The sequence below is a fragment of the Ostrea edulis genome, chromosome 7 (genome assembly GCF_947568905.1).
Source record: "Ostrea edulis chromosome 7, xbOstEdul1.1, whole genome shotgun sequence".
NCBI classification, from domain to species: Eukaryota; Metazoa; Mollusca; class Bivalvia; order Ostreida; family Ostreidae; genus Ostrea; species Ostrea edulis.
This window is the reverse complement of record NC_079170.1, coordinates 27,122,166-27,194,254: the sequence shown is the minus strand read 5'-3', so window position 1 is coordinate 27,194,254 and position 72,089 is coordinate 27,122,166. Positions and strand designations below refer to the sequence as shown.

At 33.6% G+C, this 72,089-nt stretch overlaps 2 protein-coding genes, 1 long non-coding RNA gene and 1 pseudogene across 8 annotated transcripts in view; 3 read left to right on the top strand and 1 right to left on the bottom strand.

The window, feature by feature from the left end:
* LOC130047978 (uncharacterized) overlaps positions 1-4,162 on the bottom strand; it is an 8,157-nt gene extending 3,995 nt beyond the window's left edge. The window contains exon 1 of the long non-coding RNA XR_008796803.1: positions 4,035-4,162. This is a non-coding gene — a long non-coding RNA (uncharacterized LOC130047978). The remainder of the gene's footprint in view (positions 1-4,034) is intronic.
* A 561-nt stretch (positions 4,163-4,723) lies between these two features.
* LOC130047977 (complement C1q-like protein 2) lies at positions 4,724-10,396 on the top strand (annotated as a pseudogene).
* A 7,182-nt stretch (positions 10,397-17,578) lies between these two features.
* Positions 17,579-51,195, top strand: LOC125653441 (complement C1q-like protein 3). Of its 6 annotated transcripts, none has more exons than XM_056143811.1 (3): positions 17,579-17,639; positions 25,303-25,361; positions 27,563-28,009. In XM_056143811.1, exons 2-3 carry the CDS (start codon positions 25,310-25,312, stop codon positions 27,967-27,969), a joined length of 459 nt encoding a protein of 152 aa, XP_055999786.1. In that variant the 5' UTR covers positions 17,579-17,639; positions 25,303-25,309; the 3' UTR covers positions 27,970-28,009. The 6 variants fall into 6 exon arrangements, with proteins under 6 accessions (XP_055999786.1, XP_055999784.1, XP_055999785.1 ...); XM_056143809.1 differs by having other exon boundaries at positions 27,560-28,009; XM_056143810.1 differs by lacking the exon at positions 17,579-17,639 and adding an exon at positions 23,420-23,445.
* A 17,259-nt stretch (positions 51,196-68,454) lies between these two features.
* The window catches only part of LOC125653442 (complement C1q-like protein 2), an 8,624-nt gene continuing 4,989 nt past the window's right edge, over positions 68,455-72,089 (top strand). Inside the window, exon 1 of the mRNA XM_048882893.2 lies at positions 68,455-68,497. The gene's annotated coding sequence lies outside the window, so the exon portion shown is untranslated. The remainder of the gene's footprint in view (positions 68,498-72,089) is intronic.

Sequence of the window (72,089 nt, the reverse complement as noted above, 5' to 3'; positions counted from 1 at the left end):
AACGCGATGATTTAAGCTTCTCCATCGTCAACTTCCCATATATATGTAGCAGTATTCAACTATCACCTGTATATGGTGTTTATAACTCTCTATTGATTCGATACGCAAGAGCTTCTTTAGCGTATAGTCAGTTTTTAAATCGAGGCAAGCTACTGACAAACCAAGTTGATGGTACATGGGGCTTCCACAGTCTCGATTGAAGTCCACATTTCGCAAATTCTATGGTCGTTATAGCGATCTAGTTCGTCAATACAACCTATCATTGGGTCAAATGCTGTCTGACGTGTTTTATACCGATTGTTAGGCCGTTCTTAGCACACTGATTTTGACTATGGATAACTCTGTTTACCTGATCAGGATAAGGGCTCACGGTGGGTGTTACCGGTTGACAGGGGATGTTTACTCCTCTTAGGCACCTGATCCCACCCCTGGTGTGTCCAGGGGTCAATGTTTGCCACGCTCTCTATTTTGTATTGCTTATAGGGGCTATGAGATTGATCACTGTTCGTTATCTTCGCCTTTCATGTATTCTATATCTGCGGCGAATGTTAAATGTACGAAAGAATTAAACTCATTGTGCTTGATTATAAGCCATTTAGCATTATATTTAACTCGTTTTGAATTAAAATACATCATTTAGCTTTTTCAGATTTACCATTCTTAAAATTAGCAGAAATGAATCGCAATAATAAGTGCACCCCATGAAGCTAAATCATTGAATAGAAAAACATCATATATCTCTCTTTTTATCCAGAAAAAAATATAAATTTCATACAGGTGAAAGATATAATATTTGCGAAGTGTGAAAGTTTTTCTAGAAAAAATCACAATCACATTGATATATCATAAATGAATTGAAATAGAATATAGGGGTTGGGAATGAAATTCTAGAGGATGCTTACTCCTCCTATGCACCTGATCCCACCTCTGTTATGTACAGGGGTCCGTGTTTGCCGAACTATCTACTTTGTATTGCTTATAGGAGTAATGAGATTGATCACGGTTCGTTATTCTCTTCCTTTTCATTGGATAAATGCTACACATTCAATATCTTATTCTATTTACGTATGAATAGAATACTACAGGCAGTGATGGGAAGCATTAAAAAGTACTGCCCCCTCAAAAACCATTTCCTGTATGGTTGAGAAGATAAACATTAAAACTAATATACTAAAATGGACTTTGTACATTGATTTTGTTTTACCACTGATAGGAGGGAAGGTTGCCTTTACAGCCCTTGTATGTGAAGACAGAACAGTGAGCGCTCATGTAAAGTATAATCGACTGTTGACGAATTGGGGGAGGAGCCTATTAACAGACAACTGGTGTTTTACCGACTCCTATTACGGTCTCTACACCATACCATGTACCTTCATGAGTAATTATGTCCACTAAGAATGGTAGAAAGATGTCCGTTGTATTTTCTCATGCTAAAACCTATCCATATGCTATCCAGAATCTACAACTGCTGTAAAACAAGGGGGATAAAATATGGATGTAGAACAAGAACGGAAATAAAAGCTAAATTTCATGACCTACAATGTGTTCTGGGTTTCTAATTAGCGAACTATAAATCTATTTGTGTAGTGTGAATCTGTATTAAACACAAACTGCATCCATTCATGTGATGATTCATTGTATCCTTTCATTAAAAACCAGAGGTCCATGAACCTACAAACGCTCTCCTGATAACTGAGACGATGCACAATGGCACGATATACATATTCCGAGAAACTGGTTTTCCTATAGGTTTCATAAAAAGATGACAACAGTGCATTACAAATATCAAAAATATTCCTGAACTTCCTCTAGAACGTGCGGTCATTGCCTCAATACATGGGTCACATGGGGGAAGAACAAGTTTTTCACTCTAGTTCAATATGGAATTTATGGGGCAAGCGTTAATGAACCGAAATATCTAGAACGAGCACGGACAATCCATACATGATATATGTTGTGGTTCTTTAGAGTATTTCGATAAATTGTTTTCGGGATATACTACCCCTCTAGACCACCCGAAATGAGAAACAAAATACAGATAGATCGAAAAGGAAGTAAAATTGTTATAATGCAGTTTTATAACATCGAATGTTTACATTTTCGATTTTTTCTCTCGCCGTTATTTGGATGTTTTCATAAGATATATGGATAACAGATATAGTATGACATAGCATTAATCAGATCATGTATAAGGAATTTTTCTAAACTTTATTTTACCTTATGGTTCTCAATTCACAAATATAGATAATGAAACAATATCTCATTGAAAAATCCATCTTTTGGACGTTAGACAGAGAAAATAAATAATGAAATAAAATCTATAACCAGCATATGAAATAAAAGTAATTGTAAGAAGCATAAAATGTAATTTTACATCATTAAGGATATTGTAATGTGGTAGTGTTAGATGCTCTTTAACTCGATCTGTCGTGTCAGAGATTTTGGGTTCAGTTTTCAATTGAGGTACATACATGGCAGTTACATTTGGTTCCTAACATGTGGCCCGGGTAATATCTGGCCGGTGAGAGTGAATGTCCCACGAACTTCACCCCACAGGCACGTCCAGGAGCGTTGGGACGCCTCTCCCACTGAGGGGCGACAATTTAGTTGCATAAAATGCATAACCTTCTGGTCAGCTCTAGCGAGTGGGTTAACCATTGAGCTTGATCGGTCGAGCACTGTAATGTCGTGCCAGAGGTCTCGGTTCGATTCTCAGCAGAGACAAAACAGTATTGACAAAGAAAATAAGGGTACATGGGTTTCAACAGTCTCGTTTAAAGTCAACATTTCGTAATTTCTAGGTCGTTATAACGACCTAGTTTGCCAATACAACCTATCATGGGGTCAAATGTGTCTGACGTGTTTCACATCGATTGTTAGGCCATTCTTGAAACCCTGATTTTGACTACGGATAACTCCGTTTATATGATCAAGATATAGAGCTCACGGCGGTTGTGACCGGTCGACAGGGGATGCTTACTCCTCCTAGACACCTCTGGTGTGTCCAGGGGTCCGTGTTTGCCCAACTATCTATTTTGTGTTGCTTATAGGAGTTATTAAATTGATCTGTGTTCGTTATCTTCACCTTTCTTTAAGTGAATATTGTACACAATACATCTTATACTTGCGCATCTGGTGCATCAAAATTGGTACCGTATAAGTTTTACATTATGACCCCTGGGTCGAGGCCTCTGTTGGTGGACTGTTAGTCCCCGAGGGTCTCTACAGCCCAGTAGCTAAGTACTTCGTTACTAGCTTGAAAATACGGATGTATATTTAATTGCTGTTATAAAATTTAGAAATTCATTTCAAAATTAAGGATTATCTCCCTCATGCATAGCTCTTATCCTTGGACGAATTTGGCTCCACTTGTTTGGCACGCTGTTTTTGGCTATATTTAGCTCTAAAACTTCATAGTTATTTCGGATTTCAAAGATTTCGGTTGAGCATCACTGAAGAGACATTATTTGTCGAAATGCGCATCTGGTGCATCAAAATTGGTACCGTATAAGTTTTACATTACATAACCTGTTTGCTACATGTGTATATGAGAAAATTTGATTGGGTGAATTCATAATGTACCTTTCTATTATGTCAATCGTGATATGTTTCCATTTTCACACTGTATCTATATATATAAGCACTTAATACATTCCATATCATTAAAAACAGTAGAAAAAATTCTTTCATAACGAGTTTGTCATATTTGGTCAAATTGAAAGGAATTTGAAACTGCTTTCCTCGTCAATTTTTTTTTTCACACACAAACCTTTTACAGGGTATCCATTAAAAGACAACGTATCTAACTTATAAATGAAAGGAGTACCAATTCATTTCTCATATGGCTCTCTCATTTATTCACTGTGTTGATTTGAGATTGAAAATCCACCAGCATTTGAAAGTTCATTCGAAGTGCTCATAATAAGTACAAAAGTATATACAAGTAGTCTCATTGCTTTAATAGGTTATATTAGTACCTTGTTTTACAACATACAGTGATCTACAGTAAATTACCCCCTTCTTTTCAAGCATACCCCTACCACGGTAATTTCGTCAGTCCTTTCTCTATTTCTTGCGATGATTTTCATTCTGTCAATTGATACAGACTCTTATATAATTTCTGTCCATTCCAAACAATATCATTCTTGATTGTAGACTTAAAAGATACCCCACATTATTTACTTGGTCATTACACCCATATAGAAACGCAGTACCTAACGTTCTAATCCAGTGATCATCACCTGACTCAGCACGGGAATCGATAATGTTTCTGTAATATTGCATCAGATGTGGATATGGGATGGTATACAATATACAGGTATTCTAATCTATAACAAGAAACAATGCTTCTACAATGTAGTTTATAAACTTCAATATCTTATTTTGTTACTATTATTCTTTACTTATGTAACTCATGCTGATGACGCATAGATCAATTCAAATATCGATAACATTAAAAGGAGATTGGAACCAGATGGAAATACAGAATGGTTTATAATGTGTGGGTAGTCTGGTCTATAACGGGGTGTATTATATTCAAAATGAAATTTTATGAGTTTCAACGTCTGCGTTTTTAATGTTAACAATTGTTCTTTACAATTGTAAATGATACTGAAGTCCCATAAACAAAATTAAGTATCGATATCATGCATGTAATTCCCCACCAAATGTGGGTACGGGATGGTATATATGTAGGTATTTTGATCTATTCTGAACCTTACTTGATAGTACTGTGAAACTGTGGTGGTAAGTACTGCTGTAAATGAACTCTAGGATTCGTAAAAACAATATATTTAATAGATTGTACAATATCTTATTTAAAACTATCTTCAAAAGGTTTTAATAATGTTGGCTTCGGAGTATGAAAATAATAATTTTGTCCTCTAGCGAATATCAAATTCTAAAAGAAATATAAGAGGCATCATGCTTATTCATGAGCCAGCACTATTCGACGAAAAACGTACTGATTGACATTGTTTCCTGATAGATGCTAATAATTACTGCTATTGTGACGTCGGTATTGAGAAGTTCTGATAATTACTGATATTTTGACTGTTGTACTGATAAGTTCTATGAAGTACTGAGAAATTGTGAGGAGGAGTAACCATTCCCTATATCTTGATTAGGTGGACGGAGGAATGCGTTGTCAAAATCAGTATGTAAAGAACGGCATAAAATAGGCATGAAACACGTCAGACAGTATTTGACCCAAACACAGGTTGTATTGGCAAATTACATCGTTATAACGACAATAGAATTTGAATTCCTTTTCTTATTTGGATATTCAGCAAATTAAAAGCACATTTCTAAATATTGTATTCAATACAACCAATGATTCTGAAAGTGATTTTTTCTTTCTCTCCGGCAATTCTTTACAAATATAGCTAGTCATTTCTTAGAATCATCTGTATTTTCCTCAACAAAGGAAATATCAGAAGTCACGGAACAAATGACAGAAAATTCCCCAGTACCAACAGACATTACAAGTACTAACAGTGAAAATGTGAATAGTTATCAGAACTCATTAGTACCTACAGCACAAAAACAGTAATTATCAGAACGCATTAGTACCTACAGCACAATAGCAGAAATTATAACCATTTATCAGCAAAATGACACATCCATTACTTTTCCTGACCAGTAGTGGATGTTTTTCAAATTTGATCGCTCGTCACTTAAAGGTCCTCATCTACATGTAGGTTTTTCAGATTAACCATTCGTACAATACAACAATTAAATCATATTTAAAAAAGGTACTTGATACTAGAGAAAACATACTAACTTAGGTAATAGAAATATTTACGTTGCATTATTTTAATATGAATTTTATATTTGATTGCTTGATATTGACAACGTGTTGAACCCTCTCTGAAACAAAATTCTCAATTATATTATTAAATCGTGAAATGGACTAAAATAAAGGGGTTCATAGTGAAATTATAATGCTTAAGAATTTCAAAGATTTCATTTTGAATTTTTTAAAATCGTGAATAAACCCTATTAATTCTGCGTACCTGATAACGATGCAAAAGTTGATAAATGCAATGATTACATTTTGTATTAGTACATTTTGCGTCGAGTCCAACGCAGAATGTAATGAAGCAAAATGTCGTGATCAACGCAAAATGTAGTAAGCATGAAATTTATGGTTGTGAAATTTGCATAGGTATATATCTTAATATGTTTTGGAGATTTTTATTGTATACACAGTATTTACTATCTAAAAAGCAATCGATCAAAATAAATTGCCTTTATTACATTTTGCGTCATTAATGTTTGTGTCAAAATGAACGGAAAATTTGATAACGCAAAATATAATTAAGTTTATTTCATTTTGCGTTGATAATACATTTTGCACTGCTACACGACCTTCTTATGAAATTACATAACGATAGTGGATTTTACATCTACTTTATCGAACAAAAATTCGTTTGATATAAAGTGGTACACCTAGAATATCGTTTGAGAAATTCATACACACTGAATATGAAAATTCCGTGGATCATATTTTTGTAATCGCAGTGCCAACCTGTGAAAATGTGCAGTCAATACTCTACGCGTGATGTATTTTTGGATATAATCTTATATGCGAAAGAAAGATGAAGTAATTTATTCATTCTGGAAGACAATTATTTTGAATTCCATACCATATTTTATGTACATGTACATTTATACTAGTAGCAATGTTTCAGAGGGTACCTATCATCCTTGAATATAAGACAAAACAAAAAGTTTCTATTGAATAGTAACTAAGAAATAAATAACATACGAGAAACTAACAGTAAATAAAATCATAAGATTAACGTTTGAATCTCTCTCTCTCTCTCTCTCTCTCTCTCTCTCTCTCTCTCCAACCATCAATCCCACAATTGTGTATACAAATTATACATGCATATGCAGTTTAAATACCTAAATGATTTCCTTATATTACAAATCTGCAAAACTCTGACCAGTAAATCACAGAACAAGGATCATGCGCAATACAGCATTCTGGTAAAGGTACTTGACTGAAGACAGTTGATCGGCACGGGCCACAATGTAAATGTGTCACAGTCTGTAAAACATAGTGAAGATATGTTACTGTAGGAATACAAACGGAGTTTATCGTTACGTTTCATGGATTATTATAATAAAGGGAATTTTACTACTACTTAAGGTATTTTTAACAAATGTACACGTGTAAATCCACGGTACTTCACAGATATTACGAGTAGACACAGGCAAGTAGTCGCTCACATTCGATGCGTTTTCATGCCGAGCATGCATGTCGTGTGCATAATTTACACTACTGTATTCCCAGTTTGCGTGAAGTGAATGTGGATAAGGAATGGTATAAATTTTATGTCCGTTGCTTATTCCATTCCATCAAAAGATAATTGATGAAATATTTCTCCAAGTTTATTATATAATTTTGACATGTTTACTGCAACTGTACGTACATGCATGTAAAGAAAAGTTTATTATTCTAAAGTTATTTATCCAAAACGTGTAGAATGCTTTACTGATGTATGATATATTGTAATTTTGAGCAGTGCTTGGTGTTGTAAAACGTGATTTCATTTGTTGTTGATGCATGTCCCTATAAATTAGTATCGGAGATGTATATGTACGTGTTACCTGTCGAGACTCTCAGCGCAGATAAATCGGAAACATCGATGCGAACCCTGATTGATACAGCAATGGAATATTCATCTAATATTGCGGAAAAGCAGAAAAAAAATTACGGACACCGAAAATTCTACTATATTTAAGACTTCATATCAGTTTTAACTCTTCTTTCCTAAAAGATACCCTCCATTGTATACTATATAACCCGTTCCAAATAACGTACACAATTCATTGATGATTTTAAAATGAAATTCTGATAAACGCAGTAAAATAAATAATATATGTATCAGTCAGTAATTTTGTGTATTTCTGTGTGAAATTGGTAGACACTGAAGACATTGTGCAAAGCATTTGGGAAATATTTGTAACAACATGATACGTCAACTGGGTATAGTTTACAATATGATATATTGTGTACAATATGATATATTGTGTACAATATGATATATTGTGTACAACATGATATATTATGTACTATATGGTATATTGTGTACAATATGATACATTGTGTCTGTTGGAGATTAGTAATATGTGATTCATAATGACAGTTGATTTGAAAATAAGCATGATGAATACGAACGAGAAAAAAGAAACGACGAGAGCTAGTTTAACATTTTCAACATGTTGACTGGATTAATGGAAATATAAACTGATATGAAGATATTGCAAATTTTGGCGATAATATCAGCGAAATGTCGAATTTCTATGATATATGTTTTTCAGAAGAAACATGATGAAGTGTGTTGTTTTTCTTGCTGTAATGGGACTCGTTTCTGGTTATCGTAAGTATAATTACAATCTTCATATTTTTGTAAATGAATGGGAAAAACTAAAACGAAGAGAAAATACACATTGAATTTGTAGTGGATGGTTAATGAAAAGAACAATGAATTTGATCACTGTTTGTCATATTTGCCACACACACACACACACACACACACACACACACACACACACACACATGAAATCAACATATGAATAAAAATCAACATTGTTAATAGATAAAACGCTGATATGTCTAAATGTTAGGCCTCAACAAGATACGTTTTTTCTTATGTAGACGCTTATAAAGTCTGCCCCATATGAATCTAAAAACAAGCCGGTTAATAGATGAGCACAATTCGTGCCAATGGGAATTCCACCGGATTGTTTGAAGACTTGATCTCCAAAGACGACGTAGATATTGTCAATGAGAACCCCTGGATCTTTTTTATATCAACTTCAGAGTATTTACATGTATAATGAAAATAATGTGTAAGAAAGTAATTTTTTATTGAATCATCACAAAATATGAATATTTATATGTTCCAGTTTTATCAAAAAAGCAACTATTTATGATGTAAAAAATCCTAGTCAGTAATTTATCGTGAGGAATAGTAATGCAAGTGTTGTAAATTCTTACGTTTTGATGCTCTTCATGTTTGAAGTTTTATGACTTAAAACTTTTGTTAAAGTTCTTTGGAATTTTGAAGAATCCGGATTTGATTCACACTTTGTGAAGTTTTGGATCAAATGCAGATTTCAAATGATAAAGAAATTGATCATGATCTCATGTAAATTACTGGAATATTGTATTTCAATCAATGTATTTCAGAATTACCCTTTTGTGAGTAAATATAATCAAAAGTTATATTACTAATATCTGCTAACGGTACTTGACATCGGGTAAAATGTACATGGTCACATTTGTCTTGTTATGCTAGAATGATTTGTCGTTTTGAGTATTTTGTCACACACTAATTTGAAATGAAGAGAGAAAGCAGAAAGTCTTCAATTAATTAATAAGTGACTAGCATAAGATATAAATTTGAACAAAAAGAGCATACTATTTGAATAACGACATAAATATAACTTTGGTACACGGAAGGTAACTAATATGACTAATAATTGAAATACTTGTACTAGACATTAGATGAAAAGTGAAGATTACGAACAATGGTAAATCTCATTACTCCTATAAGCAATACAAAATAGAGTTGGTAAACACTGTCCCCTGGACACATGTAGGAGTAAGCATCCCCTGTCGACCGGCCACACCCGCCATGAACCCTAGATCTTGATCAGGTAAACGGAGTTATCTGTCGGTAAAATCAGTGTGCCAAGAACGATCTAACAATCGGTGTGAAACACGTCAGACAGAATTTGACATAATAATAGGTTGTATTGGCAAACTAAATTGTTATAACATTAGATCTATTTTCTTAGGTATGATGATATGCATTGGTGTGAAATAAAAACTGCATATTAGAAATTTTTACCCTTCGGAAAATTTAGAACATGAACATTTAAAAAAGATAATAACAAAATGCACGAAGTACTTAGATATAATTCATGTTTAGCAGAGAGAGGAGCGAGTGTTGCCTTCACAGCCCTACTGTCCAAAGACACAGCAGTGGGCGCTCACGCTGTGGTAAAGTATGATCGAGTTTTGACAAATTTGGGAGAAGCCTATCATCCAACAACTGGTATTTTTACCGCCCCTGTAACGGTCTCTACAGCATCTCCTGTAGCTTGATGAGTCATCCAAGTAATTATTTCCACGGCAAGATTACTAAGAATGGCGAAAAGATGTCCCTTGTGTTTTCTAACACTAAAACTTTTCCACATGCTAGCCAGACTCTACAGCTGTTGTTAAACGAGGGGGATAAAATCTGGATCCAAAACTGGAACACCTGGACATCAACATTGCATGACCACGGCTCTTACAACGTCTTTTCTGGTTTTCTAATTAACGAACTATAAATGTATTTGTGCAGTACTGATATTTATTAAACACAAACTGCATCCATTTATTTGTTGATTCATTGTATGCTTTGATTGAAAAAGACCAACAAGAGGTCCATCAGTCTAGAAACGCTTGCCTGATGATTAAGACTATACACATGGGCACAATGTTTTAATAGTCTAATGTGCAGAGAAAGCAATGCATCAGTGATTATTACAATACGTGAACGTCATGGATTGGTGTTTTAAAGTTTTTGCTAAACAATTGGTCACCATTGATTGCACGCAGTTTCAAAGCAAACATTCACAGCGTGTCATTTCGAACAAGTGTACACACAAAAAAAGCCGCTGAAAGTTTGGAGAAACTTGAAATGGAAAAAACGTACACGAATCTCTGGAAATCAACATAACAGAGCTATCGGGACACTTATTGTGGGATGTCGTCAACAGGATGTAGCGTGACAATTTGATGTCCATCCCTCGACTATCAGTCAACTTTTTAGTCGTTTTCGAGTAACAGGACAAGTCAGCGACCATCAACGTCATGGACGTCCACGGAAAATAACGACAAAATTGAGAGTAGGGCAAACAAGGACTCCTGAATATGCAGGAAGTAGGATAAGGTGTTAAGGAGTAAGTTTCTCCTGTTTACTAGGCGCATTCACCGTGAGCCCTGCATATTGATCAGGTAAACGGAGTAATGCGTAATGAAAATCAATTTGTGCAAAACCAATTAGTATGAAACACACGAGGCAACCTTGATCCTAATGAGAGATAGTATGTGCAAATTAAATCATTGTAAGGACATTAGATTTGAAAGCAAAATTACTTTAAATGAAACTGCTAAAACCCCTGTAACATCGACTTATTTGTCAGTATCCTCCCCCAATAAAAATATTTATCATACGCAGAACATGCTCTAGGTTATTGATAAAGTTGACAGATATAAATACTATACACAGATGATAAGGGAATATTACTACAGAGATATGGGAAGTTGACGATGGAAAAACTGAAGTCATACCGTTTGTCTTAAAATCTACTTGCTAGTTTACCGTTGACAGGTATGTTCCATGAAATATCCAAAAATGAAGCAGGTATGGAAAAGGATTTGGTGTCTTTTGCTTCGAGTTCTCTGGGATATATGGAATGAACATATGGATGGAAATGAGCATTGTAATAAATACAACGTCATCAATACACATTTATTATTTTATTAAACAATATATTTTTCGATTCTGAATGGAATTAGGCAGCAAGGTAAACATATGTTAGCCTTCTCCTAAATATCAATGCTGAGTTAAAGTCCTCAGCAAGATATTTGCTCTCATGTAGAAGCTTCTGAATGAATTCTGACACTTAAAAAAAGAATAGAAAACAAGGAGCCTAATGCGTTTCTATGGCAATTCCAAGAGACTGTTGGAAGATCCGATTTACGTAGATGTTGTCAATGAAAATATCCAGCATCTTTGTAATACTTGAGCGTATGGCCAGATTGGTATTTAGTAAAGTAATATATTTGTTAACTAATCACAAGACATGAATGTTATCGTATTTTTATTGAAGAAGCATATGTCTATAATGCCAAAAAGAAAAGTCTTTAATTCATCGAGAGAATGGTAAGGTAAAATAAGGTACGTGTAAGTAATCGACACAAAAATATATCTCTATCATGCGGATCATGTACGGTAAATGACGACACAAAACATCTTCTGTATGATTGTAATAGTGTATCTGGGAGAAAAAATCTTATTCCATGAAATTTGATATTACATGAAAAACTATTGTACTGGTTTTTATAGCGAAATTTGTGAAAGCAACATCTTTCAAGGTTTTCATTCTTTACATTGTTTTCTCTGAACAAATGAAGATAACGAACAATGATGAATCTAAAATTCTATAAAGAATAGAAAATTAAGAAAAGTGCAAACGAGTACTCCTCGACACACCAGAGGTAGGGTCAGGAACCTACAGTTCAGCCAACGCGGATCCCTTATTTACTGCGTCCCAGCGACGGAATGTTTATCCTTTCCGCATTACACCGTCGCAGTTTTTCATAGTAGACTTCGTTTTACTGCTGCGGATCAACTACATGCACTTGTCTTTAAAGAGTTGATAGCAGATCTTGCCTCTAATGACAGTTACTTCCATAGAAAAGTACGAGTAGAAGTTAAATCTTTAATGTTTTTAAATTAAACTTTTAGCAGTGTTTCAGAACAAATTATATCCGTATAATAAAAAATGATTTGCTTCAAAGATCGGGGCAGTGTGATATAGGTTTCCTATTGTAAGTGACTTTTTTGAGTTGCATGTGCTGGAATTGAGTGATCGGCAATCAGAAGTTTAAGAAGTCAATTAGTATAAACATCTTTTTATTAGAAATTAATTTGAAAGTAGTGTTAACAAAATATTAGATGGCATGTCGACGATATCTAGACCGTGAGGGTTCTGGCTTTCTTGATTATGGTTTAGGGTAGTTTTCTAGTCAGGGATCAAACATGCCAAATGTATGTCTTTCTTTTACGTAGCTTTCATTGGATTTCGAAATTAATTAAAATGAATAATTGCATCGATTTTAAGATAAAACCCGTCTCTTATAATACAGTTTCTGATGAATGCATCAATGATTAAAATAAATCTAAAACTAATTCTGAAACCTAACTATCCTATATCATTATCTTATTGCTCTTCAGTGTGCGTCAAGTCATGATAAGATAAAATAATGCAACTGCAATTTGTAAAATGGTATTAGGCGTTGAAATGCATGTATGATAACATCCTTTTATCCGATGAAAAGCGAATTTTCCATGGCAAATACATATACACTGAATTAGTTTTATAGATATATTTCGTTTGATTGAATCCTATTTTGTTGCTTGAAATAATATAATTGAACATAATGACAATTTGTCTTCAATGAATTTTGATGAATTAAGGATGTCGTTTCAAAAAAAAAAAATATCTCGTTGAATCTTTTCGTGTTTGTTTTAACACATTCATGTTGTGTATCGTTTTATTCGTTGAAAGATGTATGTTTCAGTAGTAAATGTATTCTTCGATATTTTGTAGGCCTTTTTTGTTGTTATATATAGTGTGGATCCATGGTTGCGTAATTGTGTATCTAACCGTGGGTATGAGTGTTGAAACACTCGGTTTACGAGGAATTTGAAGCGATGTGGCTTCTTTGCAAACATTACCCGAAATGTAGTGAAATTAAGATTTTATACCCTTCCCCATTTCTTTCATTCTCATTTTATTGATTGATTGTTTTGATGTTTTTCGCCACACTCAACAATTTTTTAGTTATCGGGTGGCGCCCTGTTTTTGTTGATGGAAGAAAAAACCCAGATACAAATGTATCTGGGAAGAGACCACCGACCTTCCGAAAGTAAACTGGGAAACTTTCACACTTACCGACGCGAGCAGGATTCGAACCCGCGCCGACCAGAGGTGAAAGGCCGTGTGATTTTGAAAGTAAAACCTGAAAAACGGTATCATATCGATATGATTGATTCTTCTTGTACAGAATTGCGAGAATATTTCTACGCATTTTTTATTGCAGCAAATATTATTACACAAAAAGTTATCATGACGTGATTAAAGTCAATAAAGCTGGAAGAGGGCGGTAAAATCATCCAAAGTATATCGATTTTTTCTGATCTCCTTGTACAATTCGACATAATTATGACGTTATAAACATTTCATTGGAAAATGACACTAATTTAATTTGCCATTTTGAGGTATAACACAACAACACGAGGAAGTTATGCGTTTCCGTAGATAACGTATGAGATAATAAGTTGTTATTACGAGATAAAATGTCGTTCGTACGAGATAGTAAATCATACGAACGACATAATAAGTCGTTATTACGAGATAATAAGTTGTATTAAAGAGGTATGTCGTAATAACAAGATACTAAGTCGTAATAACGAGATACTAAATCATACGAACGAGATAATAAGTCGCACGGACGATATAATAAGTCGTACGAACGATATCATAAGTCGTATTAACGAGATAATAAGTCGTACGGACGAGATAATAAGTTGTACGAACGATATCGTAAGTCGTATAAACGAGATAATAAGTCGTACGAAAGACATCATAAGTCGTAATAATGTCATACTAAGTTGTACATACAATATAATAAGTCGTGATAGTGAGATAATAAGTCGTATGAATGACATACTAAGTCGTTATAACAAGATACTAAGTACGATATGATAAGCCGTAATAACGAGGTATTAAGTCGTAATAACGAGATACTAAATCATACGAACGAGATAATAAGTCGTTCGGATGACATAATAAGTCACATGAACTTCATCGTAAAGGTGGCAGGGGACAGTTTCGTTGGTTCTGAAACATGTGGATAGGGGTATACATCAAAGTCAGATTATGACAGACTAATGAAAAATCATTTCCCTTTTATGTCAATACTTGTATTTCATATTAGTGTAGTTAATAAATTATGACCCTGAATTACATGTAATCTATAAATACTGGTGCACAAAACATGCTCTGAGCAGCTCCCCTCTTTTTGCTTTGATTTTCTCTCATTTGGGCTAATTCGCACCACCCAAACACCATCACAGTACCAAACCTGGGGATTTAGACACTGTGCACAATCAATAACCCTATCTGCCCTTCTCAAAAATCTACCTTTCATATGGGACCACCCACCTTCCCTCACAGCTACACATGTTTTGCGGGACCCTGCATGTTTTCACCGGAATTTCTTCAACAACTGACCACGTGTCTTAGTTTCGTAATTGCACCCATCTATATGCTAGGAATCATGGTGACACCTACATGTTGTATATCAACAATTTTATTAAGCACTCAGCTACATTTGACATGCATCCTAAATTGATTGTATACATTTTTACACATGTAATATCACTTCAAATATGGGGTATTTTCATTTTTTGAAAAGTTGACCGGGCCTATAGTGCGAAACTGTCCCCTCTACCTTTAAGTCATAACAATGAGATAATAAGTCGTACGAACGTAATAATGTTATACTAAGTTGTACTTACAATATAATAAGTCGTGATAACAAGATAGTAAGTTGTATTTACCAGATAATAAGTCGGACAAAAGACATAACGAGTAGTAGTAACGATATATTAAGTCATAATAACGACATAATAAGTTGTACGAATGAGATAAGTCGTTATCATGAGATAATATGTCGTACGTACGAGATACTAAGTCGTAATAACGAGATATTAAATCATACGAAAGACATAATAAGTCGTAGGGACTAGATAATTAGTCGTACGAATGGCATAATAAGTCGTAATAACGAGATACTAAGTTGTAGGTACGATATAATAAGTCGAAATAGCTAGACAATAAGTCGAACAAACGAGATACAAAGCCGTAATAACGAGATCATAATTCGTTATTACGACATATAATTAAACCGCATGGATTACATAATTTCACCAAACAAGTATGGACAGCGTATAAACAGCTGACGTGCTTGTAAAGTTTTATTTCAAGTTAGTATTTAAACACAAAGAAATTTAGCAGTCGCTTGTTTTTTTTTTTTTTATAATGGGATTGTTATTAGTATTAGAAGCTTGAGACGTCTTTTGGCAAAAAATGGATACAAACTTTTACATCTGTTGTGTATCAAGAAAGGTTTTGTTGTTAATCAGGAGAGTGTTCGTTTGTTGCTTCAAGTGATTGCTCCCGGGGACGTTAAAACAAGACAGCGAAACAGACTGCATAGGCGAAAATACTTATGCAGTGGACCAGATTTTGTATGACACGTAAACTCTTATGATAGATTGAAGCCATATGTATTTTGCCTTTAAACGGTTGTATAGATGGGTTCTCAAGAACATTCATATGGTTGGAAGTTTATACTTCTAACAGTGGATCTAACAACCATAATTAGAGGAATGAATCATGGTGGGAATTTTTCCGAAAGCATTGTAGCCAATATTGGATGAATACCTTTCAAACACTTCGGGATGAAGGCAGTTTTACCTGTGAATTTGTAGACAAAAACATTCTTCAATTTCGCTTTATGCAAAGGATACGAGTATGCAAGGTGAAGATAACGAATAGTGATCAATCTCATAACTCCTACAAGCAATACAAAATAGATAGTTGGGCAAACACGGACCCCTGGACACACCAGATGTGGGATCAGGTGCCTAAGAGGAGTAAGCATCCCCTGTTGACCGGTCACACCCGCCGTGAGCCCCATATCCTGATCAGGTAAACGGAGTTATCCGTAGTCAAAATCGGTATGCCAAGAACGGCTTAACAATCGGTATGAAACACGTCAGACAGCATTTGACCGAATGTAAAGGTTGTATGGACGAACTAGATCGTTATAACGACCATAGAATTTGCGAAATGCTGACTTCAATCGAGACTGTTGAAATCCCTGTACCATCAACTTGTTTGTCAGTAGATTGCCTCAATTTAAAAACTGACTATACCCAGAACCAGCTCTTGCATATCGAATCAGTTGAGATATATAAACACCATATGCAGGTGATAATGGAATATTGCTACATAAATGTGGGAAGTTGACGATGGAGAAGCTGAAATCATCCCATTTGTCATACAGTTGAGTTGTTAGTTTGCCGTTAATGTCTACTTTCAATAAAATATCTAAGTATGAAGCAGAAGTGGACGACTCTGTGGTGTCCTTTATTTCGAGCTCACAGGGATATATCAAATCGACATATGAATGAAAGCTATCATTGTTAATAGACAAAACGTCATCGATATATCTATAAGTCGAATTGAAGGTCACAGCGAGAGTATGTATAAACTGGTGAATATAGGTTGGTATCATACAGACTATAAATAGACACTATATTTATGTTCTCCTTCGTTACACTCATCCGAACATAAAATATTTCTATTCTAAGCATCTTAAAGAATAAACAACAGAACAGAGGTATAGAATGTGTTGAGCGCCTATCAACCGGTCCATGTGTAGAGCACCTACATGTATCAACCATTTTATTTTGCTATATGTACAATTAATACGCGATTTTATTATCGATGTACTGAAAATAGACCCCAAGAAGTATTTACAAACATAAGCTACAAAATACAATGTGAAATATTGAGTATAAATGTAATATATCGCATTTTATTCATAAATTAAAATAAGTGTTATCTTGCATGAAGTTTGTTCAAAGCCTATGTTTTCAATTTGATAAATCGTAACACATTTAGCGTCATAATGTTTAATTACAGGCAAATGAAAATGACACCCAGCCATACAGAAACAGTAGTTAAATATGAGCACGGACGGCCTTAAATAGCAAGTAATTATGAAAAAGAATGAAATATGTCAATACCTTATCTTCGCATGATTTGTTTAATTGGCTTTTATGTACACTGCGTTTGCTCAGCAACTCAACAAGAAGATCCATCGAATCTACAATGTTTCAATTTGTACATCAGTGTAACCGAGGAGGAAGGCAGATGTTGGTTTCATTAATTTATTCAGTAGAAAATAAAGGCATTGACCTACAATAACGGATAAATAATATTACAAATCAAGAAAGAAAAACATAAGTTGTTATAAAATTTAAAAATTCATTTCAAAATTAAGGATTTTCTCCCTCATGCATAGCTCTTATCCTTAGACAAATTTGACTCCACATTTTGGGCCGCTGTTTTTCGCTATAATTAGCTCTAAAACTTCATTGTTATTTCGGATTTCAAACATTTCGGTTGAGCATCACTGAAGAGACATTATTTGTCGAAATGCGCATCTGGTGCATCAAAATTGGTACCGTAGGAGTTTTACATAAGTGAAATATGACAATTGTAAATTTTACCCAAAGTAAACATTTTAGAAGCATGCTATACTTTATACAAATATGTACATATGTTTTGTAAACAATTTAGATTAAGATCTTACAGACTCATATAATCATTACGACTTTGAAAGCAAAATCACAATAAAGTAAATAACTTGCAATCAAAATAATTACGTATATCAGCTTTTTATATGGAAATGAAACATATACTTAAATATAGAAATAACATACCATAAGATGCGGAAGATATCAGCTGGTTGTAACTCTTCAAAACGTATTACTGCTCTAACTACATAGGTAAGCGCGGTAGATTTATACATGTACTAAAATACTATTATTGGTTAAAGAAATATGAAATGACCAATGAAATCAAAGAACCAATGAAATAACAGAATAAAACTTTACTCAGACAACTCATTCCACATGCGCAATTGAACTTACGGTAAATTGAATTTTATGATTGTATTTAGCAAAACGATAAATGAAAAATATCAAAACGAATAAATACATATAGAAATTCATATTAATACTATCACATTCTCCCCATGAAAATTGTTAATCTGTCCTCAGATTACAGAAACATCACATCTAAAAACAATAAATACATATAGAAATTCATACTATCACATCAATAACGGCTAAGTACCACAAGAATGAAATGTTTAAGTGGAACAAATAAATTAATAACATATATGCATTCTTTTTGCGTATTGTGTATAACGCTATAAACACTCCTAATTTTGTGCAGAATAGATATAGTGATAATCCTTATAAAATTAATTAATAACTTATAACATAGAACTAATCAACAATATACAATTATCAAAATTAATCCCATACATTACATGAGAGAGAGAGAGAGAGAGAGAGAGAGAGAGAGAGAGAGAGAGAGAGAGAGAGAGAGCTATGTTTACTAGTAGGTCAATTTGCCTCGGACTACATTTACAAAATAGATTTGATCGACTTTGTTGTTGCTGGTCAGTTTTCAAGTGTTGACCACGTGATATAAATTGTAACACGGAACTATCTTAAAAAAAAAACCCCACAACATAATCGGCTGAGGAAACATAATATTCTTGCAACTAAAGGGAACTATTGAGTACTTGTAAGGACACAAACTCGGCTCTAATACTAGAAGCACATACCTTTACGAGATCTATAACTTAAAGGTCATCTTCGTGGCTAGAAATCTATTGTACGTCCTACATATTATTATATCGTTCAAACCACTTATTATCTCGTACGTACGACTTAGTGTATGTCGTTTGTATGACTTATTATCTCGTTATAATGATTTATCATATCGTTACTACGACTTATTATGTCGTACGTACGACTTATTATCTCGTCCATACGACTTATTATCTCGTTTGTATGATTAAGTATCTCGTTATTACGAGATGTTATAGTGTTATTACAACTTAGTATCTTGTTATAACGACTTATTATGTCGTTCGTAGAACTAAGTGTTTCTCCTCCGTACGAGTTAGTATGTCATTATTATGACTTGTTATTTTGTTCGTACGACTTATTATCTCGAAATTACAACTTATTATCTCGTTAAAACGACTTATTATCTCGTACGTACGAAATGTTATCTCGTGATAACGACTTATTATCTCGTGCGTACGACATATTATCTCGTACGTATGACTTAGTATCTCGTACGTAAGACATAGCAAAAAACTATATCAATTGGCAGTAATACGCTTCCGTAACTTTTACCTCTTAAATGTATATTATTGTTTTCTCATTTCTAAAATGCTGATTAAAAATTCCCCAAGCTTGGTTAAAAACATGTTATCGTCGTTTGACATCAGCCACAGAAATTTTTCTTTACTTAAGAAATCTAAAAAGTTTGTATTACATTTGAAAATATGAAAAAGGTCTGACTTTCATTTGTATATAAAGGACAACCAATAAGTGATTGTATCTCATCTCCCACACAATTCGTGTCATGCATATTGCAAATCATATTGTTTCGCTCAAGTATAGCTTTTTTCCACTTTCAGTGTTAGTTATTTTTTCATACCTCCCACTCTCAAATCTGAGATTGTGAGCACTTATTCTAAATTTGCATATTATCTTTTGTTGTTCATAATTTTTCAAAAATAAATACTTTTCAGTATTGAAGTTTTGTTTGAGATCGAAATAAGTGGTCAATTTGCCAGTGATGCAGCTTTTTAGCATATATGCTTATTTTATATCATCATGTCTTTTATAATTAAATCAATTCGTACAGATTTGAGAAACTATTTCTGGGTGTAGTGGGTCACCTTAAAAGCGAGTATTGCGTTATTTTCGGATATTACCTTAAAACGGAGGTCCCCTGTCGTGGCAGGCGTTGGCATATTAAAGAATCCACCCTGGTACGGCCCTGAGCGCTTATAAAGCATAGTTACAAACCTACAGTTGGTGACGTCTCATTGAGTGAAAAGTTCTCGAAGGGACTTCAAACAAACATATGAACAAGGTCAAACATCATAATAATAAATAAACGGCTTTACCATATAGAATTTATATATACATAGTGTGTTATTAAGGTTCATGACATATTTGACAGGTTAGGTTTTCTTAAGAGTGGTTCAAACTCCAAGGTTAGGGTCACAAGGTTAGAAACTTTAAAAATCATACTCCAAGGTCATACTCCAAGGTCAAGTTCACAAGGTTAAATATCGTGCATGAAATTTAAAGCTCTACTAAAGGTAATTTATATACAAATTGTGAAAGCACTACCTTATATAGTTCATGAGGTAAGATAGGTTACGTTTTCTTAAAAGTAAGTTAAACTCCTGAACTATTTAAGGCCAAGATCAAAAGGTTAAACGCTTTGGCGCAAAAATAAGGTCTTGTCACAAGCTTTAAGGAATGTGGATATGAATTATGACAGCTCTATCAATCACTATTCAAAAGTTATGAGCAATATCACAGTTAAATGTTGAGACATACTTACAGGCAGGACAATATCATATGCTCTGACCATTGTCGCGGGAGCTTAATTTTCTTTTATCCACACAACATGGGAACATTTGCATTGGGATTTCTTTTAGTGTGGCCCTGTTACTCTAGAGAAGAATTTCATTTCATGTATATTCCCATATAAAACTCTGTAATTAAAAGATTTATATAGCGCCCTATCAGCATTAGTTCTCTAAAGCGCTTTACAAATGTGAAAGAAGAGATAATATGAAATCGATGTGTACATACATGTGAATAAAATATTCATAGTATTACAATTAAAATGCATAATTATTATTATTAATATATAACGCCCAATGTAATGATATGATTACCCAAATAACATATAAAAGAATTTAAAACAACCTTTATGAATAATTAAATACGTAGAAAGGACATCGGTATAATAGCAAACTACAGGTTTCTTTTAATACAGCACTGTAAGAGCTGTATGTGCATTGTAATTGTGGCCCCACCCTACCTCATGGGTAGCGGAATTGAACAAACATAAATGTCCTTTGCTCAATGATGATTTGTGAAAAAAAAATTGATTGCAATTGGTCCAGTGTTTCTTCGAAGATAGTTAAGCATGAGACTGGGAGTGTTAGATTGGAGGAGGAGTGGTAGCTTTCCACTTTCACGCCATGGTTTCAATCCACCAGTTCAAGCTTACATTCTTACTATTCATTACTTTTATAAAAAAAAAGTGGAGGGTGTAAATTTACCCATATAACTAATGTTGCATTTGAAAATAACTAATAGTAACATTGCATGTATTTGAATAACGGAAAGCGAATAAAAAATGAACACTCAACTGACAACTGAAAAATGTAAGAATAAAATTATGAATATTGACTCAATGTATTTTTGATGGATGAACGAGCTCCCTAAATTTAGGAAGGGAAATCGAAGCCTAGGCAAAAATATGTTTTAAGGTAAATATAGATGGCTATATCCCATCACCGAAATATTTAATATTTTGAAAGTTTTGTGAACACAACGTGGTATTTTTTATTAGTGTCTATTTAACATTTATTTATTTTTGCTTTTCAAGAATTTTACACAATTTGGTAAAGCTATCCTTACTAGACTTTAAAAATGATGCCCTCTTTAATCATAGATTTATTGTAAATTTTAGCAAATTTTGACCATCAGGTTACAATCCTCATAATGGTCTATTCATGGTTTCAGATGTTCTATAATACCTTTCGAGTTAATCACATTAGAATTCAAAATCATGGGGGTATTGCAAGACGTATCACAAAAAGCTCATAGAAAGAAAGTGAGGACCTCTTAAGTTGTCTGAACTTGTACTCAAACCTATTGTATATTATATATGCAATGAAATCAAATCCAGGAAATTGACCATCAGATATATAAGATAAGACTGTCTCCCTCCAAAAAAAAAAGATAGAGAAAAACCAGCAACAATTGATATAAGTATATATATACAAGTAGTTTTAGTTTTACATCTAGTTAAAGAAATCAAACATGATTTGATCTTTTGGTATAATTGTGATTTTAGATTGTGTAAAGTGACAATATCTACTTTTTGAAAAAAAAGGTACAGATGTGCGTGTGCAAGATTTACTCTCATAAGATTTCACATAAAATATGCAGGGATATTTCATAGACATAATAATTATCATGAATATATACTTGTATATTTCACTGACTTTCTGTGTATTTCTGCGTATTTTTCTATTTAATTATTTATTCGCATTTATTATTTATTCGTTTAAATATTTATTTTAAATAAATTTATTGATAAACATATGCATTTTTACTCCTTATTATTCATTTCTGCATTGACAAAAATGCATGTATTTATTATTTTTATTTTATTCATTTTTCCTGATAACACTATTCCCTACTATAAACTTGATAATGAAAAACAAAACTTAGATGTTTACAATGGTGACAGTATCAGAATGATGTTTTTCAGAGAAATATATAAATATATATATTTTTTATTTTGCTGTTGAATATTAGAATTTACCTTAGATATGCAGAACAGGAAAATCATCATAGAGTTCACAGCTATTTGGTCTAGTGATACTTTTAATCAATACTCAGGTGACCGATGAGGCCTGAGAGCCTCTTGTTTTTAATATGTGTTCCATATCCTTGGTAGGTTGAAGTTAATGCTACAAAAATATTTTATTACTCTGAAATCTGCCTGGATAGGAAGGAAAAAGTCTTCCATGTAACTGGCGTCAATTATATAGGAATTTAGGCAATTAAAATGAAAACAATACACACGACAACACAAAACTGTCTGTATATAAACAAAACATACGCACCCACGACAAATCGATCTTTCATTCACAGGCTTAATACACAGTAGGTAAGTTCAATGTTTTTCTATCATTTTCTGTTAGTTTATTTAAACTCACGAAAAGACAAGTGCAAAATTGAGTTTCATAAAAGTTTGTTTGAACAACTAATATGATGAATACTATGAACAATGTTGTTACGTTTGATATGAAGGATTATATGATAAAATACACGTGCTAGGCACTGTATACTTTCTTTTGGAAGGAATGTGTTTTTGTACTATGAATAGAATAACACGAGAGTTAGTGAGTTAGCGAATCCGCCATGTTTCCATTGTTGTTATCTCCCTGTAACACAAACAACCTAGAAATAGAAAAATGCTTCTCATCTTCATAAAATGTATAATAATGCAGATTTAAATCAAATTGATGACTCAGTTTTTATCAATAATGTTTGTAATTCCAAACGACAAACAGCAAAATTTCATAATACCAGACAAAAATATTTAAGGAAGGCCACAAAATTCAGTTATGCATAATCATGCACATTAACATGATTGTACATATCTAATAAATGGTTGGTGGGATTCTTAATTATAGTATAACTATCTACAGCCCAGTAGCTAAGTACTTCGTTACTAGCTTGAAAATACGGATGTATATTTAATTAATGTTATAATATTTAGAAATTCATTTCAAAATTAAGGATTATCTCCCTCATGCATAGCTCTTATCCTTAGACGAATTTGATTCCACTTTTTTTGGCACGCTGTTTTTGGCTATAATAGCTATAAAACTTCATTGTTATTTCGGATTTCAAACATTTCGGATGAGGATCACTGAAGAGACATTATTTGTCGATATGCGCATCTGGTGCATCAAAATTGGTACCGTATAAGTTTTACATTATGACCCCTGGGTCGAGGCCTCTGCTGGTGGACTGTTAGTCCCCGAGGGTCTCTACAGCCCAGTAGCTAAGTACTTTGTTACTAGCTTGAAAATACAGATGTATATATAATTGTTCTTATAAAATTTAGAAATTCATTTTTCAAAATTAAGGATTATCTCCCTCATGCATAGCTCTTATCCTTAGACGAATTTGACGCCACTTTTTTTTGGTACGCTGTCTTTGGCTATAATAGCTCTAAAACTTCATTATTATTTCGGATTTCAAACATTTCGGATGAGCATCACTGAAGAGACATTATTTTATCGAAATGCGCATCTGGTGCATCAAAATTGGTACCGTATAAGTTTTACATAATATTGTTATGGTCAGGGGTTGTTTCCATGGAAACGTAGTTATTAACATTTATAAAAGATGTCATTTTTTCGACAGGAGAGACCTCCTTTCTGTGATAAAATGATTTTCAGAAGAATTTAATTACTTTCATCTTAGCATCATATTCCCTTAACCCCCTTTCTCCCCTACAAGATACCCTTCATTGTATACTATATAACATGTTGCAAACAGCGTACACAATTCATTGATGATTTTAAAATGAAATTCTGATAAACGCAGTTAAATAGATAATATATGCATAAGTTAGTAATTTTGTGTATTTTTGTGTGTAATTGGTATACAATGAAGAAAGCATTTGAGAACTATTTGTGAAAAATATGATAAATAAGAGTACGTCAACTGGGTATGGTTTACAATATTATGATTTTGTGTACAATATGATATATTTTGTAAGATATGATATATTGGTTATTTTTGGAGATTAGTAATATGTGATTCATAATGATGATTGATTCGAAAATAAGTTTGACGAATGCAAACGAGACAATAGAGACCCTAACATCTAATTTAACACTTTCAACATTTTGACTACATTAATAAAAATTGTGAACTGATCTGAAGATATTGCAAATTTTTGTCGCTCATATCAGAGAAATATGTAAAGTATTTAATATATGTTTTTCAGAAGAAACATGATGAAGTGTGTTCTTTTTCTTGCTGTACTGGGATTCGTTTCTGGTTGTCGTAAGTATGATTACAATCTTGTTACTTTTGTAATTGAAGGAATAAAAAAATAAAATGAAGATAAAATAGCCACTGAATATATAGCGCATGAGTAATGAAGAGCGGAGATTATAAATAAAGGATATTATTATTATTATTAAGATTATGAACAGTGATCAATCTCAAATATCCCATGAAGAGTACAAAATGAAGAATAGGGAAAATACAAAAAATAGGGGAAATACGAATCCCTGTACACTCCAGAAATGAGATAAGGTGACTACGCGGAGTAATCATCCTCTTTTCCGGTCACATTCGCCGTGATTCCTACATCTTAATCATGTAAACAGAGTAATCCGCAGTCAAAATGAGTATACTAAAAGCAGTCAAACAATTGGTATGGAATACGTCAGCCAGCATTCGACCTAATGACAGGTTGTATTTGCAAATTAGAGTATTAATTTGCAAAATTCTGACAACACCCGAGACTTTTGAAACCCCTCTAACTTTAGCTTATTTAGCTTGCCTTGATTAAACATTCATTATATACAGAACATGTTCTCGCGTATTAAATCAGTTGAGAGACATAAACACCATATGCAGGTGATAATGGAGTATTGTTACATAAATATTCAAAGTTGGTGATGGGAAAGCTGAATTCAACATAAAGTTGAGTTGTCAGTTGTCGTGAACATCTGTGCTCAATGAGATATCAAAATATGAATTGGGTATGGAAAATACTCTTTGGTGTCTTTTATTTCGAGTCCATATGGATATATGAAATCAACATATTAATAAAAATAGACATTGATAAAAAATAAAACGTCGATATATCTAAACACACCAGACCACAACCAGATATTTTTTCTTCTCGTGTAAAAGATTTTGAATGAATTCTGTCTCATAGGAATGTTAAAACAATTCGGCTAATAAATGAGCACAATTCGTGCCATTGGGAATTTCAAAGGACTGTTTAAAGACTTGATCTCCAAAGAATTTGTTGATATTGTCAATGAAGAACTCCTGCCTCATTTTTATATCAACTTGAGAGCACTGACATGTAGAATGAAAATTATGTCAAAGAAAGAAATTTGTTAATGAATCTCACAACATATTAACATTTAGGTGTTTCACTTTTATCGAAAGAGCAGCTATTTAAGATGTTAAAAAGCTAGTCTTTAATTCCTTGTGAGGAATGATCGTGTAAAGTGTTGAACATCATCCGTTTTGATGCTCTTCTTTAGGGAAAAGTTTGTGATTTAAAAGTTTTGAAAGGTTATTTGGAATGTTAGAGAATCCACATTGGATTCACATCACTTCTCGCATATGTTGTGATAGAATACGTTTGAAGTATCTCAATGAAAGCAGTTGATATATCTCCAAGGAACAAAAATAGGGGTTAAGTAAATCATTTACTGGGTATACCTCTTTAAAGGTTTTTGTGAAGTTTTGGATCAAATGCAGATTTCAAAGGATAAAGATTGATTGACTATTATTTCTTGTAAAATACTAGAGTATTGTTTCCCTTCTATGAGCAAATATATTGACTTAAAACTATATTACTAGTATCTGCTGACGGTAGTTGGCATAGGATATTAAGTACATGGTCACATTTGCCAAATTATGTTACAATTCATTGTCGTTTTGAGTATTTTGTCACATAATGATTTGAAATGAAAAGACGTTAGATTTACGTATTTTGAAAAAGAGAAAGCAGAAAGTCTTTATGATATTAGAATAACGTTATCAATATATTTCTGTACACAAGATACTGATATGAATAATGATTAGAATACTTGTACTAGACATTAGAAGAGAGGTGAAGATAAAGAACAGTGATCAATCTGATAACACCAATAAGCAATTCAAAATAAAGTTGGTAAAAACTGTCCCCTTGATACATCTAGGAGGAGTAGGGATCTTGATCAGGTAAACGGAGTTATCTGTAGTCACAATTAGTGTCCCAAACGGACTAACAATCGGTCTGAAACACTTTAGATACCATTTGACCCAACGATAGGTTGTATTGGCAACCTAAATCGTTATAACACTAGATATATTTCGCTTAGGTATGATGATATACAATGCCATGAAATAAACCCTGCATATTGTTTGTGGCAACATTGGGAATTTCTACGCTTTGGAAATTTTAGAAAATTAAAATTTTTAAAAGGATATTAACAAAATGCACAAAGTTCTAAGATGTAATTCATGTTTAGCAGAGAGAGGAGCGAGTGTTGCTTTCACAGCCCTTCTGTCCAAAGCCACAACAGTGACCGCTCACGCTGTGGTGAAGTATCATCACGTGTTGACAAATTGGGGCGGAGCCTATCAACCAACAACTGGTGTTTTTACTGCCCCCTATAACGGTCTCTACAGCTTCTCCTGTAGCTTGATGAGTCACCCAGAGAATCATGTTCATCTAGGAATAATGAAGAGTGATATCGGATTGTCCGTGGTGTTTTCTAATGCAAAAACCTATCCACAATCCAGTCAGACCTTACAGTTATTACTAAACAAAGGCGACAAAATATGGATTCGGAACAATAATGGCCGTGCATCAAGTATCCATGACCGTAGTGTGTCTAATTATAATGTGTTTTCTGGTTTTCTAATAGATCAACTGTAAACTTTTGTTGAAAAGAAATAAAAGATATTGGAAAGGAAGACCTATTGTATTTGACATAGTTATAGAAAATTCAAATGTTCATGAATTACTTTGATTCGTGTTTTGTAACAGCCATGAGATAATGTCACAATTTGAACTTACAGTCAAACTGATTTACAGTCAAATAACTATCGGTAAATCAGAAAAAGTTTTTAATTTTAGATCACCTGACTCATACACCTTTTTTATTTCACATTCTTCCATTGGAAATGTTATTTTGAAAAGCAGCAGTTCCGAGTTTCTACGTGAAATGGACACTCTTAAAGATAATTTATTTCTGGCATGCTTTCCAAACACCTCGTCAGAAAAAAAATAGTTGATTTCCAAGAAACGTAAAATACCCAGCTTCTGGACGATACGACAGATTCAACTAGGAAAACACATTATGAATTTATGAAGTATTCACCCGAGATAAAAATTACTATTAAATTTGCTTTTTATTGCTAGAAGGTTTCATTGTGCAACGACATCAAATCGATCGAATGACCGATATATTGGGAAAGTAAAACATTGGATTAAGAACATTTTGCGACTTTCATTGCATAATGCAATATGCATCAACAATGTTCAGGAAATAAGAAAAACTCAGTACTACTATATCTATAATATCCTGCATATATGTCATATTGGATTCCTTGTTTGTTTTCCTAATATTGAATAAAAAGGCGAAGATAAGAGTGATAACTCTCACAAATTCTATAACAAATACGAAATTGAGAGCAGGGCAAACACGGACTCCTGAATATGCAGGAGGTGGGATAATGTGTTTAGGAGTAACTGTCTCCTGTTTACTAGGCACATTCACTGTGCGCCCTGCATATTGATCAGGTAAACGGAGTAATGCGTAATGAAAATCAATTTGTGCAAAACCAACGGCTTAACAATTAGTATGAAACACACGAGGCAGCCTTGAACCTAACGAGAAATAGTATGTGCAAATTAAATCATTGTAAGGACATCGAATTTGGAAAAAACTTACTTTAAATGAGACTGTTAAAACCACTGTAACACCGACTTGTTTGTCAGTATCCTGCCCCAATTACAATATTTATCATATGCAGAACATGCTCTATGTTATTGATAAAGTTGAGAGACATAAATACTATACACATATGATAATGGAATATTTCTACAGAGATATGGGAAGTTGACGATGGAAAAACTGAAGTCATACCGTTTGTCTCAAAATCTTCTTGCTAGTTTACCGTTGACAGGTATGTTCCATGAAATATCCAAAAATGAAGCAGGTATGGAAAAAGGATTTGGTGTCTTTTGCTTCGAGTTCTCTGGGATATATGGAATGAACATATGGATGGAAATGAACATTGTAATAAATATAACGTCATCAATACACATTTATTATTTTTTAAACAATATATTTTTCGATTCTGAATGGAATTAGGCAGCAAAGTAAACATATGTTAGCCTTTTCCTAAATATAAATGCTGATTTAAAGTCCTCAGCAAGATATTTGCTCTCATGTAGAAGCGTCGGAATGAATTCTGACACTTAAAAATAGAAAACAAGGAACCTAATTCATTTCTATAGCAATTCCAAGAGACTGTTGGAAGATCCGATCTACGTAGATGTTGGCAATGAAAATCTCCAGCATCTTTGTAATACTTGAGCGTATGGCCAGATTGGTATTTAGTAAAGTAATATTTTTGTTTAATCTCCTATTTTTATTGAAGAAGCAGATTTCTGTTATACGAAAAAGAAAAATATTTCATTCATCGGGAGAATGGTAAGGTAAAATAAGGTACGTGTAAGTAATCGACATAAAAATATATCTCTATCATGCGGATCATGTACGGTAGATGACGACACAAGACATCTTCTGTATGATTGCAATAGTGTATCTGGGAAAAGAAATCTTCTTCCATGAAATTTGATATTACATGAAAAACTATTGTACTGGTTTTTATAGCGAAATTTGTGAAAGCAACATCTTTCAAGGTTTTCATTCTTTACATTGTTTTCTATGAACAAATGAAGAAAACGAACAATGATGAATCTAAAATTCTATAAAGAATAGAAAATTAAGAAAAGTGCAAACGAGTACTCCTCGACACATCAGCGGTAGGGTTAGGAACCTACAGTTCAGCCAACGCGGATCCCTTATTTACTGCGTCCCCGCGACGGAATGTTTATCCTTTCTGCATTACACTGTCGCAGTTTTTCATAGTAGGCTTCGCTTTTACTGCTGCGGATCAACTACATGCGCTAGTGTTTAAAGAGTTGGTAGCAGATCTTGCCTCTAATGACAGTTACTTCCATAGAAAAGTACGAGTAGAAGTTAAATCTTTAATGTTTTTAAATTAAACTTTTAGCAGTGTTTCAGAACAAATTATATCCGTATAATCAAAAATGATTTGCTTCAAAGATCGGGGCAGTGTGATATAGGTTTCCTATTGTAAGTGATTTTTTTTTAAAGTTTCATCTGCTGGAATTGAGTGATCGGCAATCAGAAGTTTAAGAAGTCAATTAGTATAAATATCTTCTTATTAGAAATTAATTTGAAAGTAGAGTTAAGAAAATATCAGATGACATGTCGACGAGATCTAGACCGTGAGGGTTCTGGCTTTCTCGATCATGGTTTAGGGTAGTTTTCTAGTCAGGGATCAAACATGCCAACTGTATGCCTTTCTTCTACATAGCTTTCATTGGATTTCAAAATTAATCAAAATGAATAATTGCATCGATTTTAAGATAAAACCCGTCTTTTATAATACACTTTCTGATGAATGCATCAATGATTGAAATAAATCTAAAACTAATTCTGAAACCTAACTATCCTATATCATTATCTTATTGCTCTTCAGTGTGCGTCAAGTCATGATAAGATAAAATAATGCAACTGCAATTTGTAAATTGGTATTAGGCGTTGAAATGCATGTATGATAACATCCTTTTATCCGATGAAAAGCCAATTTTCCATGTCAAATACATATACACTGAATTTGTTTTTTTTAGATATATTTCGTTTGATTGAATCCCATTTTTTTGTTTGAAATAATATAATTGAACTTAATGAAAATTTGTCTTCAATGAATTTTGATGAATTAAGGATGTCGTTTCCAAAAAAAAATAAATATCTCGTTGAATCTTTTCGTGTTTGTTTTAACACATTCATGTTGTATATCGTTTTATTTGTTGAAAGATGTATGTTTCATTAGAAAATGTATTGGTCGATATTTTGTAGGCCTTGTTTTGTTGTTGTATATAGTGTGGATCCATGGTTGGGTAATTTTGTGTCTAACCGTGGGTGTAAGTGTTGAAACACTCGGTTTACGAGGAATTTGAAGCGATATGACTTCTTTGCAAACATTACCCGAAATGTAGTCAAATTAAGATTGGATACCCTTCCCCATTTCTCTCATTCTCATTTTATTGATTGATTGTTTGATGTTTTCCGCCACACACAACAAGTTTTTAGTTATCTGGTGGCGCCCAGTTTTTGTTGGTGGAAGAAAAAACCCAGATACAAATGTACCTGGGAAGAGACCACCGACCTTCGGAAAGTAAACTGGGAAACTTTCACACTTACCGACACGAGCGGGATTCGAACCCGCGCCGACCAGAGGTGAGAGGCCGTGTGATTTTGAAAGTAAAACCTGAAAAACGGTATCATATCGACATGATTGATTCTCTTTGTATAGAATTGCGAGAATATTTCTACGCATTTTTTATTGCAGCAAATATTATTACGCAAAAAGTTATCATGACGTGAATAAAGTCAATAAAGCTGGAAGAAGGCGGTAAAATCATTCAAAGTATATTGATTTTTTCTGATCTCCTTGTACAAGTCGACATAATTTTGACGTTATAAACATTTCATTGGAAAATGACACTAATTTAATTTGCCATTTTGAGGTATAACACAACAACAAGAGGCAGTTATACGTTTCCGTAGATACTAAGTCATACGTATGAGATAATAATCGTAATTACGAGATAATAAGTCGTATAAACGACACATACTAAGTCGTACGTACGACATGATAAGTCGTTATAACGAGATACTAAATTGTATTAAAAGATGTATGTCGTAATAACGAGATACTAAGTCGTAATAACGAGATACTAAATCATACGAACGAGATAATAAGTCGCACGGACGATATAATAAGTCGTACAAACGATATCGTAAGTCGTATTAATGAGATAATAAGTCGTACGGACGAGATAATAAGTTGTACGAACGATATCGTAAGTCGTATAAACGAGATGATAAGTCGTACGAACGACATTATAAGTCGTAATAATGTTATACTAAGTTGTACATACAATATAATAAGTCGTGATAGTGAGATAATAAGTCGTACGAATGACATACTAAGTCGTTATAACAAGATACTAAGTACGATATGATAAGTCGTAATAACGAGGTATTAAGTCGTAATAACGAGATACTAAATCATACGAACGAGATAATAAATCGTTCGGATGACATAATATGTCACACGAACTTCATCGTAAAGGTGGCAGGGGACAGTTTCGTTGGTTCTGAAACATGTGGATAGGGGTATACATCAAAGTCAGATTATGACAGACTTATGAAAAATCATCTCCCTTTTATGTCAATACTTGTATTTCATATTAGTGTAGTTAATAAATTATGACACTGAATTACATGTAATCTATAAATACTGGTGCACAAAGCATACTCTGAGCAGCTCCCCTCTTTTTGCTTTGATTTTCTCTCATTTGGGCTAATTCGCACCACCCAAACACCATCACAGTACCAAACCTGGGGATTTAGACACTGTGCACAATCAAAAGCCCTATCTACCCTTCTCAAAAATTTACCTTTCATATGTGGCCATCCACCTTTCCTCACAGCTACAGATCTTTTGCTGGACCCTGCATGTTTTCACCGGAATTTCTTCAACAACTGACCACGTGTCTTAGTTTCGTAATTGCACCCATCTATATGCTAGAAATCATGGTGACACCTACATGTTGTATATCAACATTTTTATTAAGCACTCAGCTACATTTGACATGCATTCTAAATTGATTGTATACATTTTTACACATGAAATATCACTTCAAATATAGGGTATTTTCATTTTTTGAAACGTTGACCGGGCCTATAGTGCGAAACTGTCCCCACTACCTTTAAGTCATAACAATGAGATAATAAGTCGTACGAACGTAATAATGTTATACTAACTTGTACTTACAATATAATAAGTCGTGATAACAAGATAATAAGTTGTATTTACCAGATAACAAGTCGGACAAAAGACATAACGAGTAGTAGAAACGAGATATTAAGTCATAATAACGACATAATAAGTTGTACGAATGAGATAATAATGCGTTATCATGAGATAATATGTCGTACGAATGAGATACTAAGTCGTAATAACGAGATATTAAATCATACGAACGAGATAATTAGTCGTACGAATAGCATAGTAAGTCGTAATAACGAGATACTAAGTTGTAGGTACGATATAATAAGTCGAAATAGCGAGACAATAAGTCGTAATTACGAGATGATAAGTCGTACAAACGAGATACAAAGTCGTAATAACGAGATCATAATTCGTTATTACGACATATAATTAAACCGCATGGATTACATAATTTCACCAAACAAGTATGGACAGCGTATAAACAGCTGACGTGCTTGTAAAGTTTTATTTCAAGTTAGTATTTAAACACAAAGAAATTTAGCAGTCGCTTGTTTTTTTTATAATGGGATTGTTATTAGTATTAGAAGCTTGAGACGTCTTTTGGCAAAAAATGGATACAAACTTTTACATCTGTTGTGTATCAAGACAGGTTTTGTTGTTAATCGGGAGAGTGTTCGATTGTTGCTTCAAGTGATTGATCCCGGGGGCGTTAAACCAAGACAGCGAAACAGACTGCAGAGGCGAAAATACTTATGCAGTAGACCAGATTTTGTATGACACGTAAACTCTTATGATAGATTGAAGCCATATGGATTTTGCATTTAAACGGTTGTATAGATGGGTTCTCAAGAACATTCATATGGTTGGAAGTTTATACTTTTAACAGTGGATCTAACAACCATAATCAGAGGATCGAATCATGGTGGGAATTTTTCCGAAAGCATTGTAGCCAATATTGGATGAATACCTTTCAAACACTACGAGATGAAGGCAGTTTTACCTGTGGATTTGTAGACAAAAACAATCTTCAATTTTGCTTTATGCAAAGGATACAAGTATGTATAAACTGGTGAATATAAGTTTTTATTATATATACTATAAATAGATCACTATATTTATGTTCTCCTTCGTTACACTCATCCGAACATAAAATATTTCTATTCTAAGCATCTTAAAGAATAAACAACAGAACAGAGATCTAGAGCGCCTATCAACCGGTCCATGTGTAGAGCACCTATCAACCGGTCCATGTGTAGAGCACCTATCAACCGGTCCATGTGTAGAGCACCTATCAACCGGTCCATGTGTAGAGCACCTACATGTATCAACCATTTTATTTGCTATATGTACAATTAATACGCGACTTTATTATCGATGTACTGAAAATAGACCCCAAGAAGTATTTACAAACATAAGCTACAAAATACAATGTAAAATATTGAGTATAAATGTAATATATTACATTTTATTCATAAATTAAAATAAGTGTTATCTTGCATGAAGTTTGTTCAAAGCCTATGTTTTCAATTTGATAAATCTTTACACATTTAGCGTCATACCCTGGGATATCATAAACATATAAACAACAATGTTTAATTACAGGCAAATGAAAATGACCCCCAGCCAAACAGAAACAGTATTTAAGTATGAGCACGGACGGCCTTAAATAGCAAGTAATTATGAAAAAGAATGAAATATGTCAATACCTTATCTTCGCATAATTTGTCTAATTGGTTTTTATGTACACTGCGTTTGCTCAGCAACTCAACAAGAAGATCCATTGAATCTACAATGTTTCAATGTGTACATCAGTGTAACCGAGGAGGAAGGCAGATGTTGGTTTTATTAATCTATTCAGTAAAAAATAAGGCATTGACCTACAATAACGGATAAATAATATTACAAATCAAGAAAGAAAAACATAAGTAAAATATGACAATTGTAAATTTTACACACAGTAAACCTTTTAGAAGCATACTATACTTTATAAAAATATGTACATGTGTTCTGTAAATAATTTAGATTAAGATCTTACAGACACATATAATCATTACGACTTTGAAAGCAAAATTACAATAAAGTAAATAACTTGCAATCAAAATAATTACGTATATCAGCTTTTTATATGGAAATGAAACATATACTTAAATATAGAAATAACATACCATAAGATGCGGAAGATACCAGCTGGTTGTAACTCTTCAAAACGTATTACTGCTCTAACTACATAGGTGAGCGCGGTAGATTTATACATATACTAAAATACTATTATTGGATAAAGAAATATGAAATGACCAATGAAATCAAAGAACCAATGAAATAACAAAATAAAAATTTACTCAGCCAACTCATTCCAGATGCGCAATTGAACTTACGGTAAATTGAATTTCATGATTGTATTTAGCAAAACGATAAATGAAAAATATCAAAAAGAATAAATACATATAGAAATTCATATTTACACTATCACATACTCCCCTGGGAAATTGTTAATCTGTCCTCAGATTACAGAAACATCACATCTAAAAACAATAAATACATATAGAAATTCATACTATCACATCAGTAACGGCTAAGCACCACAAGAATGAGATGTTTAAGTGGAACAAATAAATTAATAACATATATGCATTCTTTTTGCGTATTGTGTATAACGCTATAAACACTCCTAATTTTGTGCAGAATAGATATCATTGTGATAATACTTATAACATAGAACTAATCAACAATATACAATTATCAAAATTAATCCCATATATTACATGAGAGAGAGAGAGAGAGAGAGAGAGAGAGAGAGAGAGAGAGAGAGAGAGAGAGCTATGTTTACTAGTAGGTTAATTTGCCTCGGACTACATTTACAAAATACATTTGATCGACTTTGTTGTTGCTGGTCAGTTTTCAAGTGCTGGCCACGTTATAGAAATTGTAACACGGAAATATCTTGGAAAAAAAACCCCACAACATAATCGCCTGAGGAAACATAATATTCTTGCAACTAAAGGGAACTATTGAGTACTTGTAAGGACGCAAACTCGTGTCAGGAAATTAAAATAGTTCCTGTCTGTACACTAGTTAACAACGGGCTCTAATACAAGAAGTGCATACCTTTACGAGGTCTATAAGTTAAAGGGCATCTGCGTGGCTAAAAATCTATTGCACATCCTACAGATTATTATATCGTTCAAACCACTTATTATCTCGTACGTACGACTTAGTGTATGTCGTTTGTATGACTTGTTATCTCGTTATAACGATTTATCATATCGTTACTACGACTTATTATGTCGTACATACGACTTATTATCTCGTCCTTACGATTTATTATCTCGTTTGTATGATTAAGTATCTCGTTATTACGAGATGTTATAGTGTTATTAGAACTTAGTATCTTGCTATAACGACTTATTATGTCGTTCGTACAACTAAGTGTTTCTCCTCCGTACGAGTTAGTATGTCGTTATTATGACTTGTTATTTTGTTCGTACGACTTATTATCTCGAAATTACAACTTCTTATCTCGTTATAACGACTTATTATCTCGTACGTTCGACATATTACCTCGTAAGTATGCCTTAGTATCTCGTACGTAAGACATAGCAAAAAACTATATCAATTGGCAGCAATACGCTTCCGTAAGTTTTACCTCTTACATGTATATTATTGTTTCTCATTTCAAAATGCTGATTAAAAATTCCCCAGCTTGGTTAACATGTTATCGTCATTTGACATAAACCACAGAAATTTTTCTTTACTTAAGAAATCTAAAAAGTTTGTATTACATTTAGAAATATGAAAAAGGTCTGCCTTTCATTTGTATATAAAGGACAACCAATAAGTGATTGTATCTCATCTCCCACACAATTCGTGTCATGCGTATTGCAAATTACTTTGTTTCGCTCAAGTATAACTTTTTTTCACTTTCAGTGTTAGTTATTTTTTCAGACCTCCCACTCTCAAATCTGAGATTGTGAGCACTTATTCTAAAGAACATGACCCACGAACCATGAAAAATGGCCTAGCCTGGGATATTGATAATTTCCGAAGATAATAATCTTCGGGATATAGGCTTTCTAGAAATGTTTTTCTTTTTTCCATATATTCTATACTTTTTTGTTAATATGACGTTGAATATTGTGGTATTTAATGTTTAAAAATTTACATTTCGGGATACACGTCACAACAATAAACCTCCAATGACCATGTACAATGTACATGAACCTATAAATCTCTGAATATATCAAGCTATATGCACTCAAATAGCTAGAATGGCTTATTCAATGATCATAACAAGCATTTTTGACCAAATTTGGGAAATAGAAATAAGAAATATTTGGGAAATGATGTTCAAAGCCGTGATTGTTCAACTTTACTTTTAAATTAGTTTTACTTGAATTTTAAAATACTGAAATAAGAAGAATAAATATAGTATGTAGTCTATTTACATGGTGAAAGAAGTGAATCATTGGAACAATTCTGTTTCATATCATATTCCAATTTTTTTTTTATTATTATTAAAACGACCGAGTATCGATATCAATGGTAACGAAATAAGTTGACACCGCGTCTCGTCAAAACATGTTCAATTCGAATTTACTCGGAATTACACGTTCAACGAGCATTTGCTGTGAAACCTGATTAAAGGAAACTTACTGTAGACACCTAATAGTAAGTATCAAATGATCTTTTTTGTTACATGTACATGTAGATTTCATGGCGTGAATAATAACAACACAACACCGATATAGGGGATCAGAGTCAGTATATTAATGACTCTGAAAATACGATTTGAGAAATGATACTGTATAAATTTTACTGTATTTATCTTGATCAATAATTGTATATTCCTATACGTATTAATCATGTAAAGATACTGAGGTCTTTTAACCAACAATTTTAAATGTTTGTGCTATACATTATTGACTGACAGAACGTAATTCATGAGCTGTGATCTAAAAATCTTTCAGGCATTAATATAGATTTTAATAGAATTACATCTAGATACAGATTTGAAATAGAATATATCCTAAGGCACTGCAGTTTTAAACTGTTTGGATTATATTGCATTTACATGTAATGTATACATGCTTGTAAATGCCACAGAATGAGAAATAATCTAAATTGGCCTATTTTCATAATGTTCCCAAAATAGAAGTATCATGTAAATCTATACAGGAAATAACATTTACAAATCATGTTTGTTGTTTGTTATTTGCCAGTTAAGTATCATAATGATAATACTAGTAGTTTATAATAAGTAAGTATTCTGCTAAAATCAAATACCCTTTTTATTGTCAACAAATACATCACTGGTAGAAAGGTTATAAAGCTTTTATCTAGCACAAATTTCCATATTCTACAGGTTTACATATGTCAGCAAGTCCTCAAAAGCAGCTTTAGGGGTTCCCAGGAGATGCTGATGCTCACTGTTAGACTTTCACTGTTGTCAAAATCCAACCTTATTTTCTCTTTTCTCAAAACTTCAGCTCTCAAAAACTTGATTGATTAATTATGTCACTCCTGTTTTGTTGAACATGGTGTTGTCAGCAATAGGTTGAAGTTCTTCTATGTCTTGTTGTAGGTGATTTGTACAGAAGCGAGCCCCGGCAGGAATGATGGCCTCTTTTGAAATGAAGATTTCATGCCTTACTCCTACTGGGACTACAACTAACTTCGGACCTGGTCACTCGCAGATACAGCATGAAGTGTGTCCTCTTGATGTACATGGGAATGGGAGTAATACAGAAGGGGGACTAATTGGAAGAACTGCTGCTGCTGGTGGTGGTGGTGCTGGACTGTCTTGAATATGTGGCCTAACCGACTTGATATTCTTCTGTTTAATATGGGAGCAACACACACACTCTGGCATCTATTGCACAGAAAATCATGATTAGATGTCGATGGTGCCCTCCCTATCAGAGTGGTGATCACTGTCCTATATTTCTTTGAAATCCTGGATCTGTGTTTTGGTTTTACTCTCCATGAACAGTTGAAACAGAGAAAGAATTTGGGACCACTCCTTGGCATATCTGAAATATTTATGTCATATACATGTAATTGAAATTATAAAATTTGGGTTGGATGAAAATCTTATCTTCATGTTAAAACCCATTAGCCTAGGTTATTTTTCCTAAAATCTAATTATAAATCAATTAACTTGTTAATTAATGCTTGGTGAATCAATTAATAAATTGTATTCAAAAATTTGGAATTATTTTTTTCCCCACTAATAAACTGAAAATGTGTATCTTCAAATGTTTTGTTGATTAATGTCAGTGTGAAATATAGAGGGGGTATGGGGTTTACAACAATGTATATTACATGGTTAATTTTTTTCTATTATGTAGTCCATGTACATTTCTGTGGAAACGAGGAAGTTATTTATATTCGGTCTTTCCTATCCCGGGGTAGGAAAGACCGAATATAAATAACCCCCTCGTTTCCACGGAAATTAAGTCCATGAGAGCCTGAAATCTCCCAACCTGGGTCTGTTTAATGGACCCTTCCAAAGTCCTTTTTTAAGGAAAAAATAAACCATTTTCCTAATCCAAAAAGAAAACTGGTGCAAAAACCATGCACATCTCCATACATGAAATAATATAAATAATAGAAAAATTATCAGTAGTATTGTAATACATTTTCGGGGGGTGGGGGGTTTGCTGTTTCACCTTTATAGATTGGGTTTTTTCCTAACATTTAAAACATATCTTTTCAATATCAATTTTGTCTATAGCACAAAATAAAAATTCTAAAATCAATTAAAGCGTTTGATATACGTGTGTATATATAAAACAAAACGAAAGAGAAAAAAAAAACTAGGATCCACCACTAGTAAACTATGTTTTCCATTTAGAGTTATTGCCCTTCAATCGAAAAAAAAGTAAATATAATTAAGTGAATACTCTACATTTCAACACAAGTTATGTCAAATATTATTTAACAAGATATACTTTGATATGTATTTAAATTGACCTACTTCATTAAAAACAAACTTTCTGTGTGTTTTTGTAGGTTTCTTTCCACGTATATACAAGGGACTTATGAATTTACGAACTTAAATAGTTGAAATTGAAAACAAACCAATAATTGTTTATGCTCCGTTCGATGTATGAATATTGTGCGTTCAAATTCTCAAGTAAAAATGTAAAATAGATAAAGCTAACATCTGTGTTTGACATTGCCATAATATGCGACATTTGTTAGTGTAACAAGTTGCTACAACTTTACAGAACTTACGATTGACAGACTTCATATTTTATAAGAAACTTTGAACTGTAGCCTATAATAATTAAACGTACAAAATTTATAAAAATTGTGAGAACCAATGGACAAATTCATACAATAGAACATACTGTCTGAATATATATCGCACACCTCCATGCGTAATTCATGTGTACATGCTGGGCCCCTGTATTTGAAATGTTTACTGGGGTATTCCTAGATAGAATGTTCTATCGTTAAAATGATAATGTCCTACGGACCGATTGTGGTGAGGGCCTGTCCCGAGACACAGTTAGATTATTCTAACTAGGGTATTCCGTATGGCCGTATAAGTTTGTACTGTACGTTTGATTCGAACATTCATTCTGTTTCGAACAATATCATTTCTAAAGTAACAAAAGGTAGGGAAATTGGTACTTTTAAAGCCATCGGAACGGACTTCGGAATCAAACATACACGATAGGTGTAACCCCCCCCCTCCCCTCCCCTGTACATTTTTACCATAGGCCATGACTCTCATATTTACTCGTTTAGATATTAATTTCTTATTTCAAAAAAATATATAACAACTTAAAAACTCACCTCTTTGCTGTTTCTTTTTGAGTCGTATCAACTGCGTTAGATGTATGTATTGACTTCCTTGGAATCTGACGTTTCCAGACGACACTCTTGTTATTATTTTTTTTTTCGACATGGCCGCATTGATTACGAGTTAATTTTTTAAATAGAAAATGTTAATCTAACTTTGCATTTTAATTATAGTTTACAAAATTGAGTCGTGAGTAATGCGACCCATGTGAATTTATAGACTGAAGTTGGCAAATTTATGTGATTTTCCCGGAAAACGTGAAACTGCGGTAGGTTTGGGCATTTACGTGAGTGCTTTAAACATCCGGTGTGAGGAAACGATTGCGCAATACAACTTGGCTCATGTTAAGGATAAAAAATATAATCTTAGATTTATTCTAAAGTGTTCTTTAATTTTTCCAAATTTGGTAGGCCAAAAATGGCATATTGTGGGTCATGTTCTTTGCATATTATCTTTCGTTGTTCATAATTTTTCAAAAATAAATACTTTTCAGTATTGAGGTTTTGTTTGAGATCGAAATAAGTGGCCAATTTGCCAGTGATGCAGCTTTTAGCATATATACTTATTTTATATCATCATATCTTTTATAATTAAATCAATTCGTACTGATTTGAGAAACTATTTCTGGGTGTAGTGAGTCACCTTAAAAGCGAGTATTGCGTTTTTCCGGATATGACCTTAAAAATGGAGGTCCCGTGTCGTGGCAGGCGTTGGCACATTAAAGAACCCACACTGGTACGGCCCTGAGCGCTTATAAAGCATAGTTACAAACCTACAGTTGGTGACGTCTCATTGAGTGAAAAATTCTCGAAGGGACTTCAAACAAATATATGAACAAGGTCAAACATCATAATAATAAATAAACGGCTTTACCATATAGAATTTATATATACATAGTGTGTTATTAAGGTTCATGACATATTTGACAGGTTAGGTTTTCTTAAGAGTGGTTCAAACTCCAAGGTTAGGGTCACAAGGTTAGAAACTTTAAAAATCATACTCCAAGGTCATACCCCAAGGTCAAGTTCACAAGGTTAAATATCATGCATAAAATGTAAAGCTCTACTAAAGGTAATTTATATACAAATTGTGAAAGCACTATCTTATATAGTTCATGAGGTAAGATAGGTTACGTTTTCTTAAAAGTAAGTTAAACTCCTCAACAATTCAAGGCCAAGATCAAAAGGTTAAACGCTTTGGCGCAAAAATAATTAAGGAATATGGATATGAAATATGAAAGCTCTATCAAACACTATTCAAAAGTTATGAGCAATATCACGGTTAAAGGTTGAGACATACTTACAGACAGGACAAAATAATATGCTCTGACCATTGTCGCGGGAGCTTAATTTTCTTTTATCCACACAACATGGGAATATTTGCATTGGGATTTCTTTTAGTGTGGCCCTGTTACTCTAGAGAAGAATTTCATTTCATGTATAGTCCCATATAAAACTCTGTAATTAAAAGATTTATATAGCGCCCTATCAACATTAGTTCTCTAAAGCGCTTTACAAATGTGAAAGAAGGAGATAATATGAAATCGATGTGTACATACATGTGAATAAAATATTCATAGTATTACAATTAAAATGCGTAATTATTATTATTAGTATATAGCTCCTAATGTAATGATATGATTACCCTAATAACTTAGAAAACAATTTAAAACAACCCTTATGAATAATTAAATACGTAGAAAGGACATCGGTATAATAACAAACTACAGGTTTTTTTTTATACAGCACTGTAATAGCTGTATGTACATTGTAATTGTGGCCCCACCCTACATCATGGGTACCTGGATTGAATAAACATAAATGTCCTTTACTCAATGATGATTTGTGAAAAAAATTGATTGCAATTGGTCCAGTGTTTCTTCGAAGATAGTTGAGCATGAGACTGAGGGTGTTAGGTTGGAGGAGGAGTGGTAGCTTTCCACTTTCACGACATGGTTTCAATCCATCAGTTCAAGCTTACATTCTTACTATTCATTACTTTTATAAAAAAAAAAGTGGAGGGTGTAAATTTACCTATATAACTAATGTTGCATTTAAAAATAACTACTAGTAACATTGTATGTATTTAAATAATGGAAAGCGAATAAAAAATGAACACCCCCCCCCTCAACTGACAACTGACAAATGTAAGATTAAAATTATGAATATTGACTCAATGTATTTTTGATATATGAACGAGCTCCCTAAATTTAGGAATGGAAATCGAAGCCTAGGCAAAAAAATGTTTTAAGGTAAATATAGATGGCTATATCCCCATCCCCGAAATATTTAATATTTTGAAAGTTTTGTGAACACAACGTGGTATTTTTTATTAGTGTCTATTTAACATTTATTAATTTTTGCTTTTCAAGAATTTTACACAATTCGGTAAAGCTACCCTTACTAGACTTTAAAAAATGATGCCCTCTTTAATCATAGATTTATTGTAAATTTTAGGAAATTTTGACCATCAGGTTACAATCCTCATAATGGTCTATTCATGGTTTCAGATGTTCTATAATACCTTTCGAGTTAATCACATCAGAATTCAAAATCATGAGGGTATTGCAAGACGTATCACAAAAAGCTCGTAGAAAGAAAGTGAGGACCTCTTAAGTTGTCTGAACTTGTACTCAAACCTATTGCATATTATATATGCAATGAAATCCAATCCAGGTAATTGACCATCAGATATATAAGATAATACTGTCTCAAAAAAAAAAGATAGAGAAAAACCAACAACAATTGATATAAGTACTAGTATATATATACAAGTAGTTTTAGTTTTACATGTAGTTAAAGAAATCAAACATGATTTGATCTTTTTGTATAATTGTGATTTTAGATTGTGTAATGTGACAATATCTACTTTTTGAAAAAAAAAAGTAGAGATGTGCGTGTGCAAGATTTACTCTCATAAGATTTCACATAAAATATGCAGGGATATTTCATAGATATAATAATTATCATGAATATATACTTGTATATTTCACTGACTTTCTGTGTATTTCTGTGTATTTTTCTATTTAATTATTTATTCCCATTTATTATTTATTCGTTGATCTATTTATCTTAAATCAATTTATTGATAAAAATATGCATTTTTACTCCTTATTATTCATTTCTGCATTGACAAAAATGCATGTATTTATTATTTTTATTTTATTTATTTTTCCTGATAACACTATTCCCTACTATAAACTTGATAATGAAAAACAAAACTTAGATGTTTACAATGGTGACAGTATCAGAATTATTTTGTTCAGAAAATATATAAACATTTAGATACGTTTCTCATTTTTATTTTTTAAATCCCCATTAGGTACCCCAATTTGAAGCTTGAAAGAGTTTTCCCCCGTAAGTATTTCCATTAGTTACAGTAAACAAAACTCCGAGCTGGAGATTTTGTCAGCCTGAGAGGCGACATCATTTCTACTGGTGAACTAAAAAATATGCAAGATTTTATTTCCAAAAGCGCTCTTTAGCACGGTTGTTTACTTAGGAAACCTATATGTAACCTCTCCCCGAAAAGTGTGAAAAATTCGGTTGAAAACTACCTACTTTGTGCAGTTTATCAACATGGGGAATTTTGCATCTGTAATGCAATGCTTATAGTTATTTTGTTCCAAAGATTCACGGGAGTCTTCTTGTAACAAGTAATATTTTGATACACCTTTCTTCTTTTTTCTGTTCTTTTTTCTTCTATATTAAAAACGACGTTCACATTAACGCGTGTACAAATCTTCTATGGGTGTGTTGGTGTATATATGTACATGTATGTTTATGTATGGAGATGTGTATATGTATGTAAATGAATATATGATATATCAATTTGATATAAAATGTGATAGTTGAATAAATGTTACAAATAATTTTTTTTTCATACACATTTGTTGTTTAGAAAACTGTCGATATATGAGGCGCAACTTTATTACCTTTAATAATGCAGGCGTAAATCAAGCGAACAAGCGTATATTTAATTTCAAATAGAAGTATATAAAGATCAGTATTATAAAACAATATTATACATTTTTTATCAATAAGGAAATTCTTTCCTCAACTCTGTTACGGTTACAGTTATTGACAGAGTAAAAATGATCTTTTTCCGTGTTTCAAAAAAAAAAACCCCCACCAAAAAACAAAACACAAAACAGCAACATTGTTTTGTATAGAGTCATTTAGCAGTACGTAATGACGTTATTTGACTTATGGATGCTATATAGATGAAAGATGTAAAACTCTGATACAAAATGATAGACATTTAAAAAACAAATATTCCAAGTCTTTTACATTGAAGACGTTATATCATGCATGACTTAAATCCCCATGGGTTTTGTAAGCAAGGTGGTCGAGTGATGTACACCGCTGAACGCAAAGGCGATTTGTAAGTAGAGTATTTTAGGCAATTATTTCGATACATCTAATATCTCGTTTATTCTCATAGTGTTTTGGTGTTTGGTGGTAAATATATTCTATTTCATCATCGATGTTTTCAAAAATACACATTATCAAACAAGAGAATATCAAATATGAGTTTATCACATAAACAAATTGGTGATAGAAAATGTTTACAATATGTATTTCGATGAATAAGCATTTTACTTGCCTTTTCATTAATCGTTTTTTTTTTTTCGTATGAAGCATTTTTGGGACAATTGTGAGAAAAGCAGAAAATCTAAGGATCCCCCAGATATTAGGAGCGGGGCAAAATCTGCCAAAATTTTAACAAATTTTCATTCTTCTTCTCTACAACCGGATATGTCCACTATAAATGCGTCGTCATTTTGAGTAAGGAGGTCTCGACCAAAATTGTAAGTTTGGTGATCACCTGAGTAGAGATTCTTACCTCAGGGCAGAACCAAACTTCGTATGTGTGAAAATAAACTTTAAACAATATATTCTTTAATGCTGTTGATAATATATTGGTATGTAGTGTTTATGAGTAAAACATTAAAACAACATCCTCTTTAATGCTATTGATACTGTATTGAAAAAAAGGACATTAGAATAAGCAGGTGCCCCTTTTAGCCTTTCCTAACATTGTAAATTTCATGATCCCAGAGGTAGAACAAAGTTATGACAATGATTATTATTTTCGTCATTGCGAAAACCTCTTCTTTAATGTTGCTTATATTGTATAAAATTTTAATTCATATTCCGAAAAGACTGAAAATGAGGTGTCTGAAAAATGATTTTCGTAATAACTGGATTTTAACTCTTACACGGGTCCGAATTAAAATAGACATGTACTTTGGACATATATGATATATCATAATATGTAAAGTTGTTCATGTATATGGGGACATTTGGGGCATTTGTGTTTTAATAACATGTCTTGTTTTATTTTACTGTTGAATATTAGAATTTACCTTAGATATGCAGAACAGGAAAATCATCATAGAGTTCACAGCTATTTGGTCTAGTGATATTTTTAATCAATACTCAGGTGACCGATGAGGCCTGAGAGCCTCTTGTTTTTAATGTGTGTTCTATATCCTTGGTAGGTTGAAGTTAATGCTACAAAAATATTTTATTGCTCTGAAATCTGCCTGGATAGGAAGGAAAAAGTCTTCCATGTAATTGGCGTCAATTATATAGGAATTTAGGCAATTAAAATGAAAACAATACACACGACAACACAAAACTGTCTGTATATAAACAAAACATACGTGCCCACGACAAATCGATCTTTCATTCAGAGGCTTAATACACAGTAGGTAAGTTCAATGTTTTTCTATCATTTTCTGTTAGTTTATTTAAACTCACGAAAAGACAAGTGCAAAATTGAGTTTCATAAAAGTTTGTTTGAACAACTAATATGATGAATACTATGAACAATGTTGTTACCTTTGATATGAAGGATTATATGATAAAATACACGTGATAGGCACTGTGCACTTTCTTTTGGAAGGAATGTGTTTTTGTACTATGAATATAATAACACGAGTGTTAGTGACTTAGCGAATCCGCCATGTTTCCATTGTTGTTATCTCCCTGTAACACAAACAACCTAGAAATAGAAAATGCTTCTCATCTTCATAAAATGTATAATAATGCAGATTTAAATGAAATTGATGACTTAGTTTTTATCAATAATGTTTGTAATTCCAAACGACAAACAATAAAATTTCATAATAGCAGACAAAAATATTCAAGGAAAGCCACAAAATTCAGTTATGCATAATCATGCACATTAACATGATTGTACATATCCAATAAATGGATGGTGGAATGTTTAATTATGGTATAACTATCTACAGTCCAGTAGCTAAGTACTTCGTTACTAGCTTGAAAATACGGATGTATATTTCATTGTTGTTATAAAATTTAGAAATTTATTTCAAAATTAAGGATTATCTCCCTCATACATAGGTCTTATCCTTTGACGAATTTGATTCCACTTTTTTGGCACGTTGTTTTTGGCTATAATAGCTCTAAAACTTCATTGTTTTTTCGGATTTCAAACATTTCGGATGAGCATCACTGAAGAGACATTATTTGTCGATATGCGCATCTGGTGCATCCAAATTGGTACCATATAAGTTTTACATTATGACCCCTGGGTCGAGGCCTCTGCTGGTGGACTGTTAGTCCCCGAGGGTCTCTACAGCCCAGTAGCTAAGTACTTCGTTACTAGCTTGAAAATACAGATGTATATATAATTGTTGTTATAAAATTTTGAAATTCATTTTTCAAAATTAAGGATTATCTCGCTCAAGCATAGCTCTTATCCTTAAACGAATTTGACGCCACATTTTTTGGTACGCTGTTTTTGGCTATAATAGCTCTAAAACTTCATTATTATTTCGGATTTCAAACATTTCGGATGATCATCACTGAAGAGACATTATTTGTCGAAATGCGCATCTGGTGCATCAAAATTGGTACCGTGTAAGTTTTACATAATATTGTTATGTTCAGGGGTTGTTTCCATGGAAACGAAGTTATTAACATTTATAAAAGATGTCATTTATTCGACAGGAGAGACTTCCTTTCTGTGATAAAATGATTTTCAGAAGAATCTAATTACTTTCATCTCAGCATCATATTCCTCTAACCCATTTTCTCCCCTACAAGATACCCTTCATTGTATACTATATAACATGTTGCAAACAGCGTACACAATTCATTGATGATTTTAAAATGAAATTCTGATAAACGCAGTAAAATAGATAATATATGCATAAGTTAGTAATTTTGTGTATTTTTGTGTGTAATTGGTAGACAATAAAGAAAGCATTTGAGAAGTATTTGTGAAAATATGATAAATAAGAGTACGTCAACTGGGTATGAATTACAATATTATGATTTTGTGTACAATATGATATATTTTGTAAGATATGATATATTGGTTATTTTTGGAGATTAGTAATATGTGAATCATAATGATGATTGATTCGAAAATAAGTTTGACGAATGCAAACGAGACAATAGAGATCCTAACATCTAATTTAACACTTTCAACATTTTGACTGCGTTTATAAAAATGTGAACTGATCTGAAGATATTGCAAATGTTGGCTCTCATATCAGAGAAATATGTAAATTATTTAATATATGTTTTTCAGAAGAAACATGATGAAGTGTGTTCTTTTTCTTGCTGTACTGGGATTCGTTTCTGGTTGTCGTTAGTATGATTACAATCTTGTTACTTTTGTAATTGAAGGAATAAAAAAAATGAAGATAAAATAGCCACTGAATATATAGCGCATGAGTAATGAAGAGCGAAGATTATAAATAAAGATTATTATTATAATTATTAAGATTATGAACAGTGATCAATCTCAAATAGCCCATGAAGAGTACAAAATGAAGAATAGGGAAAATACAAAAAATAGGGGAAATACGAATCCCTGTACACTCCAGAGATGAGATAAGGTGCCTAAGCGGAGTAATCATCCCCTTTCCGGTCACATTCGCCGTGAGCCCTACATCTTAATCATGTAAACGGAGTAATCCGCAGTCAAAATGAGTATACTAAGAGCAGTCAAACAATTGGTATGGGATACGTCAGCCAGCATTCGAACTAATGACAGGTTGTATTTGCAAATTAGAGTATTAATTTGCAAAATTCTGACAACACCCGAGACTTTTGAAACCCCTCTAACTTTAGCTTATTTAGCTTGCCTTGATTAAACATTCATTATATACAGAACATGTTCTCGCGTATTAAATCAGTTGAGAGACATAAACACCATATGCAGGTGATAATGGAGTATTGTTACATAAATATTCAAAGTTGGCGATGGAAAAGCTGAATTCAACATAAAGTTGAGTTGTCAGTTGTCGTGAACATCTGTGCTCAATGAGATATCAAAATATGAATTGGGTATGGAAAATACTCTTTGGTGTCTTTTATTTCGAGTCCATATGGATATATGAAATCAACATATTAATAAAAATAGACATTGTCAATAGATAAAACATCGATATATCTAAACACACCAGACAACAACAAGATATTTTTTCTTCTCGTGTAGAAGATTTTGAATGAATTCTGTCTCATAGGAATGTTAAAATAATTCGGCTAATAAATGAGCACAATTCGTGCCATTGGAAATTTCAAAGGACTGTTTAAAGACTTGATCTCTAAATAATTTGTTGATATTGTCAATGAAGAACTCCTGCCTCATTTTTATATCAACTTGAGAGCACTGACATGTAGAATGAAAATTATGTCAAAGAAAGAAATTTGTTAAAGAATCTCACAACATATTAACATTTAGGTGTTCCACTTTTATCGAAAGAGCAGCTATTTAAGATGTTAAAAAGCTAGTCTTTAATTCATTGTGGGGAATGGTCGTGTAAAGTGTTGAACATCATCCGTTTTGATGCTCTTCTTTAGGGAAAAGTTTGTGATTTAAGAGTTTTGAAAGGTTCTTTGGAATGTTAGAGAATCCACATTGGATTCGCATCACTTCTCGCATATGTTGTGATATAATACGTTTGAAGTATCTCATTCAGAGCCGTTTATATATCTCCAAGGAACAAACATAGGGGTTAAGTAAATCATTTACTGGATAGACCTCTTTAAAAGTGTTTGTGAAGTTTCGGATCAAATGCAGATTTCAAAGCATAAAGATTGATTGATTATTATTTCTTGTAAAGTACTAAAGTATTGTTTCCCTTCTGTGAGCAAATATATTGACTTAAAATTATATTACTAGTATCTGCTAACGGTAGTTGGCATAGGATATTAAGTACATGATCACATTTACCAAATTGTGTTACAATTCATTGTCGTTTTGAGTATTTTGTCACATAATGATTTGAAATGAAAAGACGTTAGCTTTACGTATTTTGAAAAAGAGAAAGCAGAAAGTCTTTATGATATTTGAATAACGTTATCAATATATCTTTGTACACAAGATGTTACTGATATGAATATTGATTAGAATACTTGTACTAGACATTAGAAGAAAGGTGAAGATAACGAACAGTGATCAATCTCATAACTCCAGTAAGCAATTTCAAAATAAAGTTGGTAAACACCGTCCCCTGGATACATCTAGGAGGAGTAGGGATCTTGATCAGGTAAACGGAATTATCTTACAGTCAAAATCGCTGTGCCAAAACGCTCTCACAATCGGTCTGAAACACCTTAGATACCATTTAACCTAACGATAGGTTGTATTGACAACCTAAATCGTTTTAACACTAGATATAGTTCGCTTAGGTACGATGATATTAGGTGGTATAAAATAAAAACTGCATATTGCTAGTGGCAACATCGGACATTTCTACTCTTTGGAAATTTTAGAACATTAACATTTTTAAAAAGATATTCACAAAATGCACAAAGTACTAAGATGTAATTCATGTGTAGCAGAGAGAGGGGCGAGTGTTGCCTTCACAGCCCTTCTGTCCAAAGAAACAACAGTGGGCGCTTATGCTGTGGTGAAGTATGATCACGTGTTGACGAATTGGGGCGGAGCCTATCAACCAACAACTGGTGTTTTTACCGCCCCCTATAACGGTCTCTACAGCATCTCCTGTAGTTTGATGAGTTATCCAAGTAATTCTGTTCATCTAGGAATAATGAAGAATGGTATCAAATTATCCGTGGTGTTTTCTGCAGCCAAAACCTATCCACAATCCAGTCAGACCTTACAGTTATTACTTAACAAAGGCGACAAAATATGGATGCGGAACAATAATAATGTTGCAGCAAAGATGCTTGATGGTAAAGTGTATAATGTGTTTTCTGGTTTTCTGATAGATGAACTGTAAACTGGTGTCGATAATGAATAAACGATATTGCAGAGGAAGAAGACCTGTTGTTTTTGACATAGTTATGGAAAATTCAAATATTCATAATATACTCCGATTTGTGTTGAGTAACTTCAATGAGATGATGGTATCAGAATTGAAACTTAACGTTCCAACTGATTTATAGTTAAATAGCTACTGCTAAGTCAGAAATGGTTCTAGTTTTAGAACACCAGAGTCATAAGGGTTTTGTTTATTTTACATACTTCCATTAATTTTTTAAAAATTATTTTAAAGTAGCAGTTCACGTAAATTGGTCACTCTTAATAAAGACATTCTACTTCTGACATTACATAGAAACATGCTATCCAAAAACCTTGTCAGAATATATTAGCTGATTTCCAAGTACGCGAGAAACATGAAATATGCAACTTCTGAACGGATTCAAACAGGAAACACAATGTTTTTAAAAGTAGAGTTACATTAAATATTTGAATTTATGCCGAACTCTCTATTTTGTATTGGTTATAGGAGTAATGATATTGATCAATTTTCGTTATCTTCACCTTTCATAAAGACTTCGCTCCTAATGAAAAGTTTTTCTTTTCAAATGACACCAAGTCGATCTAACAAAAGACATAAATGGGAAAACAAAACATTGGATTATGAACATTTTTGAAACTTTCGTTGCACGACTACATATAACAGCTATGTTCAAAAGTCTATGCAAATAAATAAATTCTGTGAAAGTGTTGGCTATAAAATTAATATCAACAAAACTGAATGTATTTTGCTTGGAAGATTGACAAATCAGTTTGAAGAACCTTTTCGTATTAGAGTTAGAAGTAAAGCGGTCAAGTGTCTAGGCATTTTTAGGTCACGATAAAGAAGAATGTTATAATAAAAATTGGATGAGAATATATAACTAAATGGAAAAACTGTTTGAATCCTGGAAGAGAAGAAAATTAACACTTTTTGGCAAAGCATGCATAATAAATACACTTGCCATTTCAAAATTAAAATATGTATCGTCAATGCTATGTCTTCCTGATAAAGACTTTATAAAAAAGGTACAACGATTAATCTTTAACTTCATTTGGGATAAAAAAGAAAAAATCAAACGAAACACTTTGGTTGGAGATGTAACAAGAGGCGGTCTTTCAATAGTAGATGTAGAATGCAAATTAAAAGCATTAAAAGCAGCATGGAAACCGAGATTATTAAATTCAAAGGGAGTCTTACTTGAAATTTTAAATAATTATTGTAGAAAACTTAACTTTGATATATACTATTATCGCATATTTAAGCTTGTGTTGGTTATGTGCATTTATCTCCGTAACTGTATCCTTGTCAGTTTTTACTAAAAGGGAAGGGGGAGGGGGGCTTGTTTTTATTTATTCCGGGAAATTTAATTCTGCAATAGTCTAATATATATTGACACGTACACATCACTTCCTTTCTGGAACATTCTTCCAAACGGCGTGGCCATTGAAATTGGTACAGCGTAAATTATTATACATATCACTTAACAATATGCCGAAGACCAAATCAAAAAGGGGGCATCCAGATCCACGACGTCGGACCAGTCTCAGCATGCTCAGGCAGTACAGACAGGGCGTAATTGTAGGACATGGAGGAGCAATGATGCTGACCCCAGTGTAGCACATGGCGGAGTCCAGCCACAGATACATGTGGTCCAGCCCAACGATCACTTTCAACCCCCCAGCGGGTGCAGCCTGGGATAGAATTAACGTCGAGTACAGGTAATGATATTTTGCACAATGAATTTAATCAGGCCCACAACCGCTACCTACAATGATCAATTCAAATCAGGCCCCATTGGCATATCATGTTGATAACCACACTAAACATAAAATAGTCAACGGTGAATTTGTTAATTTAGCCACTTTGTTTGTACGTGACAGCAGTAATTTTCGCATAGTATCTATTCTTTCAGTCAACAAATTTGACCAAATCATTGCACATCCTAAGCAATCAAACAAAATCACTACTATTGAACGCTGGACAGATGCATTCCTCATATTTACTAGCATATATATTGCTGCTCATCCAGATAAAACACAGCAATTATTGAAGTACGTCCACGATGTTAGACAGGGGGCAGAAAAGTCACAGGGTTGGCCTAATTATGACGAGCAGTTTCGCTTGCTCATGGCAACTAATCCGTCTATGGACTGGGGCAGGGTTGACACAGAGCTTTGGCTCATTTACATGACCCCTTCTAACACAGGGCTTGTATATGAATGGCAGTTTTTATGTTGACAAGTGTTTACCTTTTGGATGCGCTATTTCATGCAAAATGTTTGAAATGTTCTCATCATTTTTATAGAAAAATTTTCATAGAAAAATCAGGGATTGAAACGGTTCATCCTTACTTGGATGATTTTATTTTTGCAGGCAGTGCGCATACAAGCCATTGTCATGTCCTTATGCATACATTTCAGTCTATGTGTGTCGAGATGGGAATACCTTTGAACCAGGATAAATCTGTTTAACCCACTACGTGTTTAATATTTCTCGGTCTGGAGATTGATAGTATCAAAATCCAAATTAAAATACCCCGAGAAAAGGCTGACAAACTCATGAATCTCCTACCTTTCTGGGTCTCGAAAAACAAAATTAAGTTATCTACCCTTCAGAGCCTGGTGGGCAAGTTAAATTTAGATGAAATTGGTATAGCAATATCCGGTAGCAGGGCATTCAACCGTCGATTTTACATTTTTAGAACTTGTGCCCATTGCCCTAGCCATATCAGTATGGGGCAGTAGGTTGCAAAACAAAAACATATATCATGTTGACAATATGGCCTTAGTACATTCTTAACAGTCATCTAAGTCACATCAGTTCATGTCGTTTGTTAGACGACTTATCTTTCAATCATTGCACTTTCATATTCAGTCTAAAGCCCAGCATATCCCTGGGAAAACCAATAAAATTGCTGATTCTATATCTCGCAAGCAGTGGGACTTGTTCAGGGACCTGGCACTTACAGCCGACCATAACCCTCAGCTAATTCCAGCTTCGTTCCAGAGGCTGCTTTGTCAAGTGAAATAAACCGCCTTTTACACTCATCCTTGTCAGCAAAACCAACCAAGCATATATGGTGGATATTCAGGCATTCAATCATTTCCATAGCATCCAGGGACTACCTAACACTTGGCAACCACCGGATGCTCACATCAATACATTTATTGCACATTTATCCATACACGGTTACAAGCAATCCACAGCTAAAGCATACATCTCTACCATTAGTTTTCATTGCAAACTCCATTGGAATGCGGATCTGACTAAGCATTTTATAGTGCAGAAATTGTTGCAGGGTATGAAGCGTACAAATTCAATGTCGGATGCACGTTTACCTATCACATTGGACATTTTGAAACTAATCATAAATAAACTACAGGTTGTATGCTCTAGCACGTATGAGACCCTTCTTTTTAAAGCATCATTTTCGCTAGCTTTTAATGCCTTGCTTAGGATAGGGGAATTTGCTTTGTCAAAGGGCAATTCTGTGGATCGGGTTTTACATATTGGGGACATTTCCCTCCACACTACTTATATAATAATTCACATTAGATATTCGAAAACTGACCAATTAGGAAGGGGTACCACATTGACAGTACATACGATGACCGGAACTACTTGTCCAATGCAGGCCATGCACGATTATATGGAGGTTAGGGCACCGAAATCGGGGCCATTATTTTGTCATTACTCTGGTCAGCCTTTTACTCGTTACCAATTTACCTCAGTTTTGTCACGATCGCTTTATTTAGCTGGGATAGACAGTAGGCGCTTCAAATCCCACTCGTTTCGCATTGGTGCAGCAACTACACTCGCACAACAAGGCATGTCAGCCAAAGTTATTCAAGCGGCAGGTCAATGGAGATCTGTTGCATATCAGTCATATATTCGCTAATCTCTTAACGTTCATATATGCCTTGGGTAAGTAGCATGCCTAACATTCACCAAGTTTTTCATATGTCAAATTAAAGTGTGGATTGTTGGATCCTCCATTATTAAGAGGGCAGCAGTGGCTGCCAGCTTCAGGACAGGGGGACCAACCCTTACCGTTCCAAACACGACCATTTGGTGGCAAGGTTACAGGGGTATGGATTTATTTGAGTTGGTGCCGAAAGTTAAAATATTAAAGCAGGTGCAACATGTTCATGATTTTATCGTTGTTCATGTGGGGCAAACAAGATAGGCCGTACCAACCTGAGGTCACTGGTCAGACTTCTTCAGTCAACTGTACTAGAAATAACCAAATTTTTTCCTAGTGTGAGATTAGTGTCGTCCTAACTTCTACCTAGATGTAGTTGGCGTTATTCTACGCAGATACAGGCAATGGAAAGCGCCAGAGCAAGAATTAACAGGAGGGTATTAGGTTAATAGCTTCAAAGGGTGGGACGTTCATCAAACATACACAGTTTGAAGCTAAGCCCGTTCACCTGTATCATTCTGATGGTGTGCATCTGTCACAGCTCGGGAATGACTTATTTTTGAATAATCTACAAGGTGCCCTTGAAACCTTCATTGGTGGCAGGATTAATGGATTTCCTTAGACCTGTTTCGATTTGCGGCAATCTGGTTAGCGGTGATCATTTAAGTTGGCGTACTGCCGCCGTCACCACGGTTCTGGGCATCCCTTGGTGACGGTTGCAGTCCCACAAGCGCTCCTGTTTCACGGGCGTGTGTGGCACGTGCAAGTGGCGTTTCAGCGCACCCCAACTCAAATGGAGGAACGCACCCAATATTCTACAGCTTCATGCCATGAATTTGAAAATTTGCAGTATTGATTGATAATTGAATTGCTGATTGATTGATTGAATTGTTGTTGACATTGAATTGTCGGACTATTGATTGATTGGTTATCTTAATCCTTGTATTATTGATTGATTTATTCATTTATTGTATTTGCATTTAGTGACGTTGTGCACTTGCGTTTACCCAGTGCACAATTCGTCCATCTGGGGACGTCACATTTGATTGATTGATTGTTGAGGGGTAGCCCCCAACCATCACCGCGGCCAAGAGCGCCAAAACAAATAAATACCGTTCATTATTATAGTGGTTGTACAGTGTTTTTTTTGGACAGGAATCGGTGATAAATGTTAAAATGTTCAACTACTGATGTGGAGAATTTAAACAAAACTAAATTACCACTATTTTATAAAGACATGTTGTGTTGCTTTAATGAATGTAAAAGCAAACTTAACTTTGATAAAAGATTACCTGATGATATTTTACAACAACCACTATGGAACAAAACAAATCTGAAATATAAAGGAAAACCCATTTTCTTCGATAATTGGGCGAGATCTGGTATCTTATATGTTAGTGATTTGTTTGATGATGGAAGTTTCTAAACCGCTAGAACAGTATTCAAATATTAATGACAAATCTAACTGGCTATGTGAATACAAAATTATTATGACAATCACGAGAAAAAGAAGACTGAACGATTTTTCAAATTCAAGCTGTGTAAATAAACAAAATGTCAATAATTTTAACTTCCTTCTTCGATTTACCAATATACTTAAAACATCAAGTAATTTTTTTTATAATTCAAATTGGATGAACATTTATAAATGTAAAATGAAAGATTTGAAATACAAACAGATAGCAGAATTCAGATATAAGTTATTGAAAAACTTATTATGTAATAATGCATATATTAGCAAATGGAAAAAAGATGCAAAGAATGAATGTACACACTGTAAGCAAGTTGAGACTACAAAACATTTGATTTACGAGTGTGATAATGTTTTAAATATATGGAACACTGTTAGCAGTTATCTATCCTTCAAAGTTCAATGGAAACACATTGTTCTTGTATTTTTTCCAGGTCAAAATGATAAAACCAAATCCTTAAATTTACTTATTACTTATATAGCCTATAGATTATACAAGCATAAAATGTTATGTAGATTAGATTCTTTAAGTGAAACGACTTTTAATATGTATAATCATGTTAAAAAATCATTATGTTTCTATACATCAGTATTGAAATATATATAAATGCAAAAGAGCATACATTTTTTGAACATCTTTGTAAATTAATGTAACTTCACTGCTGACCAGTATATACTATCCTTAAATATTTATCATTATAACTACACGGGAGTAATTTCTATGTTATTCTACCGTTGATATATCTACATCAACGTTGTATATGATATTTCTATGACTTCGAAAAATATTTGTTATTATACATAGAGTGATATTATGTATTTTCATATAAATTATATATATGCCTTATGAAAGGTGAAGATAACGAACAGTGATCAATCTGATAACTCCTACAAGTAATACAAAATAGATAGTTGGGCAAACACGGATCCCTGGACGCACCAGAGGTGGGATCAGGCGCCTAGGAGGAGTAAGCATCCCCTGTCGACAGGTCACACCCGCTGTGAGCCTTATATCCTGTTCAGGTAAACGGAGTTATCCACAGTCAAAATCAGTGTGAAAAGAACGGCTTATATAAAATAATAATCATGATAAAATACATTCAATACAATGGGACCCTGGCACCATTGGTGAGAATTATGCGGGAGTATCCGAGGATATTTTCTCCCAAATAATATGTATACTTTCTGAAATACTTGATGAAATTATAAAAAAAAAAAATATGTTCAAAAGTAAAATAAAAACTCGCCACTACTCTATGTGTAAAATCCAGAGGGCCGAAGACCCGAGGATATTAAATGGGACCCGAGGGCTGATATGACATATAACATGGATTTTAACATTCAATATTATATTTATCATATACATTGTACTGCATATGTGAAATATTAAATTGTTGGTTATATTAATATTCAATGAAAAAGCGAGGAGAAAAGTTATCGTTCTCATCAATTATGTAAAGAATGCAAGATTGAGAGTAGGGGAAACAAGGACCCCTGGACACACCAGAGGTAGGATCAGGTGTCGAAGAGTAGTAAGCATCCTCTGTGTACTAGGCACATCCACTCTTAGCCCAACATCTTGATAGGGTTAACGGAGTCACTTTCAGCTCCATGAGACATCCAAGTAATCATCTTCATGTCAATATTGCTAAAAATAGTGAAAAGACATCTATATCGTTTTTAGAATTAATACCCATCCACATGCAACTCAGACTCTACAGCTGCTGTAAACAAAGGTGACATAATCTGAATCAAAAAGACAAAAATGATGACCACGGTCTTTATAATGTCTTTTGTGGTTTTCTAATGAACACGCTATAATTCTGGTGGAGCAATATGGGTCTTTAAAAGACAAGCAGTATCCATCCATGTGTGTATAACAATATATATGAAAATAGAGACGCTCCCCTGATAATTGAGAAAATGTGCAATGACATGATTTGAATCGCGGTAGCTCTGTGGAAGAGCGTTTGCTTCGTAAACGGGAGGTCGTGCGTTCGAGCCGCGCTCGTTCCATGGCTGCTTGAAACCTAATACGTTAAAATAGGTAGTGATTGCTTCTTCGCCAAACGTTCGGTAATTTGAAGTAAGAATCACGGGTTGTTCGGATATGACCTTAAAAACGTAGGTCCCGTGTCGCGACAGCCGTTGGCACGATAAAGAACTATCACTACCACGGCCCTGGATACTAAGCATAGGTCTAAATTCGTGGTACTTTACCTACAGCTGGTGACGTCTCAATACGTGTGAAAAATTCTGGACGGGGCGTAAAAAGTAATCAATCATAACAAGATGACAACAGTATATTACAGAAACCAACAATATACCTGGGTTGTGTTCTAGATCATAGACGGCTAGCCTAGGGGCTAAGTATGGTGGCTGATTTGTGCCATTTTACATTTGATTTTTAATTGTTATTTCGAGGCGAAAAGACAACAAAACGATTTTTATTGACTTTTCGTCTCGAAATAGCGAAAAGACGACAAAATGATAATATTAGCTACTTTTCGCCTAAACATGACAAAAAGACGATGAATGGCACAAATCCGCAACCATACCTAGCCCTAGACTAGCCGTTACGATCTTTAACGCAGCCTTAAAATTTCTCTAGAACATGCTGTCATACCCACAATATATGGTTCACAAAGGTTTAAGGAAGGGTAACGTTTAAGTTAGGACAAGAGTTATCTCCCTACTTCAAAATAAATATTCCTCTGACACGGAATCATTAATGAATGCTGGTGAAAGATGAAGATAACGAACAATGATCAATCTCATAACTCCTATAAGCAATACAAAATAGATAGTTGGGCAAACACGGACCCCCTGAATATACCAGAGGAAGGATCGGATCAGGTGCCTGGGAGGCGTAAACATCCCCTGTCAACATACCACACCCGGTGTGTGCCCTATATCTAGATCAGGTAAACGGAGTTATCCGTAGTCAAAATCAGTGTGCCAAGAACAGCCCAACAATCAGCTTGAAACACTTCAGGCAGCATTTGGCCCAATGATAGGTTGTATTGGCAAACTAGATCGTTGTAACAACCATAGAATTTGCGAAATGCTGATTTTAAACGAGACTCTTGCACCATCAACTTGTTTGCCAGTAGGGAGATGTGAACACCACCTGCAGGTGATTTATGCGATGGTTTCCTGTAGATTCCATGACTGTATCTGTGGTTGGCACAAACAGTAACATTTTGATCTAAATCCGAATGCCAGAGGGCAGAACGGATGGCAAGTAGTCCAGGTTCACGTATTTCTCACTAAAATTGCACGATCTTAAATGTCCTAGAATTGCTCTTGAACAATCTTTAAAATAAATTCCAGCTGATTCCGGTGTAAATATGTGATGGGTTCCACGGTGGCTATCAAAATACTGTTGCAGAGCAGACATCAGTGGATGCTGCCATCTTGATTTTTAACCGCCACCTAGGTTTTGTGTACCAAAGGGACATAACTCGTACGGCAAATAATGTTTTTTTAAATAAAATTTTAGAAGTTCAATTTATCAAGTCCTTTAGCGTTACACAAGGCCGGGCATGTGGGTTATTAAGGAAAATACACATTTTGAGTGATAAAGAAATACATAATGATTATAATTTGATTGTACCAAAATGTTTCGAAAACTTGTTGATCGTTATGCGAATGAATACCACCCCCTCCATTGTGCTATCATCTGGTAACGAGGGACAATGACCACGGTTACCCATGGTCACGTGTGCTGAATTATGGTTGAGACTATCTAATAGCACTTGCAGGGCGGGGACCATAAATATTTTATCAAAGATATTTTTATCACTTCTGTTCAACGTGGTACCAGGTTTGTTTTTTCCAGTTTTTGATATTATTTATACAAATTTCATGTTTTTACCCTAATGTATCATTTGTTCAAATTTTATGTTTTTACCCCAACATATTATTTGTTCAAATTTCATGTTTTTACCCGAAAACTCGTAAACGTCAAAAAATCTGATTTATAATCACGGTACTATGTGCTTTAAAAAATACTTGTATGCAAAAAATATCGGTTATAGTAACATAATTCATCAAGTGAATAAAGGGTACAGTACATATTATAATTACATACACTTTTTGCTATATGCGACAAGTTATGTGATTAAATTTATAATAAACTCTTTGCATAACGCTCACGAATGATGTTTCCATCATATACACTCTATCTATATCAACATATGCACTTAATACATTCCATATTATACTGAAAGGTGAAAATAACGAACAGTGATCAATCTCATAACTCCTAACACAGAAAAGAAAGTTGGGCAAACACGGATCCCTGGATATACCAGAGGTGGGATGGGATGCCTAGGAGAAGTAAACATTTATCTTGATCAGGTAAACGTCGTTATCCATAGTCAAAATCAGTGTGCCAAGAACGGCCTAACAATCGATATGAAACATGTCAGTGATCATTTGACCCAACGATAGCTAGTATGGGTAAATTATATCGATATAACGACCATGTATCTAAATGTCGAGGTTTTATAAAATTTTAAGAGATTTGATATTATTCCGGGATTTACAATTTGAAGGAAAAAAAAGTAAAACTGGTGCTGTAATCGTTAAATTCACTTTTCATGAAAGCCACCTTGCCTTTTATACATTAGAGCAATATCATAGGGATGGTAATAAAATTGTAATTTTAGTATTGAGCTGTGTTTGATGTTATTGTAAGAAAAATATCGACAACACACCCAAATAGCGAAATATTTCAAAAGATTTCTCCCTCCTTGGGATCTGGGGATTCAATATTAAATCATCAATCGAAGAAATCTTGATTTGAATACCTTCAAATTAAAGAAATTCATTTTGCAACTGTAGGTCATAAGAAATTTAAAGTGAATTATGTTAAATATCCTACAACCCATCATGAAAATGTTTTTCCACATTTGAATATGTTTATTTTGAAAATATTTTTATCACTTTCAAATAAATGTAGAATATACATGTATTGATCTATGGATATCGAAAGTTCTACATAATGTAATCTTGAAAAGATTGGGGTTTTTTTGTTTTGTTTTTATACATGTATGTTCTGAACTTTTCATATTAAACATTTTAGTTTGTATAAATAACCCACATGACTTGTGACCTGTCAATATTGTATCCCTATCCTTTGCATGTATACGACAAAATGAAGTGATTCTTGCAATTGCAAGATGTGCAGACTAAGCGAGTTCATTTATAATCAGATATGATAATAACTGGTATCTCATTTGGAACAGTATATAGGGCTCACGGCGGGTGTGACCGGTCTACAGAGGATGCTTACTTCTCCTAGGCACCTGATCCTACCTCTGGTATATCCAGGAGTCCGTGTTTGCCCAACTCTCTATTTTGTAATGCTTATAGGAGTTATGAGATTGATCACTGTTCGTTATCTTCACCTTTCATCAGTGTGTACTGTATTGAAACCAATTTATACCACAATGCCAATGGTCGCTTTTAAAGTCCTGCTGTACAACTACACCCAGTGAGCGTCATTATGTTTTTAAATATCAGCACGTGTTGACAAACTGCGTTGGAGCATATCAGCCAACAAGCGGTGATTTCACTGCCCTTAAAAAGATATTAACAATATTTACTGTAGCTTGATGAGTCAAACAAGTAGAGATGTGTAGATACAACTCATAAAGATGGTATAAATATATCCATTTTGTTTTCTAAATTAACTCCCCCCCCCCCCCGAAATTACACGCTAGTCAGACGCTTTACCTACTGCAGAACAACGGTGGTGACATCTTAATCGAGGACAGGCCTGGTCAGGACGCAAAGCTGAACAATCATTGATTATTTAGTATCTTTTATTGCTTTCTAATGGCTGTGCTATAAATTTATTTGACAAATGTAAAAAGTTATCCGTTTAACATGCGCTAATTTTTTATATCATCGAACTGAAGAAAAAAAACCAAGAGAAACGTTGACATTGAAACAATGATCTGATGATTAGAATAAGATTACACAATGATACTCTGCGAAACTGGTTCCCTGTATGTGCTATTATCAAGTTATAAAAATAAATATCCAGTGGCAACAATGTTCCTGAACTTTCCTTAGAACGTGCAGTCATAGCCACAATAAACAGTTCACAAACAATAAGGACGGACAAGTCTATGTAAAAATGTGAGTTGTTCTAATTCAAAATGAAAAGTAATGAAACGGAAAAAGCTTTGATAAAATCACATGACTTAAAATGATCATAAGCAATCCAAAAAATTGTTTATCTTGTGTATTTTGTATATAAGAGCATTTCTCTAAAAAGAATACAAAAAATATAGATAAAAATCCTGGGGATTTCAGTAATTCGAAATACTCGTCTAGGAATATCTAGAATTGGACTGTAATTATGAAGAAAAAGTTTCAGACTACGCCGATAAGCTGGACATGGGGCAATATTTCAACAGTACAGTTTTATGACTTTAAGAATACCTTTCATGTAAGGAAGTTAAAATTTATTCTACACAAGTATAGCTGACACTGAGGTCGTATAAATACATTCAAGTACTGCTAATGACACTCTGATTCGCACTAGGTGTATATAGGGAGTAGGATTTGATATGTAGGTATTCCGATCTATTCTTAACATTACTGATTAATTCGTCTGACTGTAATTGTGACTGTAAATAAGCCTTAAAAACATAAGCTAAAACTGTTAAATCAGGTAAACATATTTCCGCTGAACCGTATTTTATAGTACTGATAAGTTCTGTTGGTTGTTATCATGACTGTAAATAAACATTAAAACTAGTGAGAACAATATCTTTAATGCAATGCATTGATTATGAGCTTGAAGTAGAAATATTTCTGTTGAATGTTTCACAGTTGTTGAATCCCGAGTAAAAGACATGTATTCTATATCTGCAGCAAATGTTAATATGTAGGAAAAAATTGAAGTCATTGTTCTTGATGATAAGCCAGTTAGCATGAACGTTGACTCCTTTTCAATTAAAAAGATATCATCTAGCTTTTTCATGTTTACAATTAGCAGAAATGAATCGCAATAATAAGTGTACCCCATAAAGCAAACATGTTAAATCATTGAATAGAAAAAACATCATATATATCTCTTTTATCAACTTTGTTAAGAAATAAACATAAATTTGATACAGGTCAAACATATAATATTTGCGAAGTGTTAAAGTTTTTCTAGAACAAATCTCAATCAAATTAATATATCGTAAATGAATTGAAATAGAATATATGGATTCAGAATGGAATTCTAGAGATTGAGAGTTCCCAGAAAAAGTTGTGAAATTTAACACGCAGGTCAGGTTGACTATATCAAAAGGTATCACGAAACTGTTCTCTCGAGTATTTAAATTCATCGGATACTACTGCATTGCTAGAATACTCAGTATCAAGTTTAGAAGCTGATAAATTTTTTTATTTGTGACATCAAAGTAATCGGAATAGAAATAAAACAATATCTCAGCTTATACTAAAGATATACCCTTCATCGTAAAATATGACCCTTCCAATCATCGTATACAATTCCCTTATAATAATGCAAAGACATTCTAATGAACACGGTAAAATAGATTAGACATGTGGAAATCGGTGTGAACCATGGTTTACTTGTTCAAACCTGGTACATTGTTGATGAAAAGTGAAGATAACGAACAGTCATCAATCTCGTAATTCCTATAAGCAATACAAAATAGACAGTTGGGCAAACACGGACCCCTGGACACACCAGGGATTTCCGACTTTCTCCACTCAGTTTAAGGTAATGAAGTCGTGGGCAACTGTTGGATTCTGATATATTGTACAAATAATTCGGAAAAAAGCATCATTAATCTAAGTGAACAAAGAGATACTGACAGGGGGCATAACACTATAAACTGTTTAACTGTGATAATGAAACTGTGGACTGAAGTGAAGATATTGTATGTTTTTTGCGCTAATATCAGGAACAAATCCAAATTATATCTTTTTATAACGTTATGTTTTTCAGAAGAGAGACATGATGAAATATTCATACTTTTTGTGCTGCACTGAGACTCATTTCTGGTGTCGTAAGTACAATTACACTGATATGATTATGTAAATGAAGAAATAAAAAAATTAATGGTAAATATCTCAAAAGAAAGAAACATATTGAATTTGTAATGTATTGAACAGGCTTGGTGAGAATAACATTTTGAAGTAGTGCATTTCATTTCAACTATCGAATTATTTTGGGCAATAAATTACTTTTGTCATTCGTCTCTTTCTTTAAATATTAAGTCATTACACCACCATTACCTTACTTAGGTGATGCATTGCCATTACAAAAACAGACAAATTAATGGAAAATATCTTAGAAGAAAAAATGGATATTATATATATTATTACAATTATCGTAATTATTTTGGGCATTAAATTACCTTTACCAATCGTCGTTGTCTTTAAAAAGTAAATCCTTACATTACCATTACCGTGCTTAACTAATGCATTGTCATTACATTATAGGATTAAAAAAAAAAAACTATTTATACAACTAATTGTTATTCATGGAACATAAATCGAGATATTCAGACATGCTTATTAATTGGTAACCACTGTGTTAAGCACTTCTCAAAACAATACAATTTTATATAGTAACATAATGTTAGCTTGGTGTTGTCAATCTAGCTTGATTTTGATGTTGGTATAGCCTTCATCTGAGACAGATTTAAAGGTAAATCTATACCCTTATCAATTTGATAACAAGTTTAATACAAAAGATGATATCAAAGAAATGTTTAGATGTAATTAAGTTCTCTTTTTTTGTTTAGGTCTGATTATCGTCAATATTATCATATGAATGATACGTGTATTTGATGGAAACATTGGAAAGTGCTACCTCTAGAAAACTATTGTACCAATCTGACTAAAATACAGACCTATACTATATATATATAATATAGGTCTGTGCTTTAGTCAGATTGCTATATTCCACTATGGTTGTGAACATGAACACTAAAAAAATCTACCCAAATGTACTTCGTACGATGATGTTTTATTTTTGTTTGACCACAGAGAGGAGGGAAGGTTGCCTTTACGGCCATTTTATCTAAAGACACAAAAGTGAGTGCTCATGCTGTGGTAAAGTATGATCACATGTTGACGAATTGGGGCGGGGCCTATCAACCGACAACTGGTGTTTTTACCGCCCCTATAACGGTCTCTACAGCATCTCTTGCAGCTTGATGAGTCTTCCAAGTAATTCTGTCCACGTCAATATTGCTAAGAATGGCGACAAGATGTCCGTTGTGTTTTCTAATGCCAACACATATCCACTTGCTAGTCAGACTCCACAGCTGCTGTTAAACAAGGGGGATAAAATCTGGATCCAGAACAGGAACGGAGTAAAAGCTAAATTTCATTACTACGGCTTTTATAATGTCTTTTCTGGTTTTCTAATTAACGAACTAGAAATATATTTGAGCAGCGTGAAGATTTATCAAACAGAAACTGCATTTATTCATGTGTTGATTCATTGTATCTTTTGATTAAAAAAACAAGAGGTCCATCAGCCTACAAACGCTCTCCTGATGACTGAGACGATGCACAATGGCACAATGTGCGTATTCTGAGAAACTGGTTTTCCTATAGGTTTCATAAAAAGATGACAACAGTACATTACAGATAGTAAAAATATACCTGAACTCTCCGTAGAACGTGCGGTCATAGCCTCAATACATGGGTCACACAGGGTAACAACAAGTGTTATCACTCTAGTTCATCTAGAACGAGCAAAAATAATCCATAATTTTTTTCTGTTGTGGTTCTTTAGAGTATTTCGATCAATTGTTTTCTGTAATTCTGAATATCCCTCTAAGAATATCGCGGATTAGACCATCTGAAATGATAAACAAAATACCGATAGGTCGAAATGGAAGTAATATCCTTATAATGCAGTTTTACAACCCGGAATGATCACATTTTCAATTTTTTCTCTCGCCGTTATTTGGATATTTTCATAAGATATATAGATAACAGATAATTCAGATATATAGTATTACATAGCATTACTCAGATCATATATAAGGAGTTTTTCTAAACTTTATTTTACCTTATGTTTCTCAATTCACATATAAAGACTGAAACAATATCTCATTCCAAAATACATATTTTGGGCATTAGACAGAGAGAATAAATAATGTAATAAAATTCATAATCAGTAAGTGAAGTTAAAGTATTTGTAAGAAACATGCAATGTAATTTTATATCATTACGGATATTGTAATGTGGTAGTGGTAGATGCTCTTTAGCTCGATCGGTAGAGTCATAGACTGTCGTGTCAGCGATCTTGGGTTCAGTCTTCAATAGATGTATATACATGACTGTTACATTTCGTCCCTAACGTGGGGCCCAGGTAATCTCTGGTGATTACCCGAAGAACTCCATCCCACAGACACGTTAGGGAGCGTCGTGACGCATCTCTCGCTGAGGGGAGACAATGTAGTAGTGTAAAATGCAGGACTCCCCTACTAGCTCTGGCTAGATGGCTAACCATTGAGCTTTCTCGGTAGAGCACTGGACTGTCGTGCCAGAAGTCTCGGTACGATTCTCAGCAAAGACAAAACCATATCTGCTACAGTAACATATTTCATCAAGTGAATATTGTACACAATACATCTTATACTTACATAACCTGTTTGCTATATGAGAAAATTTGATTTGGTGAATTCATAATATACCTTTCTATTATAGCAATCGTCATATTGGCATAAATTATCATGCCAATCGTGATATGTTTCTATTTTTACACTGTATTTATATTAAGATAAGCACTTAATGCATTCCATATTATAATAGATTTTTTCTACTTAATCATTAAAAACAGTAGAAAATGTTCTTAATTCCATAACGAGTTTCTCTTATTTGGTGTACAATTGGAAAAAAAATGAAAGAGATTTGAAACTGTATCCCTCGTCAAATATTTTTTTTTCACATACAAGCCTTTGGAGGGTATCCATAAAAAACACCGCGTCTAAATTATAAATAAAAGGAGTACCAATTCATTTCTCACATGACTCTTTCATTTATTAACTCTGTTGATTTGAGATTGAATTTCCACCAACAATTTAAAGTTCATTCCAAGTGCTAATAAAAAACTACAAAAGTATATACAAGTAATTCTATTGCTTTTAATAAGTCATATTGGTATTTTGTTTTTACAAGATACATAGATCTACAGTAAATTACCCCCTTCTTTTCAGGCATACCCCTACCACGGTAATTTCTTTAGTCTTTTCTCTATTTCTGTCTATTTCAAACAATTTCATTCTTGATTGTAGACTTGAAAGTTACCCCACATTTTCTACTTTATCATTACGCCCATATAGAAATGCAATACCCAAAGTTCTAATCCAGTGATCATCACCTGTTTCAGCACGTGACTCGATAATGTTTCTGTAAGTTGACACCAGATTTGGATGTGGGATGATAGGAAATATAGAGGTATTCTAATCTATAATAATAAGCAACATTTTAAAAATGCAGTTTATAAACTTCAATATCTCCTAGCTTGTTGCTACAAATTATTCTTTACAAATGTAACTCATTCTGATGAGGCATACATGAAATCAAATATCGATAACATCAAAGGAGTTTGGAACCAGATGGCGATACCATCAATTATTAAAATAATATGTGGGCATTCTGATCATAACGGGATCCATTATATTTGAAATGTAGTTTTATAAATTTGAATATCTGGGTTTTTGATGTTAACATTTGTTCTTTACAAATGTAACTGATACTGGAGCCGCATAAACAAAATTAAGTATCGATATTATGTATGTAATTCATCACCAGATGTGGTGATGGAATGGTATATAATATGTAGGTATTCTGATATATTCTCAACCTTACTTTACAGTACCGTGAAGCCGTGGTGGTAAGTACGACTATAAATAAACCGTAGCATTCGTAAAACAATGTATTTAATACAATATTTTATGTAGAAATGTCTTCGAAAAGTTTTAATGATGTTGGCTTCTGAGTATGAAAATCATAATTATGAGCTCTTGCAAATATCAAATTCTAAGAGAACAATCGGAGGCATCATGATTATTTTAGTCAACCCTATTCAAAGAAAAACGTATTGAGTGACATTGCTTCTTGATAAATGCTAATAATTTGTGCGATTGTGCTGTCGGTACTGAGAAGTTCTGATAATTACTGCGATTCTGCTGTCGATACCGATAGGTTCTGATAATTACTGATAATTTTACTGCTGCACTGGTGATTTCTATCAAGTACTGAGAAATTCTGATATTTACTCTGAGTTTTGCTATTTACTGATAAGTACTCAGAAAAAATATCAACGGTACATTGTACTGAGAAGCGCTTATGAGGGCTGTGGTTATTGTTCTCCGTGCAGCAGGTGTGAAAACTGGTTGTGGGCCAAAACAAAACGACACGATAAAGGTGCTGTTTCAAACATGATTCCTAATGATATATACATTGTTTGTCTGCTTATTGAGATAATTACAAAAATATCAAACATTAGTAAAATGAAGAGGGAACTTGGGATTTTTGAAATTGTTTGTAATTTACCTCTCTGCATTTCTTGTGTTTTCAGCTAATCTTATTTACTTAATTTCTCAATTAAAACGTAAGAAAATAACTTGTTGAAGGTAAATTAATTGAGAGATTCCTGAAAAGGTGATGATAACGAAGGGTAATCAATCTCATAACTCCTATAAGGAATTCAAAAATAAGATTTCAGCAAACACAGACCCTTTACATATCAGAGGCGGGATTAGGTGATAAGGAGGAGTAACCATCCCCTGTCGACCGATCGAAACCCTTGTTGGACATATATCTTAATCATGTAAACGGAGTAATACGTAGTCAAAATCAGTGTGTGCAGATCGACCTAACAATTTCATGGTTATAACAACCATATAATGTTAAATTAATCTTTTATTTGAATTGATATTCAGCAAATGAGAAGTACGTTTCTAATTATTATATTCAGAACAATCATCAACAATTCTCAAAGTGATTTTTCTTTCTCCGGCCATTGTGGTGTTTACGCTCGATGTGTATTTGCCCGTGCACATTTTCACATCTTCTGCCAAAAGCTAATTTGTGTTAGAAAAACCAGTCTGTTAAACAAAAAATATGAAATAATTAAAGAAGAAAAATATCTGCATTTCATAAAGAAACAGGAAAAATGTATGAATAAATGAAGTTAGCGAACAATGATCAATCTAATAAATTGCAATAAAGAATACAAAATTAAGAGTGGGACAAACACGGACCCATGCACACAACAATAGTGCGGTTAGGTATCTAGAAGGAGTAAGTATCCCCTGTTGACCAGTCACATCAGCCATAGAAAAGCTTTTTATTCTAACGTTATATATCCAAAACTTTTAAAATTCTTTACTAATGTATGATATATATTTTTGTAATTGTGAGCAGTGCGTGGTGTTATCAAACGTCAATTCATTGGTTGTCGATACATGCACTCCTTACGTTAGTATCGGATATGTACATGTACGTGTTACCTGTCGAGACTATCTGCACAAATAAATCGGAAACACTGATGAGAAGTGAAGGGTAGGAAAAATGATCCCCTTTTATACCATGCGAACCCTTTAGATGTAACAATAGTATATTTTTCTAATATGTAAGCTTTAAGGGGAATATTATTGTGACATGTTTAAAGTCACTGCGCAACTCGAACTAACGTACTTAGGTCTTGGTTGTCGTAACATACATTGATTATGACTTTAACCAAAGTCATATTTTCGAAATACAAAACCATAAATCATAACAGCTGGGGCCTTATTGTGATTAAATAATTTTGTGTAAATTCCGTTATGACGTGTTTTAGCAAATATGAGGTACATGTAACGACACAAGCGGGTGATTTTCGACTCCATGTCTACATTGTTTACGTTGACAGTAGATAGAGTTTGACATATGTCACGGTACTACATGTTATTATATACCTCTAGACCTGTGTAATCTGTTCAAAATAGAAATGTAACACGGAATCGCAACAAGTCGAACAGAATCTCTGCACAATTTTAAAGATGTAGCCAAATTGAACGACAATAAACTTGGTGCTAAAAATTTTGCAAAATTATCATCATGCCGGAGTAATAATAAATATTTTGTATTATATTCCGATATTTCGTAAATAATGAAAATAATTGAAAAATATCTTTACCCGAGGACTAAACATTTTGTCGGCATATAGGTACATGTGGTACCGCTTACGTATATACCTCTACCTGTACATGTAAAACTTATACGGTACCAATTTTGATGCACCAGATGCGCATTTCGACAAATAATGTCTCTTCAGTGATGCTCAACCGAAATGTTTGAAGTCCGAAATAACGATAAATTTGCTAGAGATATTTTAGGGAAAAACATGTATATACTGTCTGAGTGTTGTGAATTATTTAATGCAATTCATTGGTTCATTTATGATACATGCAACCTCAAGTACTATAATAAGTAGAAAAATACAAAGCAGGCTACGAATTATTTAGCACTGATTTCTGCATATGCATGGTGGAATTTATTACCGATCGATTTACTCATCAAAGAAAATGGCTCCAAATGAATTGTGCATGCATGCATTTTTTGGGGCAAAAATAAATGAAATGTACGTAAGTTTAATTGCTTATTTGAATCAAAATCATATAATGTTAGATGTTTGGATTTAAAATAAGATCGGCCGATACGTGTCTATGACATAAAACAGAGGAAATGCGGAATCGGCAAAATCAAAACTTACTTATCATCCTGTATCTGCTCTCATCAAATAATGATTGTATGCTTTAAATCTAACATAGTACATGCATTATACCAAATCTAATTTTCATTTGCAGATCGGGGTGAGGTGGGGGGGGGGGAGACTTGAACGCGTGTTCCAGACTGCCTCTCTTCTTCTTTAAAACAGGCATATTTGTTACTCAAATTCCATATTCACATAGACCCGATCCCACCCCTCCCCAGATTGCGTAAAAAGAAAACCAAACCAAACATTTGATTATAATTCTTGTGTAATTTTTTAAAACAATAAAGATGGGGATCTAGAGGAGATGAAGCACTAACCCCTCCCTCCTTCTAGGCACCTGATCCCCCCTCTGGTGTGTCCAGGAGTCCGTGTTTGCCCAACTATCTATTTTATATTCCTTATAGGAGTTATGAGATTGATCACTGATCAGTTTCTCCAAATTCATTAAAAGTTTTATGAAAATGTTTAGTGCACCCACCTTGTTACACCCCTTCCCTTTTCGAAAGGTTTTTAATTTCCCCAGAATATTGGTTGAAACTTAAGAATAGTTAGAATCAATAACAATCAAATAATTTATACATGCATGTAAACAATATTTGCAGTTTAGAGTGGTACATAGTTATGTAGATCTACGTTATGTAATTTATTTAAGTGAGTATCTAGTTAAATCACTAATGATCCAATTAGAATGTGTCGATCATCCGTTGATTCATGTCAATTTTAT

Excerpts from the sequence above, each read along its gene's own strand:
- LOC125653441 (XM_056143809.1), top strand. The coding sequence starts at position 25,310 with ATGATGAAGTGTGTTCTTTTTCTTGCTGTACTGGGATTCGTTTCTGGT. Across the intron at positions 25,362-27,559 it reads GGGATTCGTTTCTGGTTGTC|CAGAGAGAGGAGCGAGTGTT; the intron begins GTAAGTATGATT and ends ATTCATGTTTAG.